At 51.3% G+C, this 61,335-nt stretch overlaps 4 protein-coding genes and 1 long non-coding RNA gene across 7 annotated transcripts; 2 read left to right on the top strand and 3 right to left on the bottom strand.

Moving 5' to 3' along the window:
• Positions 1-7,854: 7,854 nt before the first annotated feature.
• On the bottom strand, positions 7,855-10,263 carry LOC119107010 (uncharacterized). The gene is made up of 3 exons (XR_005095181.1): positions 10,170-10,263; positions 8,513-8,653; positions 7,855-7,890 (listed from the first exon to the last, which is right to left on the bottom strand). It is a non-coding gene; the product is annotated as an uncharacterized LOC119107010 (long non-coding RNA).
• An 8,232-nt stretch (positions 10,264-18,495) lies between these two features.
• On the bottom strand, positions 18,496-25,785 carry LOC119107008 (syntaxin-5-like). 2 transcript variants are annotated; one of them, XM_037230356.1, is made up of 6 exons: positions 25,725-25,785; positions 22,250-22,510; positions 21,591-21,835; positions 20,144-20,338; positions 19,476-19,600; positions 18,496-18,886 (listed from the first exon to the last, which is right to left on the bottom strand). In XM_037230356.1, the coding sequence occupies exons 2-6, from the start codon at positions 22,470-22,472 to the stop codon at positions 18,727-18,729; spliced, it is 948 nt and encodes a 315-aa protein (XP_037086251.1). In that variant the 5' UTR covers positions 22,473-22,510; positions 25,725-25,785; the 3' UTR covers positions 18,496-18,726. The 2 variants fall into 2 exon arrangements, with proteins under 2 accessions (XP_037086251.1, XP_037086250.1); XM_037230355.1 differs by lacking the exons at positions 22,250-22,510; positions 25,725-25,785 and having other exon boundaries at positions 21,591-22,089.
• A 2,424-nt stretch (positions 25,786-28,209) lies between these two features.
• On the top strand, positions 28,210-39,723 carry LOC119107007 (uncharacterized). The gene is made up of 4 exons (XM_037230353.1): positions 28,210-28,326; positions 34,084-34,248; positions 37,138-37,260; positions 39,604-39,723. Exons 1-4 carry the CDS (start codon positions 28,246-28,248, stop codon positions 39,721-39,723), a joined length of 489 nt encoding a protein of 162 aa, XP_037086248.1. The 5' UTR covers positions 28,210-28,245.
• A 2,874-nt stretch (positions 39,724-42,597) lies between these two features.
• LOC119107011 (uncharacterized) lies at positions 42,598-44,725 on the top strand. Its single transcript, XM_037230357.1, has 2 exons — positions 42,598-42,760; positions 43,786-44,725. The coding sequence occupies exons 1-2, from the start codon at positions 42,622-42,624 to the stop codon at positions 44,052-44,054; spliced, it is 408 nt and encodes a 135-aa protein (XP_037086252.1). The 5' UTR covers positions 42,598-42,621; the 3' UTR covers positions 44,055-44,725.
• An 8,608-nt stretch (positions 44,726-53,333) lies between these two features.
• On the bottom strand, positions 53,334-61,038 carry LOC119107012 (Krueppel homolog 2). Of its 2 annotated transcripts, none has more exons than XM_037230359.1 (5): positions 60,960-61,038; positions 59,013-59,199; positions 58,444-58,693; positions 55,082-55,215; positions 53,334-54,361 (listed from the first exon to the last, which is right to left on the bottom strand). In XM_037230359.1, exons 2-5 carry the CDS (start codon positions 59,192-59,194, stop codon positions 54,139-54,141), a joined length of 789 nt encoding a protein of 262 aa, XP_037086254.1. In that variant the 5' UTR covers positions 59,195-59,199; positions 60,960-61,038; the 3' UTR covers positions 53,334-54,138. The 2 variants fall into 2 exon arrangements, with proteins under 2 accessions (XP_037086254.1, XP_037086255.1); XM_037230360.1 differs by having other exon boundaries at positions 59,013-59,195; positions 60,960-61,032.
• Between the last annotated feature and the right edge of the window lie 297 nt (positions 61,039-61,335).

Here is a 61,335-nt window from a genome sequence, read left to right as displayed (position 1 = left end):
CGCGCCGCTCCTGGTGCGCCACCTCCGAGCTCACGGAGAGCGTGTGGTCACCCAGCCGCACTCTGACGGCGGCCGCTCGCTCGGGCTGCACGCAGTGCGCCGCCGTCAGCACGTAGCGGGCATGGGATCAGGGTGCCGCCACAGAACCACTCGGTCGGGCCGGCGTCGGTCTGGCGGCCAAACAGCGCTATCCACGGCCACTTGCCGAGCTGGGCCGGCGAGCCGCCCACCGCCCCCAGCTGGGCGGTGGCGGTGGCGGTGGCGACCAGCGCCATCAGCGCGGTCACGCAGCAGCCGCTCGGTCCCATGGCTCGTGCACTCAGTCGCCCCTTCGCTCAGCGCGTGGTGCCCCGCCGCGGCCACAGACGCCCCACGCGCACCACAGAGCCAGCCGTCTGGACACCGTCTGGGCGACAGGGCCGGACCGCGCGCTGCGAAACCACCGCTCGCGCTGATTGGCTGGCAGGGATCACCGGACCGCACACGTGATCGCACAAACGCTGCGGGCTTTGACTGGTCAGAGGCGGTTTCAAGGCCGCGTTCTCCATTCCCAACCAATCGCCGTCCAAAGTCGCAACGCCCGACGTCACAGGTACGTGCGGCACAACATTCCCTACGGCTACGAGTATAGTCGCTTGTGTACGACGTGTGCACACGCGACATCATAAGTAGCAACTCAGGTAGACACTGCCGATGGGGAACGCCGCCCAGGTGGATGCCGGAACTGCTTGTGCTCCGTTTTTAAGCTGATCAATGCTTTTTTGGGTAAGACCGTGGACGACTTTTCGTTGGTGGACTCGATCTAACGTGCCCGAATGCAAACACGTGGCTAGAATTTCGGCCAAGAGCGGTTGAAATTGATCAAAGGGAACCTTCTAGCCAAATGGGGTGTCACTGATGGTCGCTTCGGCCCTATTTTTACGTTCGGATTAGCCTTTAAGAACGAAACCCTATTTTGAGGTCTCGGGGGACCTTTTCACGTTAAATGAGCTCTGCGGGCGTTTTGAACTATCAAAAGGCATTAGGGTCCCACTATCTGTGAGGGGTGACAGACATGGCCACAAAAATTCTCCCATCTCTTGATTACGCCCCTGTCCCAATGGTCTCCAATGTGAGCACAACACTAAAGGGATTGAGCTTCCCACACATATGTTTGACTTACATGCCTGAAAAGTTGCGGCATCTCCCATTCTCTATCGAATCTACCTTTTGCCAGCCACTCATCCTTGCCATTCATTGCAAAGCGCCTGGCGGCCAGGCGTTACGTAGTACTAAACGCGTATCTACTTCCAATACATACCGATCACATTCCAATGGCGTAGGCAAATTCCCCCTAGGACAGGCCAAACCGGGCTACAGGGGCCCCACGTCGCCACCATACGGGTTTTTATTTTGAATTCATGGTACCTTTAAAGCATTCGAATCCCATTTTGGGGCCTGGAAGACCTTTGTTGATGCCCATAAGGTATAAACACACACACTATTAACCACATGGAATATGGGGCACGGGTGGTGACCGGCAGAAAGACAGTCCGCATCTTCGCAGGGATCCGCAAAGTTCGAACTCTCGCTTGCTCAGAGCAAACGCGGGCACCGCCAAGATGGCCGCGGCGCGGAACATGAACAGCTGGCGGGGAACGTGAAACGGACGTCAGCTGACGTGTCGCCGGGTACGGCCGGCCCCATTTTGACGCGACCGATGCCTGCCCCGGCAGCGTCCGGCGCCGTAACAGGGGAGTACGGGGGTCACCGTGGGCACCGGGGCAGAGGAGCGCGGACGCCGCGACACGCCGACCACCTGCTACTTATTCAGTGGCGCCAGTTTGTAGCGCCGCTCCATGGCCCGCGACGAAGACCGAAAATCGGCACCACGTCGTCTTCCAAAGCGTAAAAATTGCGGTTCCGCGTCTGCCACAGGTTCATGGACCTGTCCAATGAAGTCTGCTGGAATTCACATTCATGCGCCTACGACATTTGCATAGCAGACATCGTCCACGATATAATCTTCTCACACGTTTTTCAAAGGCGTCTGAATGTATTCGCTCAGGTTCTGACACCATCTATCGTGGAAGTTCTTCAATGCCATCATCTCCCCCACCCAATTCGGCACCTTACTGGCATTGCACCGTTGTGCACTGACTCATCTGAATGTCTTTTAATGGAGATTTGGTTTGGCAGCTAGACGTAGCCAGTCAAATGACGTCCTTCAAACATACGTGAACATCTTAAATAAATTGTCATCCCCAAACATACTGAGCTCCGTCAGATATTCCGTCGTCTTGCACCGAACAGTGTGATGGCATGTCAAATGCTGACGTTTACATCCATTCACAACAACTGGATCGAAAACGAGACGCAGCGAACTAGCAATGTTGACACCAGCCAATCTTTCCTGACCAGATCTGCGTCAAATACGAATCAGTGGTGGTAATTGGTGAGTAATTGCCCCTGCAGCACGTCGGTCCAAAATGCGCACATACCGCACAAATTTTTGTGCACCTAATACGTCCCACCTTGGCGCGTTTGTGAATGCTCTTAAATTCGCCAGTGTGGAGATCGGGCACGCCTGGCGAGCGAAGCTGCTGCTGCTGCGAGCTCTCACATGACGGCTGCTGCTGCTGCGAGCTCTACCTGGCGGCTGCTGCTGCTGCTGCGAGCTCTATCCATGGCATACCACACAACCCATGCAGCCGCCACAAGAGCGCGCCAGACCGGCGCAGGCGGCCGTGGCTGGAGCGGCGCCGCGGAGCGACGTCTCTGACCTGGTTCACGCAGAGCACAGCCACGCTGTGCTGTCGGCTGAGGCGACGCAGCGTGCCGGCCAGCGTCTGGAGATCGCGCGCGCGCCGGCCGCCCTCGCCGGCCTCGTACTGGCACCGGAAGTGGGCGGCCACAGAGTCGATGATGAGTGCGCAGAGCGGCCGCCGGCCGGCCAGCTGCGGCACGCGCCGCTCACAGCACACCTGCAGACTGTCCTGAGGAGCGGGCGGCGCTCGTGAGACAGGCGCCCGGGACACAGGCGCAGAAGGCACGCGCTGCTCACAGCACACCTGCAGACTGTCCTGAGGAGCGGGCGGCGCTCGTGAGACAGGCGCCCGGGACACAGGCGCTGAAGGCACGCGCTGCTCACAGCACACCTGCAGACTGTCCTGAGGAGCGGGCGGCGCTCGTGAGACAGGCGCCCGGGACACAGGCGCAGAAGGCACGCGCTGCTCACAGCACACCTGCAGACTGTCCTGAGGAGCGGGCGGAAAATGCGCAAGACTGGTGTCATCCGCCACGAACACAAAGAAGGTGAGAAACGTGAGCACAATCACACACAACTGATAATACTATCAAACGGTGTCTTCGGTTTCAAAAAGACATCATAGCAACGGCACCAGACTGATGCAGTGAAGACACAATACGGTGACAGTGACGCTATCCGCTTATTGGTGCAGTGGTGACATCACAATGACAGGTCCGCCTCGCTCTTCTGCACGCACTTAATGATCCCCAGGCGAGCGACAGCTGGCGGATCAGGCGGGGAAGGCCGGGACTGTCGTCTGCTTACCACGTGCGTCGCTCAGTTACGGGCGTGGTGGTGAGCGGGTGCTGACCTTTGACGGGTCCGGCTGGGAGGGAGCGGGGGCTGTCGTTTGTTCACCACGTGCGACGCTCAGTGACGTAGTGGTGAGCGGGTGGTGACCTTTGACTAGTCGGGCTGGGAGGGGGGGGGGGGGGCTGTCATCCGCTCACCACGTGCGGGGCTCAGTGACGGGCGTGGTGGTGAGCGGGTGCTGACCTTTGACGGGTCGGGCTGGGAGAGGGGACTGTCGTCTGTTCACCATGTCCGGTGCTCAGTGACGGGTGTGGTGGTGAGCGGGTGCTGACCTTTGACGGGTCGGGCTGGGAGAGGGGACTGTCGTCTGTTCACCATGTCCGGTGCTCAGTGACGGGTGTGGTGGTGAGCGGGTGCTGACCTTTGACGAGTCGGGCTGGGAAGAAGGGGGGGGGGGGCTGTCGTCTGCCCACCGCATGCGGCGCTCAGTGACGGGTGTGGTGGTGAGCGGGTGCTGACCTTTGACGGGTCGGGGGGAGAGGGGACTGTCACCTGCTCACCACGCGCGGCGCTCAGTGACGGGCGTGGTGGTGAGCGGGTGCTGACCTTTGACGGGTCGGGCTGGGAGAGGAGACTGCCATCTGCTCACCACGTCCGGTGCGTGCTCGATCAGGATGAGGTCTGTGACAGCGGTGGTCAGCCGGCGGGCGGCCCTTAGCTGCTCTAGACGCCGCGCGGGGAACGCGTCCTCCGTGCAGGCGTACACCACGGCTGGGGACGGGTACCCATACACATCACAAGGGGGACTAATTGACAGCCAGCAGCGGCTCGTCGTACCAGTCACGGCGGAAAGGGACTAAACCTAAACCAGCGAGGCAGTGACTAATGAGGATATCGCCGACACGTGTAGTGGAAGAATACTAAAGCATGGCTGAAAAGATCACAAGTCAATGGCTCCAAGACGCACGGAAATAGGACGCGATCTTTACGGCTATGCATTGCCATCAGTAACGATAGGTTAGTAATCTGCTGCCGTGACCAGGAGACATACATCGGCGGTGAACGGGCGAACACAATGACTTCATCGTAAAGAGAAATTGCAGTCCGTCGCGACTAGCGGAAAACTAAATAGGTACCAACCCGGGTTGTGAGGAAGATTCATGTCGTCTGCGTCTGCGACCTAATCACTCTTGATGGAGAAAAACAAATCGGATTCATTATAAGACACTTCAACTGGACGATGCTAGGAGAATCTGCAATGACTTCTGGTAGAGAACAGAGGTCCACGCCACCAAACAGGGCGCCGCATGGTTTCGCAGCGCGGGCTTCCCTCCCGGTACGGAGCCCCGCTTGGATCCCTTCCCGGTACTGAGCCCCACTCGGTGATCCCTTCCCGGTACTGAGCCCCACTCGGTGATCCCCTCCCGGTACTGAGCCGCTCGGTGATCCCTTCCGGTACTGAGCCCCACTCGGTGATCCCTTCCCGGTACTGAGCCCCGCTCGGTGATCCCTTCCCGGTACTGAGCCCCGCTCGGTGATCCCTTCCCGGTACTGAGCCCCACTCGGTGATCCCTTCCCGGTACTGAGCCCGCTCGGTGATCCCTTCCCGGTACTGAGCCCCACTCGGTGATCCCTTCCCGGTACTGAGCCCCGCTCGGTGATCCCTTCCCGGTACTGAGCCCCGCTCGGTGATCCCTTCCCGGTACTGAGCCCCGCTCGGTGATCCCTTCCCGGTACTGAGCCCACTCGGTGATCCCTTCCCGGTACTGAGCCCCCCCCCCCCCCCCCGGTGATCCCTTCCCGGTACTGAGCCGCTCGGTGATCCCTTCCCGGTACTGAGCCCGCTTGGTGATCCCTTCCCGGTACTGAGCCCCGCTCGGTGATCCCTTCCCAGTACTGAGCCCCGCTCGGTGATCCCTTCCCGGTACTGAGCCCGCTTGGTGATCCCTTCCCGGTACTGAGCCCACTCGGTGATCCCTTCCCGGTACTGAGCCCCGCTCGGTGATCCCTTCCCGGTACTGAGCCCCGCTCGGTGATCCCTTCCCGGTACTGAGCCCCGCTCGGTGATCCCTTCCCGGTACTGAGCCCACTCGGTGATCCCTTCCCGGTACTGAGCCCCCCCCCCCCCCCGGTGATCCCTTCCCGGTACTGAGCCGCTCGGTGATCCCTTCCCGGCACTGAGCCCGCTTGGTGATCCCTTCCCGGTACTGAGCCCCGCGGTGATCCCTTCCCGGTACTGAGCCCCGCTCGGTGATCCCTTCCCGGTACTGAGCCCCGCTCGGTGATCCCTTCCCGGTACTGAGCCGCTCGGTGATCCCTTCCCGGTACTGAGCCCCCCCCCCCCCGCCCCCGGTACTGAGCCCGGTGATCCTTCCCGGTACTGAGCCGCTCGGTGATCCCTTCCCGTACTGAGCCCGCTTGGTGATCCCTTCCCGGTACTGAGCCCCGCTCGGTGATCCCTTCCCGGTACTGAGCCCCGCTCGGTGATCCCTTCCCGGTACTGAGCCGCTCGGTGATCCCTTCCCGGTACTGCCGCTCGGTGATCCCTTCCCGGTACTGAGCCCGCTCGGTGATCCCTTCCCGGTACTGAGCCGCTCGGTGATCCCTTCCCGGTACTGAGCCCGCTCGGTGATCCCTTCCCGGTACGAGCCCCGCTCAGTGATCCCTTCCCGGTACTGAGCCCCGCTCGGTGATCCCTTCCCGGTACTGAGCCCGCTCGGTGATCCCTTCCCGGTACTGAGCCCCGCTCGTGATCCCTTCCCGGTACTGAGCCCGCTCGGTGATCCCTTCCCGGTACTGGCCCGCTCGGTGATCCCTTCCCGGTACTGAGCCCGCTCGGTGATCCCTTCCCGGTACTGAGCCCGCTCGGTGATCCCTTCCCGGTACTGAGCCCGCTCGGTGATCCCTTCCCGGTACTGAGCCCCACTCGGTGATCCCTTCCCGGTACTGAGCCCGCTCGGTGATCCCTTCCCGGTACTGAGCCCCGCTCGGTGATCCTTCCCGGTACTGAGCCCCGCTCGGTGATCCCTTCCCGGTACTGAGCCCCACTCGGTGATCCCTTCCCGGTACTGAGCCGCTCGGTGATCCCTTCCCGGTACTGAGCCCCGCTCGGTGATCCCTTCCCGGTACTGAGCCCCGCTCGGTGATCCCTTCCCGGTACTGAGCCCCACTCGGTGATCCCTTCCCGTACTGAGCCCCGCTCGGTGATCCCTTCCCGGTACTGAGCCCCACTCGGTGATCCCTTCCCGGTACTGAGCCCGCTCGGTGATCCCTTCCCGGTACTGAGCCGCTCGGTGATACCTTCCCGGTACTGAGCCCCACTCGGTGATCCCTTCCCGGTACTGAGCCGCTCGGTGATACCTTCCCGGTACTGAGCCCCACTCGGTGATCCTTCCCGGTACTGAGCCCCGCTCGGTGATCCCTTCCCAGTACTAAGCCCCGCTCGGTGATACCTTCCCGGTACTGAGCCCCACTCGGTGATCCCTTCCCGGTACTGAGCCGCTCGGTGATACCTTCCCGGTACTGAGCCCCACTCGGTGATCCCTTCCCGGTACTGAGCCCCACTCGTGATCCCTTCCCGGTACTGAGCCCCACTCGGTGATCCCTTCCCGGTACTGAGCCCACTCGGTGATCCCTTCCCAGTACTAAGCCCCGCTCGGTGATACCTTCCCGGTACTGAGCCCCACTCGGTGATCCCTTCCCGGTACTGAGCCCCACTCGGTGATCCTTCCCGGTACTGAGCCCCGCTCGTGATACCTTCCCGGTACTGAGCCCACTCGGTGATCCTTCCCAGTACTAAGCCCCTCGGTGATACCTTCCCGGTACTGAGCCCCACTCGGTGATCCCTTCCCGGTACTGAGCCGCTCGGTGATACCTTCCCGGTACTGTATCCTGTTGTTGATATCAGTCACGGTATGGCCCAGGTCCTTGGCGAGAGCCCTTCCTTCGTGCCGTACCGTTTGGTGGTACGGCGTTCCTACCTGATACAATTCTCTGTTCAGCGGTGCCTCTTCTGATCCTGTATTCCGCTGAGCGACACCCCTCCAGGACCGTACCCTGCTCGTTGGCGCCTCTCCGCGTGCCGTACCCTATTAGGAGGGTAGTACCTACCGGAGCGTGTAACGTTCGGTAGCGAGGCCCGCCCCCTGGCGAAGCCGTACCCTGTCCTGTGGCGGAGGCCGCCTCCAGCGCCAGCTGCAGGCAGAGCTGCGTCTTGCCTGAGCCGCTCTCGCCGGCCAGCTCGGTGAGGCCGCGCCGGAGCAGGCCGCCGGCCAGCAGCGCGTCCAGCCGCGCACAGCCGAGCGACAGCGGCGCCGGCCCGTCCGCCTCCGCCTCCAGCAGTGACAGCGCTGCGGCATAGCACGGCCTGAGGCGGCCGCCGGCGGAGCCCGGCGCCGACCGACCCCAGTGGCCTGGCCCGCAGCGCAGCGATGTGCGAAACCAGGGATCCAGAATTCAGCCATTTAGTTGGCAGGTATGTCAATATTTTGTTTTCGTTTTACATTCCCGGCATGGGATTCACCACCTGTTGCTCCTCCCCTAGCTCAAATCGACCAATCAGCATCGAACCGGGCACCGGGCAACCCAGCACTTGAGTGCCTCACGCTTGAAAACTGGGCCGGGCAGGTCAGATGTCCGGGTTCGGGGTCAAAGAGCAACGGATTAGCACCACCGAATTGTTTACGGGGCCGTCGAAGAGCCAGGATTCTGGCAGCATTAATTCACAATCACATCCTGCACACCCTACTGGATGACTTTAGGAATGTTGCATGAGACAGTCACTGATATAATGAGTGGGTGACAAGTAGATGTGTACACATGATGTTGCCACCAGTACCTTTACCATGATGAAAGGTTAAAGATGACAACAAGGGACCTACCTGATCCTGCAGCAGATGTATATAAGGAAATGGGAACACATGATTCAACCAGGATACAGGTCTTTAGGTACCTCATATGACTGCACTTTACCTGAGACAGGTGTGAGAGCCCTCCTGGCCTCCACCATCAGCAGGTGTCTGGCCTGGAGCACCTCCCCTGGTCCCAAATGGTACTCGTGCTCCAGGGTCGAGACAGGCAGTGAAAGCAGGTCTGGCACTCCAATCTCCTTCACTGCCAGGTCACAGTCATGTCACAAACCCAAGGCATCAGATTCCTCAAATCAGACAAGTTGTCCAAACAATTGTGCTTAGTCCATCTGATGAAAATATCACAAACAATATCTATAAAATGAGTTATTATACAACCACGCATCAAGACACATACACAAAAAGCAGAGGAGATGCATGCAATCAAAGATGTAAGTGACATGAGAACAGATAATATCTGCCACAAAGGCAGTTTCGCCTTGTATGGCTATTAGCTAGACTGCTGAAAAGCAAATCAAATGCCTGAAGGTGTTATCCTTGATGCTGTTTGCAACGATTTCATTATATGCAACAGTTGCATGCACACATCTACATGATATAAACAGAAAGTAATGCAAATGTGTTCTAAAATTTGTGCATGTCCTATTTGTTTGCATTGGTATTTCACAACACCACTGCAAGCATTGCAATTCATTTCATATCACTATGGAGTAGTGATATGTCCTCTGAGAATTCCTTTCATGGCAGAGAACAAACTATCACCCATCTTATATAACCAGGGTGCAGCCAGGACCTGCTCAGGGGGCACAGAATACAATGTGATCATATCACACTTGTAGTAACTTTCTGTCAGAAGTGATTCATCATCTATGGTCAAAGATAAAAATATGGGCCTCAGGGAGATGGTCCCTCCACTTAAGCTGCACACCCACAAACAAGTACATTGTACATCAACAATCCATCACATCATCACTAATAATTAACTTGCAAATTTCCAGTGCAAATGTATACCAAAAACAAAATGATTCATCATAATGGTATGCCCTTGCAGCTTGAAGCTCATGTCAAAGTATGTCTGCTCAAGTGCTTGCTGAAATTTTAGTTCTTCTCCAGTTTGGTTTCTAATGTGTTTGTTGCCCATTTATGATGGAATAGAATAAGGAATATGTATTGCAGTTAAGGGCAACAGTGCATGCTTTATGGTAGACATGGATATATATTATATATACATGTGTGTGTGCATGTGTGCATATACATATAGACATTATACATATATAGACATCTGTAAATATGTATAAATACAGTCTACATGCTATCAAATCTTAAGTAGGAGAAGGATGGAATACACTCCTTGCCTTGCCTTGATGAACAAGTTTGAAAACTACAAGACAAACTTGAAACCTCTGGCTATGGAAAGCCAACATTCCCTCAACTTGGACTGAGCTTTCTCTCATTCATTTAAGCATACTTGATCCATGTGGTGTGAACAAACTGCTAACAGAGTTTTCAGTTTGTGCTCCAACCATATCCTCTATAGTTTGGAACTTAATCAGCTCAGATCATTTTTAATAGAACCGGCCTCCCACTTTCAGTCATTTACGCATGTCACTACATGCAGTGCGTCCCCCCCCCCCCCCCACCTGAAGCATACCAGTACCATCTACGCGCAACGTAATTCATGATTGCCTCCAATGCCATTGGTGTCTCAACTGCAAATATTTTGCCTACATGCGAAAATAGGCATCGCCTATCCGACTAACCTGCATTAGAACACCACTCAGGAAGTTTAGAAAGATCCATCTCAAGGCTCCCCACCGCACTTCAGCGAGACGAAAAGCACGTAATGAACCCACGGCGATAGGTCACTAAGGGGGCATGTATAATCTTGCCATATTTTGTTTTGTCTCTGGCGCGCTTCCTTATCTCTGCTTCCAAATCCCACGATGCTAGGTTTTGTCCAATCTCCCTTTGGCAGGTTCATATTGTCTAAGGTACAAAATGTCCAAACGTACAGAATGTCCAAAGTACAGAATGTCTCCATACGGTTTTCTTAGTGGGGTTAGTCAGCGAAAGAATGGCTCTTTCACATCACGACGGCGCCCAACGCACGGATCGATTACGCATAACCGTAGTCGCCGCACGAGGGCGGGAGTAGAGGGTTTCTTGTTTGTAGTGCAGTTGTACTTTGTGTCCCTCGCCCCTGCTGGGGCGGGGCGCGGCAGATGGTCAGGTCGCAGGCCGGCCCAAAGTACAGAGAAGTTTTGGTGAAATACTTGGCGTCTCATTACATTTCTTCCAACATTTAAGACGTTGGCATAAGCATATGGTGTTGCACGAAAACAACTCCTTACCTTGACCTCCCAAACTTGATATCACCCTGAACGCATGACCCGTGACAGTGCCGTGGCGGATCTAGGATTTCGTTAGGGGGGGGGGGTATGATCTAGTTCGTGCGACTCCCTATTGCAACATTTCCTGTCAGGATAGCGCTGTCAGAGGCACGCTCGTCAGAATGATTGCTAACTGAGTTTTCAAATCCTCTGCAAGATTGTAGTTTGCGAGTGAATGAGTGTTCTCGGCACATCATGTATTTGTAAAGTGTCAGAGAACACTATGTGCTGCTAGCGAATATTTGCTTAGTTTGGAGAACGCCGCTTCGAGGCGCTCGCGTTCCCCCCTGCGGCGCCCGTGCGAGGGAGGCGACCGCTGGGGCCAGGAGAGGGGGAGTAACAAAGAAGACTCGGAGAGCCGCCGGCGCGAGGACGGATGCTCCGGCGGGACGGACTGTGTGGAGTGCCTGTGACGCGTGTCAAATATAGAAATGACTTTGGACGTACTGAGTGTATCAGTGAGCCGGAAGCGAGACGCCAGAACAGCAGAACTTACACATTCATAGCAATGGAGTAAAACCGACGCAAGGTCAATTAAAAGCAATGGTCACGCGCAAAAAGGCCAATGGTCCGCCGCAAATTAATACAAGCGAAAGAGGTAATAGTGCAGACAGTGATGAAGCAGCTCAGAACGACTAGAGATAAGAAATTCAAAACGCATGATCGGAACGGGTAGAAGAATGTTCACCACTTACAGGGACTTGGAGACGGACTGAATCCCCCAACAAAATTGTAACATAGGTAGACCAATGCCGTTGCCGATTTTAACTACTCTAGTACCTTGAATATGTCCTTGGATGCATAAGTGTATGCGCCACGAGGTCCGCGAGCTAGCATACAACATATTGATCTACACAGAAACATGCGATCCACGTGACACCGACTGACCATCTCTGAGGGATCTATCCGGACTGGCGCTAGATTGACCTGCAATACTTTTTATACTAAAACAGACCCATTTTTATGGGCACCTGCTGTAAGAACTCCTTTCAGCAGCGACGTTTACGGCTCAGCTATATTCCATATAGGCACAGACAACACCGACCATTCCACCAAGTGCGCACCTAAACTAAATGGAATCGTAAAATCAACGCATAGAGACCACCAATCACCAACATAATTGCCTCGTAAAAAATAGACATGAGGCCGCCTTCTAATCCACAACCAAAGACAGACTGCCTGGTAAATGCAACACGCAGACTGCATAACAAAACTACACACAGGGACTGCTTAGTAAATGGACACATATATACCACGTAGAAGCGCCGACCAGAGGTCACTCATCCAGGGGCCGGGCACTTCGGTGCCATCCGGAGGGCCTGCGCGCTGATCAATGGCCGCTGAGTTGATTAGGGCCTATATGTCGGCAGACACTACCTATTATTCATAACCGACTTCGTGCCGGCATGGGCCTGAAGATTCATTCCTCCAGCAGGGACAAAGCGGGAGCCAGCGATTTACATTGTTCGAGCCCCAGCGCCTGTCAGGGGCTCTGCAGTGCCTAATAGGGGTCCCTGTGTTGGCAAGAGTTCGCGTTGACCAGAGGTATGTTCGAGGAGGTCCGAAAAGCCTGGAGGGCCCCGGAACCCACGATTAAGGCCCCCATTGAAGGGCTTAAGGGTACGAAATGCTAGTCGGGTCTTGTTCAGGGTCTCCAGCTGCAGGGACGGACCCTCAAATGACAGTCAAAAGGCCCTTTGCACCGATCGGGAGCCGCCACCCCGAGCTAACATGGGCCTATATGTCAGTCGGGCACCGCCAGCACCGCACAGTCAGCTCCGTGTCGATATGGGTCTAACGGTCCACTTCCCAATCAGCTACGAAGCCGGGGACAGCAATTTATACTGCTCGAGGCCATTGCACCTGTCGGGTCCCGCAGTGCCTAACAGACGTTCTTGCGTTCACAACGAGCCTGAGCTGACCAAAGGCAGTGTTCGATAAGGCCCGAAGAGGAGCTCGCGCGGTATAGGAACCTGAAGAACTGGCGTTAGTTCGCATAAAAATCCCTGCCCATAGGGTCGTGGCCTAAAATATCAGTGAGAGGTCCTCTTGAAGCGTTTAGGGACGCTCTGAGACAATGCGGGTGTCTCGGTCGACCAGAGACCAGGAGCACCCAACAGTTGGATCCTTGTCAGTCTGAACCCTGGGACCTTTTTCCCAGCCAGGAGCAAAGCTGGGGGCCACGACTCACATTGTTCTGGGTTCCTACAATGATTTGGGCCCCTGCGTCCGTCAGGAGTCCGCAGTGCCTAACAGGGGGTCATGAGTCAGCTAGTGACCCCGAGTCGGTCATAGGCTTTGTTTGAGGAGGTCCAAAGGGTGGACGAAGGGCCCATCAGGACCAAAGACCAGGGACCCCTGGGGTCACATTTAGTAACCCCGCCCTCAGGACTGCGATCACAAATGTCAGTTAGAGGGTCTGTTGTATCGATTTGGGACCCCTGACACAGGCATTTTATTTTAGCCAGAGATCACCTACAACGATCAGTCGGCTCCGTGTCAGTCTGATCTCTTGGACCCATTTCCCAAGCACGGGCAAGGCTGGGCCCGCGATTTGCATTGGTCGGAGCCTCTGCAACAATGCGGGGCTTCTGTGTCAGTCGGGGGCCCAGTGCCCAACAGGCTGTTCTGTGTCAACAAGAGGCCTCGAGCCCGTCAGAGACCGACATGACCAACATGGCGAGCCCCTGAACGATCAGTAATGCCCCGGCAGACTGATATGTAGGACCCCGGCCAGAGCACAGGCCCCTTTGATTAAACAAAAGTTACGGAATACCAATGCAATGGATTAATGCCCCCGTACGATCAAGAATGCCGGGCAGGTTAAAAGCAACGACCCTGATAGGAGTGAAGGGTCCTCCGCGAATGAGACCAAAGGGAAAGAGGACTAGTTCAAAGAAGAGTTCTCCTGAGCATCACGTGGCTCGGTACCTTACCTATATGAGTCCAGCAACAGCACAAGGCCCACCGAGCAAGTCAAAGGAATTCGATATGAATGTGAAGGGCCCATGAGCAACTGACTGTACCCTGGCATATGGGCCTCGGAAAAAGCGCGTTAAGCGTTTCAGGCGAATGGAAAGAATCGGTGGAGGAAAACCTGATCGACCAAGAGTGTCCAGGCATGTAATCAAATAGCGCTCCAACAGCAGCGTAGGGCCTTACGAGAAAATTTGAAGATGTTAAGGCCAACGTGGAAGATTTCTGAGCGATGCGCTTGACCCGGCAATTTAATATGCAGGCCCCGAGCAGCAGCGTAAGGCTCTAGATAGCGTAACCAGCCCCAAAATCTACCTAAATCAATATCTTCTCAATCAGCGGAGAATTAGCTTTGTCTGCTCATAGGCTCATCATTTTCGCTCGCAAGTGTTCTTAGTCATCTGTAGCCCAAACAAGTCCAATTTTGTTCCGTTTTGTGTTGGAAAACTGGGTCTATTTGGTCGGTTACCGGCCCCTTCAGAGCCTATGGCCCCGCTCGGGGCACAAGGAGGCATGGTCCCGTGCGTTCCCCGTCCTCAGATGAGGACCTTGCAAGAACATAGGGGCATTTATTTAAACAGAAGTGCCCAAAACACATGGAGGGCCCCGAACGATCGAGTGTGCCCGAGCGGAGGGAGCGTAGGGCCTTCCATTCAAATATGAAATACCCACCACACGATGTAGAGGCCCTCGAATGATCGAGTGCGCCAACAGGTTAACAGATTAGGCCCCAAAAGAGCGGAACGACCTCCATTCAAATAGGAAGTACCCAAAACCAGATGTAGAGGGCTCCTAGTGATCAAATGGATCCGAGCATCTTATCAGAGAGGCCCTGACAACAGTGTAAAGCCCTCCATTCGAATGAGAAGTAACCAAATCCAGTGTGGAGGGCCCCCGAAATATGGAGTGTACCTGAGCTGGTTATCAGGTGACCCCGGTAGGAGCGCAGGGTCCAAATTCAAACACCAAGACCCAGTATGCGCCCCCCCCCCCCGAACAATTCAGTGAGGCTGAGGAAGCGAACAGAGGGGGGGGGGGCTTCCATTCAAATAGGAAGTACGCAAGACGCAATATGGAGGGCCCCTGAGCGATCGAATGTGCCCGAGCTGGTTATCAGATAGGCCCTCGACAGAGCGTAGGGCCCTTCCCTTCAATAAGAAGGGGGATTCTCGCAATATCTGATGTCGTAACCACTAAGGTATCATAACACCTAATGTTCAAAACACCTAGTAGCAGGAAGGGCCCCAGTAACGCCAGGGCCCTTCGGACAAATACACAGGAAGTAAGGGCTACGTGGAAAGCTCATTGGCAATCGGATTGGCCCTGCAAGTGGGCAAACACACCGGAAGCAGCATAGGGCCTGTGGGCAGCGTAATACGCGTTATGATATCCCAATCACGATCGTCTCAATCAGTAAAGAATGATTTTTTCCTTTCTTCAACTCCTCAGTTTCTTGCGGCTGCTCTTGGACGTCTGAAAGCCCAAATATTTTCAATTTTGTTGCGATTTGTGTTTAAAAAATGCATCTGTTCCGCCGGCTTCGGAGCTTATGTGTCCCTTCGGGCCCAAGGGGGCCCATAACCCGTGCCCCCTCTGGATCCGCCCCTGGAGACAACGAAAGGGTACTGTGCCCTTGCGGGCCCCCAATGCCGAACAGCGGCCCTCCAATCCAATTCCAGCACGGACCCGTTAAGCTGAACTGGAGTCTGCGCGCCATATTAGACCACCTACGGCGATCACGGTCTCCTGCCCCGGCCTTGCAGCTGATTGGAAAGTGGGATCTCGGGCCCATGTCGACACGGAGCCGGCTGTGCGGCACTGGTGGTGTCCGACCAACAGATAGGCCCATATCAACTCAGGAGGTCCTCGATCGGCGCAAAAAAAGCGCTCTGTCATTTAAGGGCTCGTTACCGCAGGCCGGGCCCCTGAAGAAGACACCGACAAGCCCTTCGTGTCCTTAAGCCCTCCCACCGGGCCCCTAATCGTCGGTCCCGGTGGGCCCTCCAGGCTCTTCGGACCTCCTCGAACACTGCGTCTAGCCGACTTGGGGCCCTTGCAAACGCAGAACCCCTGTTCGCGCTGTGGGGCCCTGGCGGACGCTGGGACTCCACCAATGCAAATCGCTGGCTCCTGCTTTGTCCATGCTCGGAAAATGGGCTCTCAGGCCCATGCCGATACGGAGCCGACTGTGTGTTTAGGGAAAACGCCCTGGCGCTCACACGCACACGTGGGGCTTTCGGCAGCAAAGTAGGATTCTTCTACATTCATCGGAAGAGCCCACGACCAGCCTGGAAGGCCCTCCGATAAAGTGGGAAAACCCAAGACCACTGGGGACGGCACCCTCCCGGTAAGTGTAGGGTCCTCAGAGCAAGCGAGAAAAAAAAACACCAACGATGTGGTGGGCCCCCTGACCGCTCAGAAGTTACCCGGTAGGTTAACGTATAGGGCCCACACTAGAGCGCAGGGCTTCTGAGCAAAGGAGAATAACCCAAGACCAATGTGCATGAATGAATGCCTTGAGCGACCGAGAGCGCCTTGGCAGATGGGCATATAGAGCCGCGAACCATAGGTCAGGGTCCTCCGGGCAAATGTGAAGTACCCGAGACCATTGCAGCAGGCACATATGCGATCAAGAGTGCCAGGGCGGGTTAACAGAAAGGGCCACGACAAGAGTGAACAGTCCTCCGCAAATGAGATCAAAGGGATAGAGCCCTAGGCCAATGCAGAGGGTCCCTGAGCGTGGCGTGTATGGGTGCGGCGTTAATTTAGGGCCCCAGCAACAGCGCAGGGCCCTCCGAGCAGCCGGGAAGAACCCCAGACCAATGTGAAGGGGCTCTGAGCGACCAAGAGTACCCCGGCAGGTTAACATACGGAGTCTTGACAAAAGGCGAATACAGTTTTTGTGACAAATGGGAAGATTTCAGGTAGGCCCAAAGACGCAGTGTTGTTAAGCCTTGTGTTAAAAACGGGGTTCGTTTGCCCTGTTAGGCCACTTCAGAGCAATTACGGTCCCTTGGGAGGCATAGGGGAAAGTATGGCTCCGTCCTCCCCCCCCCCTCTCCTTTGGACTTTGGATCCGCCAACAGGCGGGGCCATCCTTTACAAGACCTCACAAATTGGTCGTCTCGGCTGACCTCCTGCTGAGCGGTCACGCACTCACAAACGCAAACGCTGCTTATATCTTCAATGGTTGAAAACCATGTCTGTGTCATGCGATTAACACAATTTCGCCAGTACTAAGATCCCCAAGTCCACTCGCTGCTCCCTGCTATTCGAACCGCGACGCGAGATATCCAAGGATTCTGACTACCTACATGGCTTCGTTTCATCCAAGTCACACCTGAACCAGACGTAGCGTCGAAGAGATCCGCCGAAGCACGGAGATGGAAAACTGCGATTAAAACGTGTATTTGCACATTGGAATCACAAGAGCCGAGATCGATGGTGAGCATCACACAGCGGAGATGAAGGCAATAACGTATCACTCGCGGCATCGCGGGAGTCTGCATGGCGGAAAACCTCGAACGAACCCTCACGTCTTCCAACCTCCTACTCCAAATCTCGATCTAAAGCTCACAGTCGTTACGCGGTGATGATGACACAGCAAGCAAGGCGCATTACGCTAACTGGTCGTGGAGTTGGAACCGGGCACCACGCAGACCGCCTGCGGAGAACACCACGGCGACGAGGCGCAGGAATACCTCCGCCGAACAAATCATATCAAATACGGGTCGCCCTTCGAGCATCACAGCCTACATTAGGTCCACCCCTGCATAATGAACACCACCGCACGTCGATCACCATACACGCCGTGCTGGTAGCATAAAATGGCGCAACCCATGGGAAAACGAGCCCGGGGGGCGAGATGGTAAAGGTCCTCTGGGCTCACTGGCGCTGCGCTACACAACGCCGAGTAGTGTCGACGGAGCGACAGCCTGCAGCACGGCTCCGGCCACACAACAGCCTGCGCCGGACGTCCGGACCAGGGGCCACAGTCGGCAGCAGCACCGGCTCCGGCCACACAACAGCTTGCGCCGGACGTCCAGACCAGGGGTCACAGTCGGCAGCAGCACGGGCTCCGGCCACACAACGTCCGGACGAGAGGCCACAGCCGGCAGCGCACCGGCTCCGGTTATGCTCACCCCTCCGCTATCACCCATGAATCAGCCTCACGCAACACACGTCAGCGGCAGCACAGACCAACGTCTAGTATGCGTAATGCATACATTTACTTCCGCACGTTAATCTTTGTTGCGTCTCGATTCCACAAGTAAGCCAGTGGAGGAATACGTGCGCTCGCCTTGATCCTATCATATCCTTTCTTCCATCACCCAATCTTATGACCTTAAAGTTTTGTTCTAACCACGCCCTGTTCTATTTGTTCAACTTGACTAATGCAAGGAGCGTCAGGTGTTTATGGACACATAAAGTCCATACGATAGACACTGACTCTAGCATCAGTGTACCAGCCTCTGCAAGGAGCCCGCATTATATGCTTCCATCACAGGGAATTCATCACATCACATGGCGAAAGTGTGGTTTTTAAAATATACCAAGGCTGACAAGCAAATGTTCCATAGCATCATCACGGTAGTCAGGCTCCAAACGTGCTCAGGGACATAAATTATGCCGATACATACATACGTGGACTACGCCAATGTGACCTATCTATGGGCGATCTGGGAAGGTATCACCAAAGCACAACACACAGCATGCACTGATTTGAAGTAGCTGATGGGCGCACCGCACTCCTTACCCATCGCATGCATTGGTGTGATTCATACACATCTAGCCGCATCGCTGCGCATGTCCCCAACTTACATCATGTTGGCGGCAACACCCCACAGAGCCAGCTAAACACACGATGGTCCCTACACATACTCAAATATCAATTCTCTCCACCACCTTCCACGCCGCACGCATCCGAAGACTCAGCAACGCAGGCGTCCTGCTACGTCAGGAAGATGACGAAGACGAGGAAGAAGGTGATGAGGACCCCGAACACCTTGACCATAAGCCAGCGGTTGGAGGAGACCGACTGGAAATACTTGAGGATCTCAGAGTGCGCCGCCTCCACGTTGACCGACGTGTCTTCCACGTTGGCGTCAATCCTGCCGAGCCGGCGCGACGTCAGGTCAGGTCGCATGACATCACCAGGTCAGCCGAGCGGCAGGGTGCCTGCTGACTGGGCCAGACCGGCGTCGGCAGCAGGACAGCGTCTAGCGTGGGAGGCTAGTGACCACCGCATCAGCCGGCCACGCCCACTGTAACGCCCGGCAGCCGTTACAGCAGCCACCCGACGTGTCCGGTGCCACCAGCGCACGGCGTGTCAGAGAGCGTCGCGTGCTGCAAAGCCGACGGGCATGCGCAGCCGATGTTGTAGACTACCGCGCGATAGCACGACGCGACGGGCGGTATCGTTCCGACACGATATGTGGGCTCCGAGGGGCCCAACCATATTTTGTCAGCAGCTGATCATTACAACATAATTCAAAGGTGAATTTCAACCAGTATGTCCCAGACATACACTCTGCCCAAGCCCAAGCAGTTTGTCTTCATCTCCCGTTCCAAATATATTCCTTGGACTGAACTTCACCAGCTCAGCCCTGCCCTCGCTGGATGCCCCCCCCCCCCCCTCCACGCTTCTGAAAACATGCGAGTCCTGGGGAGGTCTTACCGTTCCCAAGCCCTCGAGCTCACCTCTGCACCATTTCGCCGTGCTCCTGGACCATGTGGGCCAGCTGCTGGAAGATGGTACCCAGCTCCACCACCGTCGACTCGATATTCTTCATCGCCTCCGAGCGGCTTTCGTATAGGAACGCATCCTGTCGGGCGCACGGAACACGGTCAGGGGGCAGCGCGGCGCGGTTCCGGGGCGGCATGGGCGGCACGGAGACATCTCGGGGGGGGGGGGGAGGCCAGGTGCACCGACCTTGCACTCGATACACCCTCCCCTCTCCCACGGCGTCGTCGTGGGGGCACACAAGCTATGACGGGGCTGAGGAAAATGTTAGCACAGTTCTGACCGTAGTGTGCCATACGTGTGCACAGCATTTGCAAACCGACGGAGTGCGACGAAAAACACTCAAGTACCCAAGAAGTACTCAGGAACAGTTGAAGACGAGGACGTACTCAGGACCGAAGTATTTGGGAACACTCCAGTGTCACAAAGTGAAAAATGTCTATTTTTAAAAGGGCAACGGTCCAAATATGACGAATACGACCCCAGGGCAGGGAATCTCTATGCCCTGACCTGCTTTCCCACGAGCATATATTGACCAGCAGCCCCCTGACCTGCTCACCTTTCCCTACCCCCCCCCCCCCCCGTCCCCTACACGAGCATCTACCGGCCTACAGCGTGACCTGACCTGCTCCTCGGCGAATATCTGCAGGGAGGCGGCGGCGCCGTTCATGTCGATGGCCGCGTGCGCGCGGGCGGCCGCCTCCTCGTCGGCGAGTAGCACCGAGCCGCGGTGGCAGCCGCTCAGCGCCGACGGCGGCAGGCTGGCGCTGACGCTGCTGCCCGAGAACTGCTGCCGCCGCCGCCGCTGCTGGCGCAGGCTCTGGGGAGCACGCCGCCGGCACAGTCAGCGGGGCCGTCCGCGCGGCACGGCGGGAGCGGGGCTTCGCTGTGGACTTCGCTGACAGCCACAGCTTGACTTTGACCTGCCATAGGTTATCGGGCTTCATGGTACACCCAACCTTTTCCAAAAGTCCCGCCATTCAGTTGTCTATCACTATGCAAAGTTTCGCGCGACTACGCCACGCCGTTCGGCCACCATTCTGGAAAACCAGGTGGGGGTCAAATTCCTCCCCTCGCTAACCTGAGGGCGTGTTAACGCATATCCGGCACGCAGGTACGGAGCGAATACAACAGCTCTCATTTTCCAAAATCTGTACACATAGAAGCCAAAAATTCAGAAGAACAGCAAGGATATGTGCACCAGAATCTGTCACCGCCACCGAGCGCGTGCGGTCTGGGTATGACAAAGCGATCAGCGATGGTGGTTGCCAACATGATCTGCACAATAATTAAGCTACAATTTCACCAAACCTGCACGAAGCGTGCCGAACTGACAACACGCTGGCTCTGAACAACGTTGTGGGAAGCTCACAACCCTCCTCTACAAATGACTTTCATAACTGAACCACGACAGTGGTTGCCTGGCGTTCCACATGTCATCAAAATTTCGGGTACTCGGTGCATATAACAGCATAGTGCAGTATAAGGGAATGTTGAAATAAGCTAATTTATAACTAATGGTACCATTTAGGTGACAATAACTGTTCTAGACAACACAAATTATTCGTTAAGTAAATACGCAGCTCAATATGTCATTGATCACGTCATCGCAGATTGCACAACACTGATTAAGAGCCAACTGAAGCCCTCCTATCTGGAAACTGTGTCCACAAACGGCAGATATGAACGACTCAACAATTATATTTGCATTGCCTTAATCGCTGCATGGCCAATGGAACGCCAGTATTTGAATGACGTCATTAATACGTCATGGATGCCTGGATGAGCTTGGAATAGTGCGCACGTCTTCGCGGGTGTAGCTAAGAAACTAGAAGGGTTTATGTTTAGGAAGGGCAGGGCCGTTAACACTCCATATATACCGTGCGCGGTCTCCAAGCGAGGCGCATCGCGAATCCCATCTGGAGAAGGTTCTGCACCACAGCACAATCGGAGGGTCAGTTTCCAGGTCCGTTGGTGACTCGGAGGGTCACCATAACTCTGCCCAGCGTTCGTCCCCCCCCCCCCCCCCACCACCACCATCACTACTACACCGAAGCCACGGCGCTGCTCACCTCCGTGCGTCTCTCCAGCACGCCTTTGAACTGGTTCGACATGGCAGCCAGCTTGGACTGCAGCGTCACCACCACGTTACTGGAGAAGTGTTGCACGTGCTGGCCAGCGGCCGGCGTGCGGGCGCGGCCCAACTCCTGCAGCTGCAGGATCTGCTTGTTCAAACTGGCCATGTCCTGCCTTATGATGTGTGTCAGCTCCTCAATCTCCAGCGGCCGGTCGTTGTATATGGACTTTCGCTTGGCCACTGGAGCAAAGGTCGCCATTGGCAGCACGGAAGGCACGGACAGAGGAGGCACGCATGTCAATATAGAGACGTCATACATTACATATGAGATGGCTTTTAAAGCACCATTCTTCACCACTTCAAATCCTGGGAAGAGCTGATGAAAGCATAATCGATAATGGGTGTTCCCACCTTCATAAGACTTTAAGTCGAAAGTAATCATACGTTCTTTGATCCCGGATGAAAGGCGTCTTAAAAACACCACTAAGACCATTCGTAGGTTACCCAACATAGATGTAAGTTTCAGTGCATTATCATGTCTCCGCAAACAGTCATGTATACTCGAACTGGGCCCCAGGCATACATGCGCTGCTCCCTGCATACCACCACAACGGATCCCACGCCCGTTGCCAGAGACACGGCGCCGCCACTCACGCAGCGTCAGCTTCTCCAGCTTGGCGTACGTCTGCGCGACATCCCTGCCGATCAGCTTCGCAATGGCCATGAACTGGACGTGTGGCAGGAGGCCGGCCGGGCGCGCGGCGTGACCGGCCGGCGCCGGCGCCAGCTGGCGCTCGCGCAGGGAGCGCAGCACGGCGGCCAGCTCGGCGGTGCGGTCGCGGCAGGCGGTCACGTGCGGCAGCGCCGGAGCGCGCATGGCAGCCGCGCTCACCGGCTCACCGGAGCCTCACGTCACTGGGGGACAGGCGCGGCACGTCACGGTCGGCACAGCGGGCATGATGAGCAGGCTCCGGCCGGGGTGCCTTCCGCGCCTGTTGTTGCGCGATAGAGACCGGTGGGGGTACGCGCCCCAGGAGTCAGGTGGGGCGCCGAAGATCCCCAGATGGGGAAGCTCACTCTGACCACAGGGGTCTTACTGAGAACCCTGCATGGAACAGTGTGCTTGCTGCCAGGGAGATAAGCCCAACTCTTTTGCAGGTCTGGCAACTGGTTACCAGCATCAGGGTTGGAAGATGGATGAGGTTATTTATACTTTCAAAAATGGGACAACCATTGCCTGAGAAACTGCAGTTTTGTTGGTATAGCTGATGCCTGGTGCAAACTACCTGTGTAATTGTAGCACCATGATCAATGGCATAAACACACAAGAAATCCTCACAGTGCTAAACATGGCTTGGGCTCAAGTGGATAACTTCAAGCAACTTCTTGCTCCAGTATCTAGGAATAGGACAGATCAACTACTCAACATGAAGATCCAGCCAATGCTAACCTAATATTTGTTACAGCAAGGCTTTTTTGACACAATTCCCCACTAGCCTGCCCATATTTTTTGGCTTTGTGACTGGTGGTCACTTTATGAACCATATAATGATGGCTCTGGTGGGTGGTAGATGACAGCACATGGTAGCCAATGGTTGCCAGTCTGGCTGGGCAGAAGTTACAAGCCAGATTATATAGGCTTCAGCACAGGGCCATTGCTTTTGTTATAAGCTGCAGCTGAGATGGGTGAGCCAGCAGCAACTGACACCATTCTATGGATAAGAGGATCACACATCTCTTGCTATGGGATGACAGGACACCAGAACAAGATGCAATCCTACAGATTGGTGGAAGCAGTTATCAAGTATCTCTGAGTTAGGATCTGTGGATGTTATTTGTGTGTTGATTAAAAGTCATGATATACTATCATGTCTATTCTGGTCAAATCTTTCATGCAGCATCACCTGGAACACCATTAAGCTCCTTGATTTCATTCGAGATGCATGAAGAAGAAAACAAACCTTATGCAAACTCGACCAGCATTATGAAATGAGCACAGCCCTGAACAGTCAACCACTACTGCAGAAACCACTGAGAGAACATAATAATCATTGTTTACCATCCACTTCTTAGAGCTGCTGGCTTTAGAGGCAAGGCCTTTTCACCAACTACAACTAATGAATATGAATACTAATATAACTGTTTCAACCAACTGCATCTGATATTAATACATTTAAAAAATAATTAGTGAACACTAATATATAATAATCACAGGAGCTGTTTGAATACCAAACAGCCACCTAGGCCAGAAAAAGGGTGAGTACCCAAGTCATAACAGAAACCATAATGATCCTGGCCATTGATTCAGAGACATAAAAATCAACCTAAATCAATGTGGTTTACCTAATCTATATTTTTACAATATTTCACCTATAATTTACTTCTTTCATCTTATCAGCTAAAAGTATGGGCTAGTGCTGCCCTGACCAATATGTCATTTCATTACACTTGCCTCCCTGCCCAGAGTAAGTATTGAGATGGCTTTTGCATGCTGTTTGTAATGTACAGTGAAAACACTCAAACCAAATCATACTAGATGAACTAAATACATCTCCTAACAGCCTTCCAGAAGCTTTCAATTTAGAGAATGATTTTGCTGGTAAGTGAATGCATTTCCACAGGTCAATTGTGAGCTTCATTCTGATATGCACATACACAACACTTGATATCACAGCCACCACACAGATATGGAACAACCAGCAAAACCCCCACTTGAGACTGTGCTTAGTACTGTGAGAGGTGCAAATTTTAGCATAACTGACCTGGAAGCAGATAAAATCTAGTTAGAGACCAGACAACCAGGCTGCCAAGAAACATGTCACACAAAACATTTTCAGAGTAACTACAATACCAGAGCTGCTGGCTATAAATCTGAGAGGGTGAGTTTGATACATGCTAGCCAACCATTTCTGGGACATGGAGTCAATACAGGGGTGGAACAAAGCATTTCTCATTGGGGATGTTGGATGAGGGGGCAACTCATGAACTTACCCATCCCATTTCCCAGACACAGGTAAAAGCTGTTCTACTGCCAAAAATTCTACTGAAAGCAACAAACATTTCAAGCTGTGTTATGCTCAAGAGTTCATGTTTCAAGGATGAGCACCAAGGACAGCAGATTGGGCATTGGTAGCTTAGTTACTGTGTTCCATTTAAAGGCATCTCATAGCATATGAAAATCATGCTATATCAATAGTTCATCTTCCTTTGGTTCAGACAGCTTATCTACTCAAGAAAAAACGCCACTTTCTGGTCAGAGCACCTCATTGTCATAGTGGGCACCACATGTGCTACCACATGGTGCTGATTTGAGGCTGCTCCAGAAGGCTGCATAAAGACCACAATTTTGAGATGGCATTGTGTTTCTTACCAGAAGTACCAGTCACTGGGATTTACAAAGATCTTTCATTGAATGGTGTCATATAATGCTCCAGGACTTTAAAATTTGATTGTCTCATTCTTTTGATGACTATGCCATCCATCCCCTCTGGTCACTCACAAAGCTCTGGTGCCCCTTTGTGCCATCAAAATGTTATTGTGAACAGACACCAAAAGCCTTCATGTCAGGACCACACAGCCTTTTATAACACGAGGCACCAAATTCCTGGGCCACCACGACAGTTCTGAAAGTTTTGTTTTTGAGCGGCCCAGACTTCCATGGGCACCGCAATCCCCAAACAAAATCCTGGACTGGTTTCTTGGGCAAGGGTCATCACAAGCTTAATTGATGGCAGCCACAATATTTATATTTTTAAAAAATATGTATCCTTCACCCTGACAAAGTTCCTGATATGCTCCATATTCAACATTAGCTAAATGACACAAAATATCATTTCAGGGAGCCATATCCTTCCTTTTGTAGGGATAACTCATTCCAGAAATCCCCTAAGTCCCCATCATGTGTTTTCCAAGAGACAACAAATCCCATGGGAGATTGCAATGCCTGTTGTGCTTCACCGACAAAATCCTTGATAAACCCATTTGTAATCTTGCAAAGCTTTTGAAAAATATATTTAACCATGCTTAATTTAGTGGCCTTGCTGGTGTAGAATAACTAATACTATGAAAACATCGGTACTCAGGTCAGTTTAACCCTGTAGAAGCGGGAACCCATCGCCACAACACCCACCTCACCACGTACCAAACCACGACGACGAAGGCCACAATCCTGAATATATCGGAAGAATTCCGGTGATCTCGTCTTTAGCGCGTTCGCGCAAGTGCGTAGTTATTGTAATGCCAAAAAAACAGGATGCTGACAGCTGATTTACTTTCAAGCTTGATTGGCTGCTGAGCAGTGACCATCATGAACTGCGACCGTCAGCCAACAACAGTTGAAGGGTGGATACGCACCGCATTTTCTAACACAGACGCACCAAAATTTGACGTCTTAAGGCTTCCTGGTGACCTAGAAGCGGCCGTAAGCGAAAATGAAGGGCCCACGAGTAAACAAAAGTAATTCTCACTGATTGAGAGGGTCGTAATTGGGGGATTTTAAGGCCAATTAGGCTATCCTGAGGTCCCTTACTGCTTCCGGGTGCCTAAATGTCTACCTGCAGGATGCTTCCGATCGTTAAGTAGCCTTCCAGGTTGCACCTGATTTCTTTGAATTTGCCCGGAGGGCCCTGCGCTGTTCCTGGGCCCTTCCTGCCGGAGTGCCGGGGCCCACTGGTTAATTTCCACGGATTCTCTCCGTTCGCCCAAAAGGCTCTGTACGCTATAGCCGGAGGCCCTCTATGGAAACCTGCCGAGATATTCCCGGTTGCTCAGGGGCCCTCCACGTTGGTCTCGGTTAAGCTCCCGACAACTCGCGATACGCTCATGGGCCCTCTTCATTGGTCTAGTACCCATCAAATTCTCTGTCACTCGCTTGGGCCTTACGCTTCTTTTCGGGTTCCATCTGTTAACCTGCTTGGGCACACATGTCGTTGGGGCCCTCAGAATTGGGTCTTCGGTACTTTCTATTTCAATGGAAGACCCTACACACTTTTCTGGGCCCCGTCTGTTAACTTGCTCGGGCACACTGGGTTGCTTGGGGCCTTGCACATTGGGCACTTGAATTCAGGGCCCAACACCCCTGTCGGGGACCTTCTGAAAACCTGCTCGAGCACGCTTGATTTTTCGGGGGCCCTCTACACTGGGTCTTAGGTGTTTCTTATTCGAATGCTCTCGATCGTTCAGGGGCCCTCTTCATTGTGTCGTGGGTATTTCTTATATGAATGGAGAGCCTTATGTCCTTGTCGGGGTCCTAAAAGCACAGGCGGGGGGGGGGGGGGGGCACAGGGAGCACGTGCCTAGAACCTACGATTAAGGGCCAGATTTGAGGACCGAAGGGCCCGAAAGGCCCATCGGAGGTCTCATTCCGGGGCCCCGACCCGCAGGGCCGGGCACTCAAATGTCAGTCAGAGGGCTCTGCGGCTGATCAGGGGCCCACTAAGTCGATAAGGATAAGCACATGAAGCTCGTCCCCTGCACGTCTTCGCTGGGCTCGACGACGTTTGCGCACCATGCCGTTCGAGTTACTGGTCATTTAAAGGTGAACATAGTGCATACGCACCTAACCAACGTCAGCGAACTGTCTGCATCAAGTGACATCACGAATGTTTGAAATCGCACCATTGCAGGTTTACTGCATTATGCATACGAGGTCATGCCTCGTATCAATATGAGATTCGGACAGACGCGTTCCTTGTTTAATTATGAGAGCAATGGTACATAGTTTTACGCATTTTAACCGTGTGTTGATCATGTATGGATACGTTAATGTAACAATACCATACCCCCGCGCGCGTTCCGTGGCATCGTCGCTTGCCGTCCCACTCCCTTTCTGTCCCCCAGCCGGCCGACCGTAGATCGCCGTGTATATGTTTCAGAAACCGCCGCTGCTCCGAAACCACAAGAGCTAGGGGCGCGTTGTTTTGTGTCAAAATACGTACAAATAGATGCCCCATGAGTTACCAAAAATTCGGGCGCGATTGCACGACATTCGGAGAGTTATATTCAAGAAGCCTTGGGGGTCGCTCGACACCGCCCCCCCCCCCCCCCCACCCACCCCTATCAGGACCAGAGGTTGTTGGCACCAGGGAGAACCAACCTTTGGGCAGACCCCTATCTCACTCCGCACTTTCAGAGACATAATCATGCCTATGCTTAACTTGCTAACATAATTCATGATACAAGCTCAGCTTTGCATCAGACCAGGACAAAGTCACAGCCTAGTCACAAATCAGGACCAGTGGAAACCAAACCAGGAACCCACTTAAAGAGTGACTATCTTAAAGAGTCAAAAGAGTTAACTTAAACTTAAGGACTAAAAGAGTGACTAAACAAACCTTGCTCACAGTGCCCAGCATCGTTGCGATCTTTTGACCCCTTCGTGCAGGCTCGAATGACGTCAGGCGCGCCGAGCATACACAACGCATTTGATGTGTGCAAGCTTCAAATGCTTGTTTGGTATTACGTGCGCAAGTAAGAGAATTTTTCGAATCTGGTAGCCTTCCACAATTTTTTACTAGTAGTGGAATTTCCATATGTGCTGGAATAAATACGCGCTGGAACTCCCAAGCATAACTTGAGATATTTTATCAGGAAAAGTCTCTAGCGACTTGAAAACAAAATAATCCCCCTCCCCACCTACCGCAAGGAAGTAAATGGAGAGATCAACGGAAATGGATGTGGGTACGCCAAGCTTTGTTGCGGGGCAACGTCCGTCGGGAGCCGTGGACCGATTGGTACGTATTGAATTGAAAATTGCGTTGCGTGGTGGGCATGGAGTGATGGAGGGTAATAGCAATGCGGGTGCGGGATGCTCTCGTGTGTTATTGGGTCTAACTACGCACTCGGCCGCTGAAGTTACGTCGCCTGCCTCATCTGACAAGAAGGTGACGCTTGTGGACGCTCGTCTTAAAGGTGGGGTTGAACCCATGCTGCTTGAGTTCACCCTATGCTTTGCCATTTAGCCAGCTGTAGGTAGTGGGCATGTGCTCAGATGCTGTTGCATACAGAGAGGGAGGGCTTGCATGGCTCTAACCCCATGCTCAGTTTTTCATTTAAGTACTCCTGAATATTATTTTGAAATCTGGTATCAGGAAAACTATTTTGGGTTCATTCCCAGTCAGTGCTGTGGACAGCAGCATATAGAGTCAAGCAGCCATAGTTATGATATGATATGGTTTTGGGAAAAGTGCATTTGTCTTAAGAAAAGTAATGTACTGTATTATTGTGCATGCAAATACTACCACCTTAACAAATTTTATGTGCATGCTAGCATTGCTTGTGAGTCAACATTTTCCTGTTGTTACAGGCATTATTACTTGTGTGAGCAATGCTTTGGATTGAAGCGGCCATAGCTGCTGCACTGCGTGGATGTGAAAGCATTGCATTCACTGAAGCAACCTATTATTACTTTTCAGCATGCTGCTGTAAGCTGTGAATGCTGTGAATGGTGTGATCACTCTGGGCTGCACAACACTTGCTGTCACAACAAATGACAGAAAATTTGTATCTGCCACAACAATGCAAAATTATAGGTCTATTTTGTTAACAGTGAGTGCCTGTACTGACTCATTGATTTTTGCCAAACAGCTAGTTTTTAGTTTGGGATTAATTTTACAACAAGCACAGAGTTTCATCATACAGTATTACTCATCTATGATGGTGTTCAAACCAGGTGCATTTCTTTGTTAGCTAGCTGTTCATTATTTACAATTGCATCAATTCATTTTGTGTCAGCAGCATGTTGCCACGGCTCTGAAACTGGGGCAGGTGAAAAGGCACACTGCATGACATTCAAACTTGGCCTGCATTTCGTTTCAACTGCTATCGGCTCTGCACACGGTGCATGCCTTAGTGCCTTAGTAAGATACACAAGTGCCTTGTAATAGTGTGCATGCCTTAGTAATATACACAATAAGGCAGGTAGCTGTCCACCGGCACACTCATGTTTCGCTTTTCAGTCGTTGGTCGTGATAGCATATACAAACTCAGTAACTCATACGCTGTGTCGCGTCGGCACCGTCAGCTCCTGTTTTCCGCTCCGCGCCCTCAACTGACCGTGGTCCGTCCCCGCTTCGGAAGACTGGCCTTTTTTGGGAGGGACGGGAAATTGAAGCCGTATACAATGCGATTTTAGTTTCCATAAGCGCTTACGCGCCTGCTTCGCTGCACTGATGCAAAATTTGAAAATTTTCATTATGCATCTTTTGCGGTTGAAATCATGGTTGTAGGTGCCCTAGTGGCCTAGAGATATCGCGTAAGTGTGAAAAAGAGTCGGCCGCAGGCCGCGCAAGGTGCTGACGGTCTCTGGCGGCAGGAGAGAGAGCATTTCGCCTGCGCTCTCTGCAACACAGCCGAACCTATTCCACGGGATCGGCGAATGATCGCGGGACGTCGTCGGTGATTTTTGCCCCTTCCACCAACTGTCAGCCTTTTGAATGATGACAGCACGCACTGCCGTTACATTTAACAACACTGCGTTGTATCGAACAGTGAAAAACGGTCGGTAGCGGCCGTTTTTAGTTCAATTTCCTGGCTCGTGCCACACGTGACGCCACAATCCAAGTCACGTGATTGTCCGTTCCATTCCTCATTAACGCATGCTACTCCCTAGTGCATCCGTGCCCTGGGTGCAGCGATTTGGCACAAAACGTGACTAATTGCGCAAAAGAGAAAAATCCATAATTCTTAGTAAAAGCCATTCATTATCACGGTTTGACATGCCCTAGTTGCTGAGATGTGGCGCAAAAATCATATCTGTGTATGTATGGCCATGTCTGTGTGTGTGTGCGTCATTAGGGGTTTAGGACGCACCTAGCTGCTGAGGCTGTATGGCGTCGCCTGCCTCTCACCCTGGCAGGAAGGGCGGGCACCGCGGGGAATCGTACCCCGTACCTCTGATTTCCCAGACGCGCAGTGATTAACGCAGTCGTGTTAACCACTACACTACCGGTACCATAACTGGCGTCATATGTGCCATATTATATATATATATATATATATATATATATATATATATGTATGCATCATATCATATATAACCTCATATCCGCGTTGGCCACATCGTCGGCAAAGTTCGAGTGAACGTTCTCAGTCCTGTGCGCGGCTCCCAGTGCCAGCATTTCAGTGACACGAAACCACTTTGCCGAAGCCGACCAGCCTGTGGCAAGTGTGCCTTGTCTGAATACGAAGGGGACCAGTGTGACGCTGTGCAGCCATGGCGCGCGAACTGGGGTACTGATCAGGTATCCCACACGATCTTTGACCTGGGCTGTCGGACCCTCATGGAAGAGAAGGAAACCATTTCTCTGTATAACGCCAGGAACATCCATTTCGCGTGGGTTAACTGAACGAGGTGAGTCACATCGGAACGTCCTTTGGAGAGAATCCAAAAGCTTAGCACCACAGCACACTACCATCGATAAAATGTCAGATCTACAACCTATTTCGCGCTCGAGACCCTGCGGGCTCTCAGTAGTGGCGGTTGGGACAGGCGGCCGGCGCCCGTCGGGGTCCTTGCCCCCCCCCCCCTCCCCGCCCCCTCCCCGCGACGGCCGGCACGCCTGGCAGCCCTCACGCTGCCTCCCTCCCTTGCGCCGCTGTCGCTCCTGGAAAGGAGGGGTTGATGGTAGTCCGACGCAGCTGTGGTCCGCGGCCTCCGCCGACACCCGCGTCGGACACTCCGTCGCCCCCGTTTGCTTCCTCTCTGGACACGTCACTGCCTTCGTCGCCTCCGACGCTACTGGCAAGTGCGCGTGGACGAGCGTCAGAGACAATGGAGCGCTACGAAGCAGACGGGCGCGCCTGCGATACCAAGCGGACGTGCCTGGTGGAGCCTGCCTGGCGTGCCGGGCGGAGCTGGAGGGTACCAAGGCGGCAACTCGTCTGTCCGAGGCAGTCAAAGAAAGCGCCCGTCCCTCGAAACAACACTTCATCACGCAGAAGGCCAGGTTAAGGCCCTTACTGGTCCCCAGACATCTGGTAAAGGCCCATCGATGGATCCCCCCCCCCCCCCGCGGCCACCCCGGACTGGGTATGCCGGCATAAAATGTATCCCACTGGGTCCTCCGCCTGCAGTGACGGAGGGAGCGCCGGGACTCGTCTCAGAGTGGGGCACGGGGCCGCAGCTCTCGGTCGGAGGCGTCTGGCTCTGGAATTGGCGCAACCTAGTTCTTTTAAGCTGTGTCTGGTTTTAGCTTGTCACTTTTTACCGCCTGTTCAATGCGCTCTTGTATAGACGTTTTTACAATGGAACTTTGGGGAGATCAGGGCGAATGCCCTAGATCTCCAGGCTGTCGTCAGCAAGCTCTTTCCCACACCCGTAGCGCTGCAGGAGATAGCTAGGGTCTGCACATTGCTGCTCGTGGAAAGAAATGTGTTATGTTTCGCAACGACGCGTTGACGGAGAGCACGTTACACACGGTGGTGTACTCCTCGCGGTTCACCATAGCGTGTAGCCAGGAGGGTAAGGACTGCGGTCCAAGCTTCCAGGCTGTGGCCGTGCGACCCTCGCCTTAATCACCGTCACATAACTGTTTGTTCGCTTACGCTCCACCAGGCTTCGCCTTTCCGTTGGTATGCATGTGCATGTGCGATTTGGACTCCCTCCACTACTTCTGCTTCTGGGCGGCCTTAACGCACATCACTCTATTTGAGTGTGTGACATCAGAAGTACTTCTGGAAGCTTTCTGGTAATCGTGTCCATGGCGCCGCACTATGTATCCGTAAGGGAGTGTTCCACATTTACATGGGGTTTTGACTTGACTTTGACTTTTAATCCTGGCTTCTCTGTTAGGACGTTCTAGAGGGATTTAGGTCTTAAGACCTAAACCCCTCTTATTTCTGGGCTATACGTCCGCGAGCATGTGCAGACTTTTTTTTGGGGGGGGGGGGACACTATCTCAGCTCAACCAGGCATCCATGACGCCATTGACGTCATTTAAATCCTGGCATCCCATTAGTCACGCGGTGGTCAAGGCCAAAACACATAGGTATCAAATCGCTCATATCTGGCGTTCTTGAGCACGATTTCCAGATACAACAATTTTCAATCGACTCGCAGTCAGTGTCGTGCAAGAGTACTATGACGTAATCAAAGGGTGACAGTTACGATGAATTACAAGGCACGATGGCGTTTTTGAAAGGTAGCACTCTTTTCCACCTAAAATTAGACCAATAATTGTAGATGAGCATATTTTATCATATCTGATGCTGGCTTCGATATTTTCAAATGTGAAACATTCCTTTAAAAATGCAGGAACTCTTTTACATTCAGCAATAGTATTCGGTCAGGCGTCGGCGCTAGGCCATAGTCTCTCTGCTCCCCAGCCGGCTCAGCACCTGGACTGCAGCGTTGGAGATGACACCATGGGCAGTGACCATTTCCGTGTTTGGATCCGGTTTAAGGGAGCTGGAACATCGGGTAGTGGGCTGCAACGCTGGCATTGCTGAGGCATTGCAGCACCGCGTTCAGGGAGCACGCGCTGCTAATGTTCTGGAGGCCCGTAGGCCGAGTGACCGTATTGCAGGCCGCGTCCTGCCGCCAGTCTCATTCATGGCGTCCGTAGCGTCTTCCTTTGGCAACGGAGCTGGCTGCTGCGACATGTCATCTTTGTTAGGTATGAACTGCACAGTTTCGTGTGGTTTCTAGCCGTACCTGAGCAAGACCTCCTCGTTGCAGTTAATGTACCAGACAGTCCAGCCCTCGATATGCACGGCGATCGCGTGCGAGTCGAAGTGGGGTGTGATGAAATGGTACGGGGAAAGTGGTGAAATGGTGCGGGTAAAATGGTGAAGCGGTACGGTTTCTATTGCTGAGGGCACCCCCGGTGGCAGCACCGCAGGCGTTTCGAGACGCCGTCCGTCAGCTGGCCAGCACCGGCCTTCTCCCTGCCTCCAGCGGCCGTGCAAGTAGGCGTAGCCTTGTCACAGACGCCCATTGGTCGAACTTCCTTCATCTGGCGCTGTATACGTTCCGGGCCGCCACTCTTACCCTCGTGTTAGCTCACTGTTCATGGGACGTTTTGCACATCACCCACCGTAAGCTTCATGGCAGAATCACTCTAGCCGCTGTGGTCGCCGGGGAAGGAAGTACTCGGTATGCGTTATGCGGTTTATCTGTGAGTGTAGTCATCTGAGAATGAAGTGGCCAAAATCCGCGGCCTTGATTTGTGTGTGTGTGTGTGTGAAGGGGGGGGGGGGGGGAGCACCAAGTCCAGCGGGGCACAATAGTGAAAGGTGTTTCTCCACACCACCTAATCGCTTAGCGCTAATCCATCTCAGACGCTCCATGCGGCTGCGCCGGTTCGCTTGTGGTCACGTGCCGCCTTGGGTGTTCTCGTGACGGACGTGCGGCGGGGATCCCGTACCGCCCGTCCTAGGGGCGTCGTTCAACGCCGGTGCCCGCGTGTCGTCAGCCCCCCACCTACGCCCGTCCTTCGTGCCCGCCGCCTGACAGAGCCGGCCGTGGTGTTACCGCTTGTTGGACGGCTCAGTTTCAGTCGAGCGTTGGCTCGGCGTCCAGCATGGCGCGCTCTGACGAGGAGAGCCTGGTGCCGTCGGAGGATGTGCCGTCTCGCCACTCGGTCGTCTCGGACCTGGAGCCCATGTTCCGGCCGCTGCGCGTCACACCCTGCATAGCCGTCCACATGGTGCTGCTGGTGAGTGTGCGCTGGCCGGCTGCACGCGCAGAGGGCCGCGACACAGCCTTACGCTCACCTTTCGGAGTCACCTCCACGTGCCCATCACCTCATGGCCACGTGAAAATTGCAGCGCTGAATCTAATAACACGGTCGGCTTGAGCCAACGGCATGGTGATTGTTGCCACCGAATGAATTGAAGCATAGAACTGCAACGTTCGTAAATTCTCTGTTATCGACGCGTAGCATGCAGCTGAAAGTGTAAATTGTTTAGTTTTGAGTTTTGTGACGTCGTTGAATCCTCTATCGTCTGTAACTGGAACGCAGCTGACAGTATGAGAAGGTCGGGATGGAGACATAATGTCCCAGTGGACCGTGAAAATGGGGGCGGGGGGGGGGGGGGGACGTAATGACTGCGTGGTTAGTACCTTTGGCTCCATGAGGGCCTAGATTTGAACGCCATCTGTGCCGTGGCATTACATTTCCTGACGTATAACAAATCCTTATGTCCATGACCTCCAAATATATTGTAATCCCAAATGTGTCCCTACACCCAATGTATCGTAAGGCCTGATGTATCAAATCTCTAATGTTTCACAAGTCGTAATGTTTCGCAAATTCTAATACTGTCACAGCACCTGATGTATCAGAACACCTAGTGCGTAATGACCCGTAATGTTTCATAACGCCTAACGTATTGTAATCCCTGATGTTCGTAACCTCTTATATACCGCAACTCTTAATATATCAAAGCACCTGACGTATCATAACCCCCAGTGTCTCATAACCCCTGATGTAGCGTAGCCCCTAATATCACCTGACGATGCCGGCGAGGGCTGGCGATTTTCGGCCGTATCCGCCGGCCGGCCACTGGGCCGGCGAAGCGGCGGCGAGCTGCTCCCGAGCAGAGCAAAGTGTCGTTAGTGAAGAGACGTTGCGTAGAGCAAACGACATTGACCATGTAAAAATTTGAATAGGGGCTAGATTGGCATAAGTGCTCCTGCAATAGCCGGCATCCTATCGCCTACCAGTCTAAACCTTAACTTCTGAACGTGGTCTGAGCAACAAGCCCTCGCCCGGCCGAGAATCGCCCCATGGTTGGTGACGCATCTTCCTCTAGATTAGAAACCAGACTACGCTACCTATTGTGAACGTAATAGGCGTGATTTTTGGTAAAAACGCGAGAACTATACTGTACTATACAAAACTGCACTGTACTTTACTGAGCTGTGTTCTGTACTGTACTGAGTCGTGCTGCTGTAGCTGTTAATCTGTGCGGCGGGTAGCCCCAAAACGGTGAAAATATACGCCTCATTCTCATCTTTGGACGGTATGAATTTGTTTTGGAAGACTTCCGGAAACAGTAAATCACGCGCCTCCATTCAGGCCCCACCCCCACCACCACAACTTCGGTTCTAGTCTGCTCAACTTCGGTATGAGATCTGTATTGTTCCCGTGCGGTTCCCCGTTCCCCTGGACACCCGTTCCAACTGTTCGTTGGTAGTTGGTGTTGATGGCTTCGTGTAAGGGCGCAGTGCGTAATCCATCCGTAATGTGGCGGGCAGTAGTTTTAGATTGTTTCCACCACGGCCATGGTGCATTTTCAGGCGGTCATGCTTAACTATACCAGCTTTTCAACATCCTCTGCCACCCTAACACTCCCTTGCAGTACTTTAAACTCACTGAGAGAAGGAAGCACGGTGCTTGAAGTGGCAAGTCTTATTTTAGTAATAAATGGGGGAACGTCCAACTTTTTATATTATGTGGCACAAAGATGACGCGGGTTTAAATTACGCAGAATGCTAAATATTCACGGATTGCCAATTGACATCCGCAGCATTTGGAAATCGAGCTCACGGACGCCAGCTTTGAACGGCTCAACAGAATATTATGTTTTGCCTTGACCGCCACATAGGCTGCGGAATGGCAGGATTTGAACGACGTAGCTATGTCATCATGCATTTCTGAAAAGCCTTGAAAAAGTCTGTAAAAATAATCTGTATTCTTGTGGGTGTATACCTCAGGAACTGCATGATTAGGTGTTAAGAAAGGACAGGGCTGTGAACTGCACCGAATGGTCTTACAGGCGGCTATTTCAGTTGAAAATCCCATACAAATGTGGAACATTCCATTTAAACTCAATAGCTGGCAGCGGGCAACTGAGGGCTGCGTAGCGGAAGTGCTACAGTAGCGAATGTATTTATGATTTGAATGAATGGCACGGCCAGAATGTTTGCAAGACACCCTCACGGAGTTGTACAATTCATTACACTGACAGCACGCATTGGCTGAGAGCAAGCTATTCAGCATCTTATGTAGCGAACTGGTAGAGAAGTTCTAAAATGTCACGGCTTCGAACACACATCTTGATGACGGGTCAAGCACTTCACCGATTGAGCTACTGAGACCAACATGTCGAAAAAGTCGGGAAATTCACGGCGTACCGTGCACGAAAAGTCTGACGTGGTGTACGGCGAGAGTTTGACTTCTCTAAAAAAGGATCGGCTCAAGACAGTGACACGATCTTTCGCCTTGTACCGAATTCATGGGAACTAGCCAGTAATAATTCGATTCACAGCTCTGTGAAAAGCAGGCTTTCACTACGTGAATTCTATTGGCTAGAAGGAAAAGTATGCCGTAAAATGGTTGTGCCAACGTACTTAAATAGGGCCGGAATTACTACTTTGATTTCCTAAAGCGTCCGCCAGGGTGTCAGTGATTGCCCTTATTGATAGGTAGCTTTACCCCGCTCATCGTCGGCTGCGCGCATACAGTCGACAACCATGAAGACGACTACGAAAATGTGTGAGGATGCCATTTAGAATGCATAACCATTGCATCGAGAGGTGATGTTAATTTAATGACTGCCAGCCAGCCACCATGCTCACTGGCCTGGGCCTGCCCTGATAGGTGGCGCTGCTGCTGGCTGTGCTGCTGCTGCCGTTCCCCTTCTTCTGCAAATATGACGACTGCGGCCTGGAGACATGCACACTACAGACGCTGCTGCACATCGTCACCTGGATCTGCAGCGGGGTGAGTAGGGCTCGGACCGCGCCACCGGCTGGTCTCACCGAGCGCCATCTCGGGCTCGGCCACCACCACACGGGCCAAAAGGCGACAGTGGCCGCCGCAGGCTAGACAAGTGTGCGTGCGCGTGCGCAGTGCGTGTGTGCGTGCGTGAGCGTGTGCGTGAGCGTGAGCGTGAGCGCGACAAACGACATGCTTGGTAGGATGATGAATGCCGTATATGGCAAGCGCCTAAAACGGTGACTAGATTTTTTCAGACGCACATCTCACAGGTAAAATCAGAGGCGTTTTACCTCGGTGACAAAGGAGGTCAACAGACAAGAATAGCAGAAGCTAATATCAATCATTTTGGAAAGTTCCCTCTTATAGGATCGACCAGCCAACCTGCACCTGTGCCTTTGACTTTACCAAACCCCCGGTCCAAATGCAGCGAGGCTCAAGCCATTTCATTATTTGCAGTGCACCTGTTTTATTTGTAGCTGTCTGAATGATGTAAATGTCTTTTCCCGCATGCCATCCATTGAAGCCGGGCACTGCGAAGTCGGCGTGGTACCACTCCGGCCTTGGCCCTTCTCCAGACTCCCCGTCATCAATAAAAACCCATCTTCCTTTTTGCCTCTTCCCTCACCAAACTGATTCGATGTCTCAGCCGCCAGCTCAAGGAAAGTTGTTTTTCGGCATGTCAAAAATATGGATGATTTGTTGTAACAGTTCTGAATTTTTAATTCAAGCTGCATCAGCAGCTAATTTACTCTGTAAATCTAATTAATACATATACGGCACAGTTAGCGTATAAGACCACCACATGTATGCCACTGGCCTGAAAATACACTGAAACAATGTTTGGTTCTGGGCTTTTATTTTCCCGTTCCAAAATGCCAGCATGACAGTTGAAAACTAAAACTAGCGTATGTTTTATGTTTCGAAACCGACGGCTTTTGCATCCCGTTGATTCGAGGCCTGTGTGTATGCACATGTGTGACCGGTCGAATGCGACGCGTTGGGAGGGGGCAGTTTTACCCCTCCCCTGAGCTGCCAAAATTTAAGAGAGGACTAGAGACACCAAATTCATAGGGTAGGTAGGCATGTATATGACTGATTTGTGTCCAATTTTGAGGCCCCTAGGTAATATATGACGTTGTTTGATCTTATATGACCCTCGGGTCGAATGAGATCAAGCAAGGTCAAGCCCCAGCTCGGTACTCGAAGTGCCATCAGACGTCCCCATGCAGACACATTCAACATAAATAAGTCGCTTAAGGAAAAAGCCGATTGGTGTTCTGTTTATTAACATGCCTCGACATTCGGAAGGTCACAGTACCAAGAATCGTACGGAGATTGTTTCGGGCCGGGAAGTGGCGCAGATCTTGCGGCAGATCTCAGCAGGACGACCAGCGCCGGGCTGTCGGTATCTGCTCGTTTCTGGGACCCGCCGCCCCCTCCTGCAATGTTGAGCTTGGTGCTCAGTGTTGGTTTGGATCCCCCATTGCTTTCTCTCTGTTTGCTGGAACATGACGAAATCATGGAATAACTTAAGCCTTACACAGGGCGAACTTCCTGCAACGTTCTCCAGCCTTCCTTCAGCCTTCAGCCTTCCTCCATCCTTTTATGAAGGCCCCGTGCGCCCTTACAAAAAAGAACAACAAAGAAACCAGCTCCCTCCCTTTATGGTTGATAAGGGCCGCCAGTTTCGTTGTAATCTCCATTGTGTGTGCTGGAACATAACAAAATTAAAGAAAACTTAAAGTATTTTAAATGTTCCTGGGGCGGTAGTAAATGGCCCTGACTACTTTGTTAATTCATTTTTGATTATTTGATGCAAAAAGTGAAGCCCAAGCTCGTCTTAGGTTGTTTATTGCAGTGACGTAAATCCCATAAGGAAGCTACATTTTTTGGAGGTTGAGCTGCTTGGTCCTAGTTTTGCCCCACCTCCGAATACTTTTCACGATATGATGCGCGTAAGACAACGACGTCAGTACGTTGTATGAACAGGAAAAGATCAGGCCGTTTCTTCGTTTTTTTTCTCTCCATTATTGTATTGCCAGGTGGCATTGCTGGCAAGCGCGTGGTCTGATAGGGCCGGATTACCTAAGGCAGCTGTAATCTCGTCGCAGTGGTGGAACACTGCCACGCCAGCGTGATACCGTTAATGACAAGTGCCGTGACTCGGGGTGACACAGCCGCAACAGGGTACGTTGTTGTGTTGTGTGCCGAACTGCTGGAAAGGCGGCAGGTCAGACAGAAAACCAATGCACACGCCGGCTGACTATGTGCTGTTGACTGTGCCGCTGGTGGTTTGGCCCGCGCTGCCAGCAGGCGACGCCCTCACCGTTGGCCTGCCCGTCACAGGTGCTGCACCTGATCCTGCACCGCCTGCACTTCGACTCATACATCCACGGCTACTCCGATTTTCACCAGGCGTCAGCGGCTGCATCGGAAGCTCCCGGCGGTTGTCTACTCAGTCGGTAGGTAGGCTGGTGGGGGTGGGGGAGGGGATGCGGTGCGCCGCGTACGCGCGACTGGACAAGACGGATGACGTTGCTACCCCGTGGTGTACGGGTCGGGTGTCGCACTGCTGGCGCCCCCGTTCGTCGTCCAGGGACACCCACCTTGCTGGTCCCTGTACGTATGCGTCAAGAAAAATGCCTGGTTTCGGGGTGTGTGTCACGAACAGCTCTCGACTTTAAAGCGGCCAAACGCCAGAGTTTTCCCTTAGTATAAGATATTACCTTTATTTGTTATATGGCTATATATTTATAGATTATAGATAATATTGTTACAGACATTTCCCATGCTGTAAGATATACCTACATATAAAATACAGATGCCTGCTTCCTCATTCAATATTCAGCCCGTCACCACGTGTTTATATATATATATATATATATATATATATATATATATATATGCCTTATATGCAATATCAATATCAATATACTATATACAATATTATATATATATATATATATATATATATATATATATATTGTGAGTTTCGAAAGGTCGTTAAGTGTTAACAACGGAGTAAGCGGGTGTTTCAAACAAATGACCGAATCGGTCTGACCAATCTTTCGGCAAGAAGCGTGATTTCGTTACGTGTATCGGTGTTTACTAAAATAACAGCATAGGTTGCTGAAATTTCCGGCATTCGACGCTACGCAAAGACCAATTATAACTCATACATTTGGTAAAAAAGTGATCCGGCTCACGCCTAGCTCAGGCGGTGGTCGATACTCAAGCCAAGGGGAGTGCTCCACATTTGTAGAGAGTTTGTGAACTGCCAAAGCTGTACTGAAGACGTTTCCATGCAGCTCGCGGCCATGCCTTTTTGAGACCCAAAACGCTTTGGTTCCCGAGCTTAAAGGCCGCAAAGATGTGTGAGAGTATTTCAAGGTCACCTTGGAATGCATGACGTCACAATGACGTGATCAAAATCCTACCATTTAATTGTCCATAGCGTCGATCAAGGCCAAGAAAGATAAAATTGTCGAGCCAATCACATCTGGCTTTCGTGAGCGCGATTGCCAGACATGACGGCTGTTAATTGGCCCTGAGTCAATGTTATGCAAGGTAGCATGACGCAATCAGACCATGACGTATTTAAGAGCAGATTTACTAAATGGGGAAATTGTGTTGTCGTGAACTGTCTTTTCCACTTAAAGTATACCGACAGTCATAAGTGAACTTTCTCATCATCTTTGATGCTTGATTCAGTATCCTCAAATGTGGGACATTCCCCTTAACCAAGGAAAGATTTAAGCCCAGCTGGTCAGAGCCATTCGAAATTCTGCGTGGCCACGTACGGGTAGCCAGCACCCACGTTGAGCAGTGCTTGTTGTGTAAGCCGTGGCGTTGCCAACCAATCGTGAAGTCGCATGTTTGCAATGGAATTTCGCGGCTGAAACTTGTTCGATATTTGTTCTATTGAATGTTCTTGTTCTATTGAATGTTCGATATTTGTAGGGGGTTTTGAACTGAAATAGCCATTTATATGATAATAATTATATAATAATAAAAATATAAATAGTCATTTAGCTATATATAAATAGCTGTTGAAATAGCCAAATAGCTATTTTGAAGATCATTCGGTGCAGTTCACAGCCCTGCCTTTCTTAAAAACTGAACACCTCTAGTTTCTAAGCCACACGCCCGCGAAGGTGTGCAGACTTTTTGGGAGACTATTCAAGGTCACCCAGGTATCCATGACTCCATAATAGCGACATTCAAATATTGCCATTCCATTAACCATGCGGCGGTTAAGATCAATAAAAATATCAGTGTCGAGTCGTTCATATCTGGCGTTCGTAAGCATGATTTCCAGGTATAACGCTCGTCAGTTAGCTCTCAATCAGTGTTGTGCAAGGTTGGATGACGTAGTCAAACAATGACGTATTGAGGAGAATACTTTCTAAACGGAGAAATTGTCTCTGTCTGTAACTTGGAAGAAATTGCGCTTTCTTTTCCACTTGAAAGTATGCCATTAGGTATAGGGAGGCTTATCTCATGATAACTGATGATGGCTTCAATATCTTCAAGTGAGGGGCATTCTCTTTAACGTACCTCGATGCTCGGCACGGTCCATCTTGCCCTCCACGTGACCTTACCTTTTGGCGCGGCTGCGCCACCGACAACAGACCATCCCAGTCGCAAAGAGGCAAGTCGTAGCCGCAATACATTAGCCGCATCAGCAAATAGAAGCTGTCGTAAAAGTAGCGTAAACTCATCCCGCCTCTAATGGTTGAATCGGAGAGCAGGCGCCTAACCAACTGATGGTGATGATCGTGACCATGCGATCGTTCTCAGCTCATCGAAATACAGCATACACATCAGTGTACCATATGGAAAGGAGGCCCTGGGCCTAATTTCATAAAGCCACGGAGTTGTGTTAGTTCCACACAACGTCGAAACCATTCACGGGAGCGGAGTCAGCTGGCAACGCAATGAGCATCAGAGTACACGGTTTAAATCTTTAAACGAAAGCCGAAGCCACAGCCATCGCATTTTGTTAAGGGCGTTTGGCATGTGTCTCCTTTTAGACAGCGAGCAGATGGAAACGTGACCCAGATCAGTCCCGGCTTTATTACGATCCGTCCCAGGTCGGGCCGGTGTTCCTGATGACAGGTCGCAGACGAGCCTGGCTTCCGTGACCCCGGTCAGCCTGGCTTTCCTGACCGCCAGCCACAGACCAGCCCGATTTCGCTGGCTACCTGTTCCCAGTCAGCCCAGACTCCCTGACCCAGTCAACCCAGACTTGCTGACGATAAGAGTCCTCCACTCCAGACTCTCCTGAGGTCACAGCGCCCACCACCTAGACACCTCGGGATTTTACCGACAGGAAACGTACTGCTGCTGCTGTTGTCGCTGATAATGCGCGAGCTACCGCCGCCGTCCGACCCGAACCCGTCGCCCCTGCCGGGCGAGTGGCCGCTCTCGGCGTTCCACTACGTCCAGTTGATGGTCACGCTGGAGACCATCGTGCTGCTGCCCGTGCTGGTGCAGTACCTGCGTGAGTATTCGGGAGCAGCCCATGGCCAGAGGTCGGCAGATTGAACCGGGTCAGTTCCTTGCAGGTCTGTACGTGGTGCTTACGAGCAGATTTGTTCAGCTCCCACTGTCGTTGATCGCGCTCGTCAGTCAGATATGTGCATAGCTTGCTGATCCGTGCTTGTCGCGCCTTTGCGCAGTGCTGCAATCTGTCCCATGCTGACATGAACGTCATTTGACGCCAGTCAGGTTTGGTGCAGAACAGTGAGCAGAACAGTCGAGCCCCACTGATAGTCCAGGCTCGTCAGCCTTCATGCTTTGATGTAACGCAATTCACACCAACCAATCCACACACACCTACACTAAGTATTAGTCAGAACCTGTCAGGTATTGTGTTGCACCATGACGTTTCTAACACAACTTGTATTTTCCTCCCGCGTCCATCAGGTCTGCATCCATCATGCTGCACTTTGACCCCTTGCACCTTGACGCAACTGCCATCCTGTGTCCACCACACCTGGTGTTGTGCCGTAAATGTTCCGCCCCGTACTAACCTCACCTGCTGTCGGCGAGGTCTCGTGCTGCATAGATGCCTGTTCCATCCCGGTTGAACCCTGACTCCGTGCCCGCCATACCGGATACTGCGCTGAAACGTGTTTTATGTCAGTCTGGCCTGTCACACTTGGTGCTTGCGCTATAACCGCCCCCATCCTGACATCACCCGCGCTCAGTGTCGGTCAGGTCTGGTGCTGTGGTTTACACCCCCCCCCCCCCCCCATCCTGACATCACCCTACTCGGTGTCGGTCAGGTCTGGTGCTGGTGGTTTAACCTCCCCCATCCTGACATCACCCTACTCGGTGTCGGTCAGGTCTGGTGCTGTAGTTTAACCTCCCCATCCTGACATCACCGCGCTCGGTGTTGGTCAGGTCTGGTGCTGCGCTTTAACCTCCCCCATCCTGACATCACCCTACTCGGTGTCGGTCAGGTCTGGTGCTGCGCTATAAACCTCCCCCACCTGACATCAACCCGTGCTCGGTGTCGGTCAGGTCTGGTGCTGCGCTTCAACGCGGCCCGCTGCCCGCCGGACGTGGCGGATGAGGATGCCGAGCTGCCGTCGCGCGCCCTGTCCCGCTCGCACCGCCCCAGTAAGGACGACGCCGCCTACGTCAGACGGCTGCTGCGCCGCCAGGCCGACTGCATCCAGGCGCTGCGCGCGCACAACACCATGCTCGGACGGAAGATCGTAGACCAGCACGAGAGGCTGACGTCCGCTCGGCTGCGCGCCGAGGGAAGCGGCCAGAGTCCGCAGGCGTAGGCAGCTGCCGGCGCATGTGGTGCTTGACTGAGTGTGCTGGTGCGAGTCCGGAGCCCACCGGTGATTGACCAAAGTCCTCGGATGTGGACGTCCAAAGTCGGCTGGCGCATGGGTCTGGAGAACACCGTCTTGGGCGCGGCAGCCACTGGACGGTGGTTCTCGGCAGGCGCGCTGGTGCGCTCGAGGCAGGAGCAACGGCGCCGCACGCTGCGTCCGACCGAGGCAGGACGCGTCGTACAGGCAGGGTCTCGGCGCGGCGCAGAAAGGTGTGGTCTTCGGAAACTGCACCTTTTCGTCGGTCTCCGGTTGACACTGGCAGGGTCATTGGCATTGGCGCCTTCCACTGCCCTCTCGGAGACCTCAGTGGACCCGAAGGATTCGGTGGACCTGCATTTGTCGGGGACGGACCGGTTGGCGGGCGTATTAGCGGGCGCTGACCGCCACTCACCGCCTATTCGCTGATCTTACCTTCGCAGCTGCGGCTGCACTGCGCGTACTCACTCTCGAATACCTTGGCCGGCCTGTGCTCTGGATCGTGCTCTGATCTGGTGGCGTCCTGTGGTGGACGCCTGCGTTACCCCGAGTTGGGACGGCCAAGAAGCTGCTTGTGTGGGGTTTGAGTGTTCATTATGTAACGTATGCCGTACAAATACAGACATCGCTTGCTTTTTTTGGTGGCTGTTTAGTTGCCCTGCTTCTTTACCTGAGTTGTATTTTACACCTGCGCTGCATCTTACACCTGTGTTGAAGATTATAAAAGCGCGGGTTTGTTGTCTCGGAGCAGCAACAAACATTCCGTCGTCAGTATGATGGTGCCCGCACACTTCAAGCACGCTGACCCGACGACAGGCAGTACCTTTTAAAGTGCGCGCCCAGACATTTGAGAACAAAACGAGTATGTCCCAAAAATGTACATCTATTCGTCCGCAGGCTCTGATCCTAAATCGAATGGAAAGTATACAAATAAGTCAAGAGCATGATGCATGGAAATGTATTGATATGCATCATCGAACTCACTCAATCTTGGCGCTCACCAGACCATGTGCTTTAAGTGCCCTCATTTCCGCTCAACACACGTGGTGGCACGGCTCTTGGCGCCGTGGGCCAACGCGAGCACATGTGGCCGACGGTGCCCCGTGTATTTCGGTGCTGATCGCCACGTGGCCAACGGTACCCGGTGTATTTCGGTGCTGATCGCCATGTGGCTGATAGTACCCCGTGTGTTGTGGTGTTGATCGCTCGTTTGGGTTGATCTGGCGTCTAAGAGCTCGTGCACAAAACACACGCGAGTTACCACCATCCACGAAAATCTGCCGCACAAAAAAGTGCGTTCGCATTTTGCAGCTTTTCGGGAGAGCTTCTTTGATTTTCTGCTATATCGCACAATTGGTTTGTCGTACACACTTGAATTATATACCATTAAATTCGACACACCGAAATGAATCGCTTTACATGCTGTTTTTCTCGCTTTAACACATGAACTTCACAGAAATTCAGGAACGGTTTTTATATTTCGACATTTGTAGCAACTAACGTGACTTCCGCCATGTAAGAAAAACACAAATACAATGGATGCTATCAGAAAAACACAAGTTCACCACCGTGTGCAACGAAAAAACATGGGTGCATACATGCGCTTTATTTTGATGGTAAGGAGGGTGCTTCAGGGCAGGTAAGGGCAAGCGCAAATATATGCAAGGCATATAACTCCAAGCAGTGACTAAAAATTGACTGATTTCCGTCGTAGAGAGGCTGGAATTTGATGGCCTGTATCAACAGGCTTAAGCGTAGGGAGATTAAACTGGGGAGATTTGACCCGACTTTAAAGTGGGTGGTGTTTGCACTTCCTTTTGGAGCACCGTGGACAGCATCCTCCTTACCTACCTTGAAGAGATCATCCTACAAATCGAAGCTCATGTCGCATCTCCTCCAAAAGCATTCCCGGATTCCCTCATTAAGCGGGTAATATCAGTGTTAAACACGTCATGTTCTTCGAACATGTATTTTTGACATACACAATGTACTGGGAGTAGATCACAAGTCATCTGTTTTCTCAAGAATACTTTCTCCGCCCAAAAACACGCAAGGGTAGTGGATACCCACATCAGGTATCGGAAGGTCAGCTGACCTGCGCAGTGAATTTCATAGGCGCACTGTCCATGTGTGCGTGACCCATCAGTCCGCCAGATACCGCACACTCACGCACTGTCCATGTGTGCGTGACCCATCAGTCCGCCAGATACCGCACACTCACGCACTGTCCATGTGTGCGTGACCCATCAGTCCGTCAGATACCGCACACTCACGCACTGTCCATGTGTGCGTGACCCATCAGTCCGACAGATACCGCACGCCAACGCTGCCCCGCTTTTGCAGTGTAAGCCAGAAGCCGTGTTTGTGCTCTGGCGTCAGTGGTGGCAGTCTTTCCACGATTTTGTCCATCTTCACCTTGTTCAGTTTACCTCCGCGCAGTTTGGTGCAACGTTCTGGATATTCTTGTGGGTCAAAGGTAGTTTTCATGAGGCTGGACGCCTTCCATTGCTGTTGGAGGTGATACTATTTGATGTACATCTGTTCACTACCTCCAAGAACTTGCAGACAGCGAACGTCCTGAGGGTGTGGTCGCAGACCCTCCTTGCCTAGCAAGTTAAGCTTTTTAGAGGATGGTCCATCGTGGAACACGCGAAGGTCGGCATGGTACATCGTGGCCGTTTTCATATCTGTATTCTCTACTGCTCGCCGGAAGTCCTGAAAATTGGACACCTTGGCCTTTAAGTTTTTCTTTGAACCTACGGCGAGATGAATCGGTGCCCATCGAAGTGCGGCTCTTCTCCAGGATATTTCGCAGCAATGCTTTCTATCGCGTTTGGGGTCTAATGGACGACAGTCTGTACAGTGGCTAATCCACGGCTGATTTTGCTCCTGACAGTTGCCTGTGAAGATTGTCATTCTCTTTTCGTCTTAATGTTCCCTGAGGAGGCGCCAGTACGTCGCAGCACCTGCTGTTGCCTCATGCCACAGGACTGCCAGCGACTTCTTCGGCCTTTTTACTTTTCCTTTCCTCTCAAGGGCAGTAAATGTTTCGTTATGAACAACAATACGGGGTCTGAAGGAGACCGTTTTGTAAGGAAGGAAAGAAATCAGCGTTACCTTCATTAGGCCTGCGATGCACAGGTATCTGTCGTCATCGCACCTGCTGTTCGCCTCTCTCTCTCGATAGTCAGCTCTAGCCTCGCTGGCCCTGACCAAATGTGTCTTATGCTCCTGACACTGACCGCACCCGCCGACGTACGCGAAGCCAGCTCTGTTTGGGGCTTTATGCACTGATTTCGCGTTGCGCAATTGACGAGTACAGTTCTCAATTCCTCGTTGCCAAGTCTGGTTAAGCTTACATTCAACAGCTTTAGTTCCCTTCGGTACCGTTCGAAGCTTATTTCCCACGCTTCTCAGTCAGGTTGTTATGCATGCCAATAGCTGTTTGTAAATAGCAAATATTGGATAGCGGATGGTCTCTTCGGTGCGTGATTGTACCGATAGTGATGTGCGCATGGCCGATAACTCTGGACGTAATTTCGGATGACAGTCGAGTCCATCTTGGTCTTCGGTGTTTCACTTCCTCCTTCGTCCTCCTTTTTAGCATAGTTTAGAGCGTGCCAGACGATCTGGTCGTTGTTAGACTTCAAGTCCACTGCTGTCACAAAGAACGGCTCGAAAACGGGAACGGCTTGGTCGTTTTCATGCGGAAGCGTCCAAACAAGAGCTCCGTGCTTTTCTGCCCCCACGCTCTGGTAGTTCCTCTTGCTCCTGACCTGCTTCCTCTTCACGTAGCACCGGAACCACTGGCGACGAGCTGACCACGCAAAGCGATCCACCATGCCTTTAATCCTTTGGCGCTGCACGTTTGTCACACCTTTCCAGCACACCTTTGCCTGCACTTGCCATCGCCACACGTAACTTGGACTGGTCTCAAATAATGCCTCGCAGCGTATCCATTCTTCGCGATCAGTTGCCATTGTCGCTGGCTGGCCGATGTTATTGACATCCTGTCCTGGGTTAATGTCCATAGCAAGACCGACAGCGCTGACACCGGGCAGCCGATCATCGGCGGGAGGTCTTCGGCAGGGTCGGAGCCCGTTGGCAGCGGAGCGGTGGCGGTGGGCTGAGGCTGGACGACGGCGAAGTCTTCGGCAGGGCCGCCTTCCGTAATGCTATTCGATATTTCCTTTAAAAGTCGCCTTCAGACCTTCACTACTTCTCATTTGCATCAAAAAGTTCTGGGATCGCTAAGGACGATACCCTTATTTGTGATTGGCTTCGCCGACCATCGTACGATGTCGTACTCGCTTCTCATGGGAAAACTATGACATTATTTTTCAACCCTGTGGCCGTGAATCACTTCCGACGCGTGCAGTTGTAAGGCGCGCGATCGGTCACCATGTATGTTCATACCCTCTGTGGGATCGAAGAAGCAAGACTGCTGTTGGTTGTGTGGGTGGACGTTGTGGTGTGAGTGTTGGTGCGTGTAAGTGACTAGAAAGTAGAAACTGTGGTTTGACAAGATCTCTCTTTGGTGGACTCACGAGAAAGGCTGCCGCGAGCGAGGTAACTATCACGCCAATAGTACGAACTTTGCCACAATCTAATCGCATGTGTATTTTCCTGGTCAGGAGCTGAAGGGTCCTTTAGTCTCATCTCGGGGTACCTAGCTACTGCTATTCTGGCCGTACGGGAACCGCGGTACCCTGGTCGATCCGGGAGGGGGGGGGGGGGGGGTGGCCTCAAAGGGATACATCATGCCAGGGTCTCATCCCTGATGCAGTAAGCCCCCTGGCCTGGGCATCTGGCACAGGACCAACAAAGGGAGATGTCACTAAGGCAAAAGTGTCCTTTTTCGGCACAGGTAGTCCAATTCCTGATTGGTGCCGGGACACCAAGTTGGTGTATTGTATGTTCTGAGACCCATTGTATTGTCCGCTGGAATTGGGTGCATAATTAAGCAATGTTTACTTTACTCCACAATGATGGTTTGTGGTGCCTATTTTGCGGAAGGGGTTGACCCTTAAAATGAAGGTTTCGGGACCCTTTCAATGGTACTTGAAACCACCTACCTACCTACCACGTCGGTACTTTTTGTTTCATGTCGATGCAAAATAACATCCGAACAAGTCAGATAAACTGCATTTAAATGCAATCTGTTTAGGGCTTGATATCCTCGAAATTTTTTGTGTTGTTAACATCAAAAATGTGAGCCCGAATCATCACAACTTGACACCACCATATCTATGCTGAGCCAGACTGGATCGGGTAGGATTTGCAAATCTGAGAAAGGCGGATTGGCGGCTACCTTTTGGGCTAGTACGACCGGACCCGATAAATTCGATACATGAAAATTTGTGGTCCAGACTTCACCGGTTCTAGTTACACTGATTTCGTCACCAATGCAAGCGTATTTAGGCCAACCGTTATATTCACTGGCCTAATGGGACATCCAGCGCAGTTACGAGAAAGCGCGCACAGTCAGAAACGTGCCACGTCCACCGTCATTTCGACGCACGCCATTTTGTGTATGATGAAACGACAGTGCATATATAATGGCTAGGCCCGTTCTGCGGAGTCCGTCACTGTTTGCAGCATATCGGTTCAAACACTGTTCAGGTATCGAACAATATAATCGACATTAAGTCGTAGAACTCATGCAATTTCTGGACAGGTGAAATAACTGCAGTGATCTTATCTCTTTCATGATAAAATGCGGTAAATATATCATCAAAATAACCCAACACACAACATTTATCCCTGCAGGAGCCATTTTGCTAGGGCTGCCATAGACAAACTTGGACCCCAAGGGCCCAAGGGCATCGTGTAGGCATGGCTTTGTGGACGAAGGATGAATGTATCATAAATAAAAATACAAATCCTGGCTAGTCAAACTTGGGCATAGTTGTGCTTTATCCGCAAATTTAGCGAGTTCATCACCTCTCGCTGGTTTCTTGGTCTTTGAACAAATGCGGCAAATTTGGTACGGTAAAGATATATCAGTGAAATGTTCACCTTGCAAAGGGACATGCAATGACGGCAATCATCCTAAGTTGGGCATCATACTTTTTGAGATATACCGTTTAGGTAAATTGGCCATTGGTCATTGGTCAAAGCGGTAAATTTGGTACGATAAGGATATGTTAATTAGGTGTTCACCTTGCAGCTGCACAAGAGATAACGAAAATATTCTAGGTTGGGTATTATACTTTGTGAGTCATAACGTTTCAGTAAATTGGCCGAAGCGGTCTTTTCATTTTTTAAAGAAGTAAGATAAATGACCGAGAATTGACCCTACCATTACAATTTTTGTCTAATGTCACATTTACGACGTTTATGAAATTTATCTCCTTGTCGTTATCATGACGGCCACTGTATATGGAAATCGTGTTCGCGACCGCCAGATATGAACGACTCGAGCATTTTATTTTTCTTGGCCTTGATCGTCGCATGGCTTATAAAACGCAGGATTTGAATGGCGTCATGAATGACATGACCTTGAACTACTCTCCCCGAAAGCTTCACCATTTTCGTGGGCGTGTAGCTTAGAAACTAAAAGGGCTTAGGTCTTAGAAGGGGCAGGGCTGTGAACTGCACCGAATGATCTTTAAGATAACTTTTTCAGTTCGCCCCCCTCCCCAGAAGAAATGTGATACACCCCCGTAAAGTCTCACAATGAGCCAATGATTATCAGGTCGTGATCCCTGGCAAAGGATGAACCTAGTGTGCAATGCCAAACTTGCTTTCAAATGGTCGCAGTAAGGTTGCTTTACCAGGAAATGACTATCTTTGCTCCCCAAGAAGCAATCAGTTAGTTCCTAGTACCCTTAAACTGATCCTTATACCACGTGCCAATTGGGGCTTTAAGCATTATTGGCGCTGAAGGTTTGAATATTCATCGCAGAACTTAACGCATGGTTTGTTCAGGGTAGCTAACATGCCTGGTAACAGGCATCAAAGGTAGTCCGAATTCCGGAAAACAATTATAGGTCCTTTTTTCCTATGCTTTCCCCGATAGGAAAAGTGTATAGTTTGATGAACTTTCGTGACACTAGCTCTTACTCCAGAATCCGAACACTTGGCTCACGTTTACCACTTGATAATTGCCAAACTGCTTGCAAAGATGAAGGCACTGATTTTGATACATAGCAAAAGTCTTGTTAAAGTGACACTTTAAAATCCACGTTTCACCGTAACGCCGCGGGAAATACAGCCTCGACTTGAAGAAATATATTCTCCGCAAAATGTATCGCAACCTGCTTCTGTGAAAAACCTAGCGTAGATAAGGAACGGGTGCAACTTTTGGACAAGTAGAAACTATTTTTATCAAAGTGGTCAGTTGGTCAAAGATGGTAAAACTATTTGAAATGAAAATTTTGTTTAAGCATCAGGCCAGTTACATTTCAACCTTTGTTTGGTTAGTACGTTGTTTGCTTTACACAGTTGACGTGTTTTTTGCATTTTGCATTTTTGCAAATGCATTTTTAGCATTTAAAGGTTGGGTAAATTTTAGGCTATTACGGATCCTTTTTCAAAACCACTTTTAAAATGTAATGGCATGATAATGATGAAAATATCCATAACCCTTGGCAAGGACCATCTCTCTATCTAACAATCAGAAAAAAACATGGTCACACTGAGGTGAAAAACGGCTACTCTCTAAGTGTCGCACGCAGCGCTACGGGAAAAATTGTCTCTGTTCAACGATTCGTGGCGTAATCAATAACAAATCAAGTCTCGTTTTGTAACAAATATGTTCCAGCTGAGAACCAGGTGCACCTTAAGGGGCACACACGTTTGAGTAGTCAAGATAGTCAATTAGCCAACATTTGGTCAATTTTTTTAAAAAGAAAAAATGAATGCAGTTATGAAATTTCAAAAAGACGTAGATAATTTATTTCATGCATTTTGTGCTATCTAGATGGACTAAATGTTTTTACAAAACTTAGATTTTTGTTTTTGTTTTCTTTTTCGGAATTCTTGGAAATTTCCAGCGTTAAAATTTTAGATTCAAGTTTTTCATTAAAAACGTTCATCTTCTCGGCTTTCTGCCAGTGTAAAAGCATCTTTTGATCTCTCTCAGATATTTACATGCACCGCTGTGAAGATTGCTATTTGTGTGGTCCTTACTGAATAGGATTTTCTCGTGTTCAGCGTAACATTATTGGGCAAGCACAGTGTGCCCGCCGGCTTGTTTTTCCATGGCTTTTAACCCAAATGCTATTTGCGAAAAAACATCCCATTGAGCCGGGTAATTTTGCATTGAAGTTACAATATTTCAACACATCGAACAATGATCTAAAGTTGTCCAACAAAAAGTGCATTGTCGCAAAACAGCGTACATTCGAAACATGTTTTATGATAAAACTATGCTCCGGAGGTGAATCATCTTGCAATCGTTTTTGTAGAGAGTTCAAGTACGCATCTTTCCAAAGCGGTAGCATGCCAACATTTTCCAAACTTAACGATTTTTAAAAACTGTTGTTTTAAACGTTTTCGAAAAAGCAAACCAAGTTATAGCTTTAAACTCTGATTGCATATTCAGTATCAGCAGTGAGAGGTGCAGAGCAAAAAAAAAAAAAATCGTGCCACAACTGGTCTTGGAGTTCGTTACTTGGCCTTTTTTCCTTTTGGTCGACAACCGATGAACTTTTTATATTTAAAGTTTTGTCTAAGTATTTGCTAACTAGCAGATCATAAGCGTGCGTTGAATGAGCTATATAACAATTATATCAGACCATTCCGAAAAACGGACTTTTTGGCTACCCAAGCTGGTCAGACCGATGTCTCCGTAACCAATGGCGCCAAAATTTCGAACAATGGTAAACATTACCGAACTGAAAGTAGTCGTTGGATGCGTTCCCCCCAAAAGTCAGAATTGTTTTTTTCCCAAACTACACCTAAGTTTTCGTCAAAATTGTTGTCGCAATTTGTGAGCATCAGTGCACGCATTCAAAATTCGCTTAACCCCCATGTGTAACATGTCCAGCTCCGAGGTTTTATTAGCTGATGATGCGGACTTCGCAGTTTTGGACGGTGCCACCTTGAGGAATGCTGTAATTATTGAGTTCGATCACTACACTGGCATCACTAGAGGACGATGTCGTAGCCACTAGCAGTCAATTGGTTGTTTTAGCAGTGACCGGATTGAATGCAACCCCGTCACCAGATGGATGTGAAGCCGACTGTGGCACACCACCCCAGGAAACCGTCCGCTCCAAGACATCTTATCAAGCCCAACAATATGGATTTGCTATTTATTCAATCGCTAGACATCACAACATTGGCCAAGCTCCACACATTGAATGTTCGTTCTACAAAAGCCGCCAGCTTTGTTATACCATTACATGATTGAGTACATCAACCCGATCTCACCTGACCCGAAAGTCATCATTATTGGCTGCTGTCTGTTCATTCAGCGGAAGCATAACGCATTCCGGACGGACCAAATCGCGGTCGGGGGTTGGGACATCAAATCGCTCACCTGGAATACATGACAGCAGCGCTCCATACTGCAGCACAATCTCGCGAGACGGACGACAGCAGAACGGACGCTTAGACTCTCTTAGGACGATTGAAATCCCCGGTGCAAATGCACGAACAGGTCTGAAAAAATCTCCATGCCGGAAGTGTAGTGTCCACGGGCCAAAACAAACGTGTATGGGATAATTCCGGGCCCCTGCAACGGACGTGATCACCAAATACACATTGTATTAGCGGAGACTGCGCTGTCAGACCCACCACGCCGGCCAGTGCAGGTATGCCTGGGATGTAGTGCTGACCACGCGGGGTGCGTGCTAAGATGGCCTGTTGGGCGACAGGGACTTGAGGTGACCGTCCACGACCGGCGACACACCACGTCGACCCGCCCTCGATGTTCGATCATGACTCGTCGCATACACTTGCAGCTTGCCCTGTGCCTTTCTGCAGCCGCAGGTGTGTTCGGAACCGTTGGTTCCCACTGGCATCACCGGCGGCCTAGGCGGCCTACGTCGCCACCGCAGCCTCCGACCAGCGCCACACGGCGGCAGCGCGCGCAGGCTGTATCTCAATGGGCTGCCACGGCGGGCGGGCTGAGCGAGACCACGAGCCCCACGCCGCGCCGTATGAGTGTGGCCAGGAAGGCCGGACAGCCGGGACTAGCGGCCTGTGCCTCGGCCAGCCGGCGCAGCTCGTGGAACATGTTGCGCGAGTACGGATTGCGGTGGGACGAGTAGCGCAGCGACAGGAACCGGTAGTACAAGAAGGGCACCAGCAGACTGCCGCGGCCCCTGCAACGCACGGTCGGCATGCGTGAAAATACGAACAGGTATCTGCCGTAGACCGCAATCTGAAAACAGCCATTTCAATTGATACATACAATGATCATGGAAGCACTTCGTGTGTGCATTACTAAATGGCGGAAAATGGGGCAAAACTTGACGTCCACTTAAATTTCTGCTGCGGGTTACCTGGCCCCAAATATCATCATAGCACCATGCATATCATACAAGCTTCAACTATAATCTGCTTATGCACCGATCCTCCAAACACATTCCCGCACCCATCCACACCTACACCGCAAAACACACCAAACACCCACCCTCACGTCAATTTACGCATCAGATTGTCCAACAAACGGCGCATCGCAGTCAAGTGGGGCGCGTATGGACATAGCGGAAAGTTCATGAACTGCTGCGGGAAAGCCTGTCTGATCACCCAGAGCCAGCACAATAAAGCAGAAAACAGTGATACATTACGAAAGTGGGCTATTTGCTTCTAAAATACAATGCAAATGCGATCCATCCAAAGATGGATCAAAAGACCAAGAACAAAAGCCCGTCGACAGCGTCACAGTCGGCCCGGCCGGGCAACCGAAGTTCAAAGTTGCCGCATAGTTTTGGTATGACTCAGATCGTCACGTATATGGATTTCTCTTGGATCCAGATTAGAATGAAGACAGGCGCACCAGGCGACGGCGGCAATCATCCTGGCCAAGCTCCGGTGCTCACGTGAACAGCATGAAGACGGTGTACGGCATGAGGACGATCTCGGAGAGTGCCACGGCGCGCAGGATGTTCTGCGACTGCAGCTCCACCAGCGAGATCAGGTAGCGCGCCCCGAGCGAGTTGTTCTGGCCGGCCAGCTGCCGGCACAGCCCGACAGGCGTGACACAGAGCGCGCAAGAACAGCGACGCTCTGATACGTCTCAGCTGCCGGCACAAGGCGTGACACTGGACGCATCAGAGCAGCCACACGGCAGCCACGCCCTGAGGCGTCTCAGCCGCCGGCACAACCCGACAGGCGTGACATGGAACGCGCCAGAGCAGCCACACGGCGACCACGCCCTCACGCGTCGGATATTTGCCAATAGGCAAGCTCTCCATAACGTCCTTCTCTGCTGCCTTTCAAGTTTTTAAGTCGAGGAAAGCCCACCATGAATACGTAAACAATGGGTACTGGTGAAGCAAACGTACGGGTAGTCACTGAGACACATCACGAAAATGTCCCGATGTTTTCACGACCTCTCATGGTCATAGTGGTGGTCGCGACTATGCGCAGTGCCGGAGACATCGACTGTTCTTGTAGCATATCCCAATGACTACCTAATGTGTACGTGTCACCAGTACTATCTGATGTACCTGAGGCCGTACGAATAAAACAGCACTAATAATCTTATTGCTCGTAGATTAACTAGAAGAATGGAGGAATAGATGGATTGATGTATCGGCTACATGCCTTTATCAAATCGACTATCAGCAGTAAATTCAAAATTGTCTGACGATGATAGCACTCGCTTCTTAACGCTTTTTCACAGCAAGCTACAGTTTTTACCGGTCACCAACAGTAAGGGGTTAACCAAAGAGCAATTACCAGCCCTTACTGCGATGCAGTACATACGCAACCAGAATAAAAATACGTGTGCACGCCGACGGATTTAAATAAACAGGAATCACGCATTACACATCAGCCACACATGCAGTTAATTTCGTAAGTTGTTTAGTGCATTCGCGGGGAACAGTATTCACATACACAAGCCAGTAGTAATTGATTCATTCCTCAGAGAAAAACATCAGGAGAATGGAGATATAAATGGGTTGATTTTTCGGCAACATGCCTTTATCGAAACAATAGTAGAAGTGGTATTTTATAAGAATACATTCAATTATTTTCTCCTAATATATTTCTGTTATTTTTTGGCTTCTGCTGTTGTTTCGATAAAGACATGTTGCCGAAATATCAACGCATCTACCTCTCCATTTTCCTGTTTTTTTTTCTCCGAGGAATACGGTTATCACCACTGTCTTATGTATCGAAGCAATTCCAAGTAAACAGGCATCACGCATCACGCATCTCTCGTACACGCAAATGACTTCAAGTCAGCAGGCGTCGCGCGTTACGTGTCAGGCACCACCCAAACATTTAAACGATTTTAGGTTAATACGCATCACCCTACCTACCTACCTGGTTTTCAGCCCATGCGTGTTTTCCAAAGAATGGTTGCCAAAAGGTGGTATGGAACAGGGAGGGACCCTGTCTCCTTTTAGAGCTCAATCATCTACAGCGCACAGTACCATCAAAGCAGGAAAATAATTGAATGCATTCTTATAAAAAGTCGGCGACGTGCTGCTCGCAACCTTATAATTCTTTACATGCATGATTGATGCCTGATGCGTAATGCGGGATGCCTGTTTAACTGAAATCCATTGGACGCTTGAAAGAAGCGTGATGCGTGATGCCTGGTTCACTTGAATTAGTTTACACGTGGACGTGTTTTTCGTGCATTTTAATTCTTAGATATGCACCGTATCGCAGAAATGGCTGGCAATGGCGTCTTGTTTAATCCCCTAAATGTTGGTGACTTGTAAAAGCTGTGGCCCGCTGTTTAAAAAAAAAACCCTGAAAAATCGAACAGGATTGCGCGCAATCTTTAATTTACTACTGACACTTATTTGGATAACGGCATGTTTTCGAAATGTCAACTCATGTCACTCCATTCTCCAGACTTTTCCACCAGGAATAAGGCTATTATCACTGTGTTATCCATATGCATTACAAATTGCTTGACATATGGTTAGTTGTTCAACCATCATTTCATTTCATTGTTTACCAAACTAAAGGCAGTCGGTACTGACTTTACTGACTTTTTGTGAATTTTGGTAGTGACTTTACTGACTAGATATGATCAGCTGCTCACAAAGTGCTAATAGTGGATCATTTTGGCGCGCTTGCCTTTCACGAAATGAACCGTTTGCCTACATAATTTTCGTTTGCGTTTCACCACATCGCGTTTTACTTGTCATGAGGTGTAAAGCGTTGCGCAAGCAAGCGTAGTCAGTCATAGTTCAGGCACTGCTGTGTATGCAACGCGAAGGTTGCTATTGATGTGCGTGTTTGTAGTTCACAAATGGGTTAGATGTTGTCCATGATGCGTATGAATCTGTAAGGCTGTCCGTTTTTAAGTACATATAGCATTCCTTCTTTGTGAAAATGACGCTCATTTGCTTTCAAATACCAACCAACTTTGAGCTATGGATGTCACATTTTCTCTTTACAAAAGACAGCTATGCGTATTATGCAGGACATGAAATAGATCACAAGAACCAAGGTAAATAAAAGTTAAAAATGTTTCCAAGTGTGACATTTATCATACTCCCTGACTCAAGGCCTGGGTATTTACATCGTTTTGAAGTAACCTCTGAAGAGCGACAAAGGTGCTGGTGAGAACTTAGAGAATTTGATGCGCTTGGCCAAAAATGTATGTTGGCCCTTCTGAGACTCTAAACCTTGCAATCAGTCGAACTTTTAGGCCTTGAAGAAATGAAGTGTGATATCTTCAACAACTGTTGCCCTGAAAACCACTTTTAAGGCAATAAATAATTATATATATATTTTTATTATTTCCTTTAAGTCAAATATCATGCTCAGATTATGTATAAGGATATGTGCAGGAATGACAAATAAAACGTTTCAGCGCGGGTCATCAAAAACTGAGTTAAAACAATCAGTGATCCTGTAAATTGTTACAGCTCTTAGTTCTGGGACCTTCAGTGGGGCAATATTGGAAACATTGACCAGGAATAAAAAAAAATGCCTGCGGGTCAGTAATGGGGGGGGGGAGGGGTAAGGGGTTTTCCCCCCAAATTGTCTTGCAGGCAGGGCGGGTTTCAGCATTTGGTGTGGGGCGGGGCGCGGGCTCTCGAAATCCAAAAAACGTGGCAGCACTAGTGCACACCCCTTGTCAGCTCGTCAGCCCGGAGTCGGCCCAGTGCCGGAAGCCATGGGGCCGCGCACCGTCGTCCACTGGCAATGTTAAGAGCCACTAGCCGCGTTCTTTTCCGGGCCGTGGACAGACACTGGTGTCACCACTCACATCCAGGAGACGCAAGCCGTAGCTGGCCGAGTGCAGCACCGCGAACAGTGTGGGCGGCACCAGCACCATGGTCATGGGCGCGCCATACAGGAACACCAGCGCGAAGAGCAGATAGTGGCAGGCGTCCTCGGCCATCAGCGTGGCAAGGAACTGGCGGCTCATTTGCAGCTGAGGCACGCGCTGGTGCAGCCGCAGAGCTGACGTAGCCACGGTGGCCACCAGCGCCTTGCTGTAGGCGTTTGCCGCTGACCTGGTGTGGGCCAGACGAGAGCACAGACTATCACACAGCGAACAGCAGCGACAGCCGACACGTGATGCCATTAACCGTCATCAAACGGACACCTTCGGCTTCACGCATAATTTGACTGGTACTGAATATTGCTTCCACAACAGGTGCTAATAAAACGATATTGAGGGTGATGTACTCGCTTGAGATGGGGCTGATGACCATCCCAGCTATACCCCTACAGTACAGAGACAGACAACGCCCAAAAGCATGTGGAACCTAGAGGATCAACACCTCACAGCTTCATGAACATATCCCTGATGATCACCAATCATACACTGACCCGAAGATGGGCAGCAGGTAGCCGATGGCGAAGAGCACCTGTGCAAGGCGGGTGCAGAACAGGGCGAACGACACCTTGTTCTGGACAATGTGCTCACGGACGCCTTCTATGCCAGCTGGTCGGCCACCGGGCTGGTCGCTTGGCCTCGCGCCCTCCGAGCTGTCCTCAGCAGTTGCGTCCATTCTAGCTGCAAATGAGCACCTGGTCAACTGTGACCCACACTACTAGAACAATCCTCTTAGACTGCACTTTGAACACAGCATGTATTCAAACATTCAAAAAATCATTTTGCAGGCTTTGAACTTAGCTTTCAATCATATTCATAGTCATTGACTTCTGGATTGGAGAACAGGCGATCAAAAACAGCAGGCTTAAATGGTATTCTTGGTGCCATCAGCTGACCTTGATTCAGGGGTTTCTTAACCCTGCTATCAACATGGATAGTGTCTTTTGTTACTACCATCATGAATTAACTTAAGTCAAACCCAGAGATGTAAAACAGCATCTAAGCATCCATTTTCAACATGGCTGACAGTGATCAATAACAGAAATTACTGCTTTCTATTTGCCTGTTCAACTAATCCTGTCACTGCTTTTTGTCACATATTGCACAAATGAAAGAAACCTGCCAAAACCGCTAATGCAGAGTATGGCCAAACCAAACAAGAGAAGATAACCAAAATGGTACATAAGGGCATCAGCATTTTCACTCAAATTTTATTTGAATATGGTGCCATGCAACTACATGATAAACAGTATGTGCATCTGAAACAATAGTCAAAGCCCCCCCTCTTTCTCCACCACCTCTGCCAATTAGTCCTGCATGTTTAACATCACACATGGGCCCTGACAGATAGCTAAATCTCAGTGCAAAATTTAGGCTGGGTAAATCAGTGGCATCCATCACCATTGGACAGGTGCAAGTAGACAAGTCAAAATTGCAAACTTCTTTTGCTTTAAGATGTCTTCTCATTGGTCACCTGGGTAGGTACATATCCAAGGGTGGGGCCAAGGGTGGCCACCCTTTCCATCTCCTGTGCCAAATGGCTCATGCTTTTTGCTGATTGATTTCAAGATTCACAGGATTTTAGTGAACATCTGAACTTTGGGCCCCTGATGACACAGTTCAGCTGCATGCCTGCAACTGGAGCACATGCCTCTAGCCTGTTTTGCAAGCACTGAACTGTGTGTGAAGAAATGTCAATGATAAAAAAAATCAGGAAAACTAACTGACTAGTTTAAGAAATACAATGCTGGTACATGTAACACCAAATTGTGCACACCTTACATGCTTATGAGTGCAAGGCAAAACTATCCATAACTAGGTTTATCTGTGGGCTTCACCTACTCCTTTCATACAATTAATAGGTTCAGCAGCCTTCTGGATGAGTGAGAGATGGAGCCCCTAACAGTTGGTGTGGGTCCCTATTCAGGTGAGGGGGTTTCGCTCCACCTCCCTCTCCCCCCCCCCCCCCCCCTCCCTCCCACTTGAGCTCCTACCTCTGAAACTTTGAGAGCTAAGTGAACCAAATCCAGGGAGAAACTTATATGTTGGGGAACTATAAGGGTAGCCCGCATAATTGTTTCATGGTTCAGCCCCACCCCACCCCACCTTCAATTCCCCCAACCTCACCGTGTGGTACTACCAAACTGCACCACCAGCTCCTGGCATGGGGCCACGACAATCTTTGTGCTACTTCGTTATCCTGCAACCCAGTCCGCAAAAACACTGACAGTGATGAAACGTTCCCCATAAAAGAGCTAAGCATTTTAAAGTCGTGATTCATCCTTCCGTTGGCACCGGGAACCGTAGGAAGGATATTGGCCTTCGTTGAAGTTCCCACGTTTACAACTCTTGATGCAAACAAACCTTCCCCCTAAATGAAAAAAAAAACATGAGTGAACCTCAAACTGAGCACGCCGGCACAACCAACGACAGGTTCTTACCTGGCAGACGACCGATGTGTGTATATCACCCTCTCCCGCGACGCCACGGCGAAACCTCCCCAGAAGAATCGACACCTCGTGGACGAAGTCGAGGTAGAGAAATCGTGGTACGACCATCCGGCGATTTTAACGCCCACTCGCTCGGTGACGTCACTGAAACCCTCTTCTCGGCAAGCGAGGACCCGCGAGCTGCGTAATCTTCCGAATGTCGTCACCGCTCGCCTGTTGGTTTCAACCACCTCGGCCTTTGCGTATAAGTTTTGAAGTGAATCGCTTTTCTGTTCTGGCGTTGTGCCGACGTTGTCGACAGACACCATCTTTTCAAAAAGTGGCCTCTACGTGTATTCGGAAAACCACCTAGACTGCTAGTGCATCG

The sequence above is a fragment of the Pollicipes pollicipes genome, unplaced genomic scaffold (genome assembly GCF_011947565.3).
Source record: "Pollicipes pollicipes isolate AB1234 unplaced genomic scaffold, Ppol_2.1 Scaffold_6587;HRSCAF=7807_pilon_pilon_pilon, whole genome shotgun sequence".
NCBI classification, from domain to species: Eukaryota; Metazoa; Arthropoda; class Thecostraca; order Pollicipedomorpha; family Pollicipedidae; genus Pollicipes; species Pollicipes pollicipes.
The sequence above is the reverse complement of the archived record's forward strand: the minus strand, read 5'-3'. Positions and strand labels throughout refer to the sequence as shown.

Bases quoted from the DNA above. Each gene is read 5' to 3' on its own strand.
- LOC119107008 (XM_037230355.1), bottom strand. From the start codon at position 22,088: ATGGTCTTAGTGGTGTTTTTAAGACGCCTTTCATCCGGGATCAAAGAA. The intron at 20,339-21,590 runs GTGAGCAGCGCC...CGTGCTCCCCAG, and splicing joins TGCTGGAGAGACGCACGGAG to AGCCTGCGCCAGCAGCGGCG. The intron at 19,601-20,143 runs GTCAGGTCACGC...TGCGCCCGACAG, and splicing joins AGATATTCGCCGAGGAGCAG to GATGCGTTCCTATACGAAAG.
- LOC119107007 (XM_037230353.1), top strand. From the start codon at position 28,246: ATGGAGAGATCAACGGAAATGGATGTGGGTACGCCAAGCTTTGTTGCG. The intron at 34,249-37,137 runs GTGAGTGTGCGC...CTGCCCTGATAG, and splicing joins CCGTCCACATGGTGCTGCTG to GTGGCGCTGCTGCTGGCTGT. The intron at 37,261-39,603 runs GTGAGTAGGGCT...TGCCCGTCACAG, and splicing joins TCACCTGGATCTGCAGCGGG to GTGCTGCACCTGATCCTGCA.
- LOC119107011 (XM_037230357.1), top strand. From the start codon at position 42,622: ATGCGCGAGCTACCGCCGCCGTCCGACCCGAACCCGTCGCCCCTGCCG. The intron at 42,761-43,785 runs GTGAGTATTCGG...GGTGTCGGTCAG, and splicing joins CGTGCTGGTGCAGTACCTGC to GTCTGGTGCTGCGCTTCAAC.
- LOC119107012 (XM_037230359.1), bottom strand. From the start codon at position 59,194: ATGGACGCAACTGCTGAGGACAGCTCGGAGGGCGCGAGGCCAAGCGAC. The intron at 58,694-59,012 runs GTCAGTGTATGA...GGCCCACACCAG, and splicing joins TACCTGCTGCCCATCTTCGG to GTCAGCGGCAAACGCCTACA. The intron at 54,362-55,081 runs GTGAGCACCGGA...CGTGCGTTGCAG, and splicing joins ACCGTCTTCATGCTGTTCAC to GGGCCGCGGCAGTCTGCTGG.